This window comes from Durio zibethinus, chromosome 12 (assembly GCF_047325235.1).
Source record: "Durio zibethinus cultivar Kanyao isolate XHJ-2024 chromosome 12, ASM4732523v1, whole genome shotgun sequence".
Taxonomy (NCBI): domain Eukaryota; kingdom Viridiplantae; phylum Streptophyta; class Magnoliopsida; order Malvales; family Malvaceae; genus Durio; species Durio zibethinus.
Genome location: NC_143173.1, coordinates 18793058 through 18865146, shown reverse-complemented (window position 1 = coordinate 18865146; position 72089 = coordinate 18793058). Strand labels below are relative to the sequence as shown.

The following is a 72089-nucleotide window of genomic DNA, read 5'->3' as shown; positions in this document are numbered from 1 at the left end:
ACTTTTGCTTCTGCTTAACAAGTAAGTATCACTACAACAAAATGACTTATTAGTGGCAGTTTTGTAGCGGCCTTTCACTTACAAATGCCACTAGCTTCCATGTTTTTAAAAAACTTCATTCGTTTATTATCCAAAAGTCACTAAATATTCAAATAGCGGCATTGTTACTTATAAACGCCACCAAATACTTGATTTTAGAGACGCTTCTCGACTAAAATGCCTTGAATATTTTTTATTAAAAGTTTCGATGAATAGTTAAGGCATATTTTTGACAAAAAACGCCTTCAATAATCATATCATAAAAAATTGTATGATTTTAAAGAAGGTGTTGTCTACAAGAAACGCCTTTAATATTTAGACCCCAGGCTTATTAAATTTATTTTCTTCAAAACCCCATTGAATATTAAGCTTATCAAATTATTTGGATCGTACGGATGTTTAATTACCATAAGATTGTTAGTTCGATCCATCTTTCAGGCTTTTTTTGGGTTTAGGCACACATTATTTGTTATTGATTATTCTACGCGTTTTCTTGGCATAAATGCCTTTACCAATTGCTTTAAAAAAATTTAGCATAGAATATTGAAGCTGTTTTTCGTTGAGAGACGCCCTTAATAAAAATTAGAAAAAATATGGGGTCAATTATTAAAGACGTTTTTGGCCCAACTCGTCTTTTATAATCCAAGCAGTAAATTTTTTTGGATTGTTAAAGGCGATTTTATAATAAATGCCTTCAATATTCCATACACAAAACTTGGATGGTTGAAGGTGTACTTGGCTTGAAATGTCTTTAATATTCGTGAGGTAATTTTTAATGGTTGGATTATTGAAGGCGGCTATATCCAAAAACGACTTCATAAACATTTAGTTGGGATTATTGAAGGTGTCGCCCGTAGGAAAATGCCCTTCATAATCCATTTGATTTATTTTTATTTGGTATTAATGAAAGCATTTTTATGCCTAAAATGCCTTTAATATTCCTGACAATAATTTTCTGGGAGAATTACTGAAGGTGATTTTGGTAAAAAACGCTTTTTAATGTTTTCTGTTGGGGTGAATAAAAGTGTTTTCTTGCTAGAAACGCCTTCATTAACCCCATAAAAAAAACATAATTGATACTTTATATGTGAAATCAGTTGTATGTTTATGCCCCGAAAAACATTTGCTGTTAGTTGTATATTTATGCCCAGAAAACATTTGGTTTATATATCTATATGAATTACATTTTGGAATTTGTATAATGAACATAGTTGTATTCCAAAAAATTTACCACACATCCAAAATTATTACTAATAACTTTGTCATATTATACTCTTCTGAAATAATCATACTCAGTAATTTAATAATTACACATAGTGTATTCATATTAAGTATAACAATAATATTAAACCAATACCCCCAATGTACAAACTTAAAGTTTCCATTCAACATTGCATGTTAAAAATATTATAACAATTTGTTCCATATATATTTACAATCAACCAATAATGTCTAACCTGAAGGTTTATCAACATTGATAAATGACAATACATAATCACACCATTCTTTATAGACTTCATTCACCTCATTTATTGTGAAGCTTTCTTTACCCTCCTACTAAAAAAAATATTAGAAGTAAATGTTAAGAAATGAGAACATAATGTACCATTTTATTTTTTTGAATATATAATGAGTTTATAAAATTTATACTAACCTTGAATGGTGTGGTCATAAAATCATGTAACACAATCTCTCGCATAAAACGAATGACATAATATCCACATTCAGTATTACTGGGTTAACGAGATACCTAAAAATTAAATTGAGTCTGTTTAGAAAATAGTTATCCATACAAACTCAACATTAAAAGAATAAATTTGTCATTTACCGATAGTGACACCCATTTTGCTTTCTTTATCTTCTTATTGAATGCAGATATTATCCTAAATTGAAAAGATAAAAAAATAGTGAGAACATAAATAAAATTTACAATATGAAGAAATAGAAAATATATAATATAATAAAGTACTGTAATACCTCTTTATAAAAGTTTCAATATCGGGGTTAGGCATCCCTATTGGATTAACTGAATTAAGAAGGTATGGCATTAATGATTTTGTGTCAATCATAATAAGCACCCAATGACGACTGTAAAATAATAATAATGATATAATCAGAATAAGCATCAGATCATATAATGGAGTAGGTTAGAGTAATTAAGGTTTGAATATAGCTTACTGTGTATTATACGGGAGCAAATAATAATCAACCGATCTTTTTATGCATTGGATCATATGATTAGCACGATACACGACTGTGCCACTCTGCTCACTAATGAAGTTGGAGTCAATGAATCGAAATCTATTCGTCAATTGTCTCTCCTTCAGCTCTCTATATAGAAAGCTACATGATAACAATCAACAATGATCATTAGTATTACACCCTAATACTAACTTACTATATATTGAATGTGCATATTTGTATTTATAAGCTTACCTCATATAAGTAATGATTTCAGCAGTTGATAATTCATCCATTTCACAAAATTCTTTCACCTCATCCACACCAATGAAAGAAAATGATTGTTTATCAAATAAGTCTTTCTCAAACTCAATGGATATGAAGTTTTTATCGGTATAATTCTTCAGCGAATAATTTGTTAACTCATTCATGGAAGCCTGGGCAAGGGACAAACGTTGAGGCTAAACATTCTCCTACTATATTAAACTTATCTATAAGTATTAAAACCAAATCAATCAATATAATAAACAAATTAATATTCAAATTATAACAAAAATCTTACTTCTTGGGTGGTATTGGATGATGCGATTGCTTCCTTACTTGCAACGACAGCTTCTTGCATGGGGACGATGCTATCAGGTTGGAGTACTGGCATTACCTACTGCATTGCTGCCAACATGGACTCCAAAGCAATGAGTCTTTGCTGTTGGTCATTGAGACGTTGCTCCTAGTCATTAATTTGTTACTGTTATTGCGAAATTATTGATTCATATTTTGCATTTCTCATTCGTGGGGTTTTTGGTTGTTTACCAAAATAAGTTGATGGCAAGATAAATTTACCAATCCCATGAACCCGACTAGGCCTTTCTTTAGCACCTAATGCTAAAGACAAAGGATCTTCATCATACTGGGTTACCATTTCATCAGATTTTACTTTCGTAGCATAATTATCCTAAAAGACAATAATAAGTTGGGCTATTAGAACAAATCTACATAAGCTAGTATACACTCATGCATACAACCACATTGCCAATCATACATTATAGCAAAAAAGTAGTTATATATACAATCTTTCTTGACAGTTCCTTGGTTGCTTCATCTGTGAAGGATCCATCCTTTCGTAGATGTCTTTGTTTTCAAACATCTCATCTGAAAACTTTTGTATTTGAGCTTACTGATTCTTATTAAATTATCGTAATAAAAGAATCAGAACGTATGAAATGAATATTCATAAATATTCATTAATAAGTATAAAACAAGTGTGCGAAGACATACAAGCTCATACTTCATAATTGTATATCTTTTTCTTACTGTTCGATGGGGATATTGATATTTGGCTCAAATGTCCCGATGTTGTTCTTTGATTTTCTACAAAATCAAAAAATTATGTCAATCACATATGAAAATCAAAGGCTATATTGTATAAAGGCTTATAAACTTGGTTTAATTTGGTAATGGGTTTATGTATCAAAAAATCTTTTGAAAGTCGATATTGAACAAAATTTGTCCAGTCTTCCACACTTATGACATCTGCATATATTGTAGGTGGAACAACAAAACATCACCTTCACCAGCCATCGATAAAATATATTGGGTTGTCAATCTGCTTTTAAAGTCTCTAAAAGCTTTCCCAATTGATTGCAACACAATCTTCTTACACTCAATTTGGATGTCAAATCGTTCCTAAATAAGTTAACATAAATAGTATCAACACATTAAATTTCATTTAAATGACCATATAACAAATTTTAAGATACAATGGCATAAACATACCATAACGGACTGTCATATCTTATCCTTTAAATCATCAGAAACTCATCGCCAATTGGTGTATGTAATTAAAATCCTTCGACGGACTATGGCTCCAATATGAGTAACCATTTTGGCAGCTCCTTCTGACATAAGCTGCCCACTTTGATTAAAGTTAACATGAATTTTTGTGTCTGTTAGTTTGATTTGTTTATTTGGGCCCATTCTCTTTCTTTTTTGACCTGCACTTATTTCTTTTACATGTTCATTAAAATGAGAATGATGTTGTTCGGAGTCCATATTGCCTGCAATATTGATCATAATTATACGAATTACACAATATGACCCTCTAAATTTATCATTGTACTTAATTTAATACAACCAATACTATACTGAGAACAGAAACATCATTTAGCACACCATTCAGCAATGTGCTCATACACACCCTTTAGCAAATCACTTAAAAATATCATTCAACCCCCATTCAAACCCATTTAGCAAAACAATATCAGACAATAAGTTCAGCAAACCATTCAGCATGAATTATTATTCAGATCCCCAATATCATACAATATCATTCAGTAATACAATATCAATCAACAAGGTTCAGTAAACCACAACCTAAAGGAATGTGTACTACATAAAAACTGCATACTTGCCAATATTAATGAAAATATATAAACGCATATGCCAATATTAAAGAAGTAAAAAAAGTAAAAATTCTATATTAAAGGCGTAAATAATACAGTAAACAAAAAAAAAACTTATCAACTTAAAATAGAGGCTGCAGCGATGATTTGTTGAAAGTTGAAGATGAGGAATTGGAGACAAAAAGCAATGGTCTAGTAGAAATGTGTTTAAGGGTTTAGTTTGTTTGGTAGAAAAATGCAGCTTTTAATCGTTCTGTGTACCAGGCCTCTATAACTTCCTATGTTCAAGGCAAAGAAATGAATATAAAATTAATTAATAAAGGCATTTCCATAGAACAACGCCTTCAATAATCACTTTAAAATTTTATTGGAGATTATAAAAGGCGTTTCTTACAAAAAAGATGCCTTTAATTATAAACCTTTAAAATTGTACATCCAACTTATTAAAGGCATTTTTTTTATAGAAAAATGCCTTGTCTAAATCTTAAAAATTATAAAAGGTGTTTTGCAGTAAAAAATTGCCTTCAATAAGTATGGATTTCCAAAGTTTATAACAAATTATTGAAGGCAGCTTATAATAAAAGACGCTTTTAATAATCAAAAAAATTTTTTAAAAAAAATTATTGAAGGCGTTGGTATCTGAATCGCCTTCAGTAATTATATACAAACTGTGATAAGAATTATTAAAAACATCTATCTTAAATATACGCCTTCAATAATAGTGTTACAATTTGTGTTGTGGTATATAGAAGGTATTTTACAGTAGAATATGTCGTTACTAATTCCCAAAATATTTAGTGAGAAAATTTTAAAGGCATCTGTTATTAAGAAACGCATTCAGTAATTGAAGGTGCCTTTTCTAATAAATGCCTTCCATTAACTATTAGCTATATCGAAGGCGTTTTATAATAAAAGACGCCTTTAATAAGCCTGAAAACTTTTATTAGGAAAATTATTGAAGGCATTGTTTTCTGAAACCACCTTCAGTCATTATATAAAAATTGTGAGAGGTATTATTAAAGGCATCTATCTTAAATATATGCCTTCAATAACAGTGTTACAATTTATGTGGTGGTATATGGAGGTATTTTACAGTAAAAGACGTCGTTACTAATTCTCAAAATATTTAGTGGGAAAATTTTAAAAACGTTTGTGATTAAGAAACACCTTCAGTAATTGAAGACGTCTTTTCTAATAAACGTCTTCCATTACTTACTAGCTATATCGAAGGCGTTTTACAATAAAAGACGCCTTTAATAAGCCTGAAAACTTTTATTAGGGAAATTATTAAAGGCGTTGTTTTCTGAAACCACATTCAGTGATTATATACAAACTATGAGAAGAATTATTAAAGGTGTCTATCTTAAATATACGCCTTCAATAACAGTTTTACAATATGTGTAATGGTATATAGAAGGTATTTTACAGTAAAAGACGCTTTTAATAATTCATAAAATATTTAGTCAAAAAATTTTGAAGGCGTCTATTTCTAGCAAACGTCTTTTATAATGGATTACTAAGTTTAAAGGTATATTGAAGGCACCTGTTCAAATAAACGCCTTCCATTACCATCGTGGTATATTGAAGGCGTGTTATAATAATGGACGCCTTCAATAATCAGTGAAAATTTTTTTAGTGAAATTATTAAAGGTATTGTTTTCTGTAACTGCCATCAATAATTAACTACAAACTGTGATATGAATTATTCAAAGTGTCTCTCTTGGATATACCCCTTCAATAACAGTGTTAGAATTTCTATGGTGATATGTTCAAGGCGTCTATAATATATTCAAAAAATATTTAGGAGGTAATTATTATTGACTTTTTTGTTAATAAATGCCTTCTATAATCTTGTCTAATGAAATTCTTCCCAAACTTAGCGCATCTAATCAGCAATTTCAAACTTCATCTTCATTATTATATCTTTTAGACCAAGTACAATTTACTTTCTTTTTCCTTCCGCTTTTAGTATTCAAGCATTGTTTTTTAGAACCCTAATTTGACTATTCATAACTTATTGACTTTAGCTTTTACTTCATTCGACTATTCCTTCAGTTCTTGCAATTCGTGATTTTCTTTTTCATGAAAAATTTTTTTACAAAACCCACCTTATTTCACCTTATGTCAACCCCAATACTAAATACTCTTGGGTTCTGTCTACGTTAGCAACAGAGTTTTAACAATCATAATATCTGGTAGCTAATAAATTACTTCACACCAAGGAGTTATCATTTTGTGTAAGTACTGTTCTCGTTATTATCTTTTGTTTAAAACATAGTAAACTATGCAATTGTACATGTTCATTTTCATATTAATTATTTCTATACATTTGTTCTAATTATGTAGCAACTAATAAATAGATAAAAGTTGAATGCAAAAGTCTAGATTAAGTTAAGAGTAGAGAGATAAAGTGAAAAATTTTCTTAATTTTGCATTTGAGAATACAAGTGAAGATAATATGATATTATGCCCATGTGTAAAATGTGCTAATATCGAGTGGCAAATGAGTCAAGTTGTTTATGGGCATTTAATTTGTATTGGATTTTTATCGAGATATGTTAATTGGTATTTTCATGGAGACTTTGTACCATTAAGGTCTTCCACTACAGTTCCTTCAACATCAAAAGCTCCCTATCACCAACATGATCCCTTTATAACAGATGACATTGAAGGCATGCTGTGATATGCTTTTAACATTCATAACCAAAATTTTCATAATCTTTCTCATGAAAATGAAAGATTTAATCAGTTCAATATTGAAATTCATGAATTTGGTAAACATGGGATAGGTGTACGTGACCAACAACCTAAAGGAGAAACATCGAAGTTTTATAAGTTGCTTGAAGAGATGAATAAAAAACTTTTTAAGGGATCAAAGCATTCAAGGTTGTCTTTTTGTGTTCATCTTTTTCACTTGAAATGCTTATGTGGATGGACGGGAAACTCTCTAACTTTATTATTATAGTTTATGAAAGAAATATTTCCTTTTACAAAAATCTCTGAATCTTGTAAGAAATCAAAGAAGATGATCAAGGATTTAGGTCTCGGATATGAGAAAATTCATAGTTGTCCCAATGATTGCATGTTGTATCAGAGGGATAGAAAAAAAAATCTTGTCATTTGTGTGGTATTTCTCGTTGGGTAGATAAAAATCTCGATGAAAGGTTGAATGATGATGGTGATGAGGTACATGTCAAAAATAAGTCTGTTAAGGTTTTATGTTATTTTCTAGGGGTGTGCAGTCGGTTAATTTGGTTAATTCGGTCTGAAAAAATCAATAACCGAATTAACCGAATTTATTTTTCAGTAACCGAACTGACCAACAAAATTTTAACTAACCGATTTAACCGAACCGATCAAAAATCGGTTTGATTCGGTTAATTCGGTTAAATAACCGAATTTTTCATCATTTTTTCTCTTATTTTGAATAATTATTTAGCTACAAATTTAATATAATAAAACTCAAATTAACATACCATTCAAACTAAATCACTAAAGAATTCAATAATTTCTACAATATTTTACAAGAAAAAAGAAAAATAAATACTCATTTAAACTTATTTAATCAAAATAAATTAAATAATAAGTTTTAAAAAGTATTACTTTAACATATATCAAATAACCAATAAAGCCATCAATACATAATAATTGTCATTTCAACACATAAACAAGTTTTCAAGGATCAACAAGCCAACTTAAAAAAGCAAATCAAGTAATATGCATCTCATAACTTTGATGCAAAACATAAAAGACATTTTAAGTTGACAAATTAAGTTAACAACTCATACAAAACATAAAACAAGACAAGAACACTCCGAGTTGACAAATGGATATAAAAGTTCATAAAAAAACATAAACCAAGCTAATTAAAAGACATTCCAAGTTCTAACAGCATTCTTCATACATGAACCCCATAACTTTGGTGCACATCCTTCATTTTTTTCCTAAAATGTTAAAGAGATTAAAACCTTAATTAGTTGTCAATGAATACAATAAATATTTTTTAAATGTAAATATTCATAGAAATTAATAATGAAATTACCTCAAAAGGTCCATGCACCTTTGTTTTAATCAATTACTGGATCTAAGGCAATTTTTGATAAATCTAAAAATATATAAACAAAAAATAACAAAAGTAAGCTTTAAACAAATAAAAAATAAAAAATAATAATCCTTAAAAAATAAATGATAGTATAAATAAAATATTACCTAAATACATTTCGTCAAGCTGTATCAAATCATCTTCAGGTTGAAATGAATCAAGATTAGAAGATCTACGTAACCAATCTTGAGCACAAATAAGGGCTTGCACAATTTTAGGAGTTAAAGAGCTCCTATATGCATCAAGCACACGACCACCAGTGCTAAAAACATATTCGGAAGCAACTGTGGATATAGGAATTGCTAACACAACACGAGCTAGATGGGAAAGGATAGGAAACCTATGGCTGTTAAGTTTCCACCAAATTAAAACATCAAAATCATCACTATCATCATCATCAGGCTCCTCACTCAAATATTTAGACAATTCTTATTTATGTTCATCTTTGCCATGTTCAATCCCATACCTCTTGTACTTGGACTTAAAGCTTTCCTTTTTTTTTGTCGTTCCATTTTCACTTTCATCATCGGTGGGCTGTGACATTTGGCTTACTTGACTACTTTCACCAACTTGCTCAGACTGAGGTTCTAACATTCTTTTGTATTCATTAAATAAGTCTTCTATTGCTTGTTATACTTTTTTAATCATCAATGAAGCTTCATCAAAAGAACATTTTCATGAAGCAATATTCAACAAAAGGAAACTTTTTTGAAAGATCAAGAAGAGAAGCAATATAAACTAACATATTCATCTTCTCTATATTTCCTCAATACTTATCATATTTATCCTTCATTCTCTTTGCCATTGCATTCAACTCAACATCATGATTTAATTGCTATTCTCACAAAGTGGAATAAACATCACATATATCATCAAGAAAAGTATTAGATGTGACGTAAGAAGTACCTGAAACTTTCACGGTGAGATCATAAAATTGTTGCAAGAAAAGGCAAAACTTCCTAACAATTGCCCAATCATTTTGATCGGGTACCCCATCTCTCATCAAAAGCTCACTTCTATAATAAAGATCAACATCATCAAAGGCATCAAATGCCTTTTCAAACTTTTGAGCTGCATCCAACATCAAATAAGTAGAATTCAATCTAGTGCTAACATCCAAACACAATAAACTTTTACTTTGAATATGTTCATTCACAATACACTCTTTAAACTTAGCTAACCTGGAAGGTGATTGTCTCACATATCTTATTGCCCCTTTAACACGAGCAATTGTTTCATTCATTTCCTTCAATCCATCACAAACAATAAGATTAACAATATGTGCAATGCATCTCAAATGAAGATATTTGTCTCCCAAAATACTAGTTCCAGCATTGTTAAATTTTTTCCTCAAATATGCAATTGCAACATCATTAGAACTAGCATTATCAACTATAACAGTAAAAGTCTTATCAATCCCCCAATCACGCAAACATTTTTCAACCGCCTAACCAATAGCTTCACCTTTGTGACTAGAAATAGGACAAAAATTTAATATCTTTTTGTTTAGTTTCCAATCTTTGTCTATGAAGTGAGCCGTAAGACACATATAATTGACCCTTTGTAATGAGGTCCATGTATCAGTGGTAAGAGATACTCTTGTAAAAGATGATTTCATGAATTGCTTCAAATGAGTCTTTTCATCAATATAAAGCTGATAGCAATCCCTAGCAACTGTCCATCGTGACGGTACATGAAATCTAGGACATGCAACTGATATGCAATGCCTAAATCCTTCCGACTCCATAAATCTAAATGGTAACTCATTCAGAATGATCATTTTAGCTACAGCTTTTCTAACAGCATCTTGATTAAATTTCCAAGTGCCTAAAGATTCCACACCTCCTGACGGCAACACCAATTCTGTTTGAGTACCATCATCCCCACTAACACGAGGAACCTTTTTACAAGAATTCATGTGATTCTTTAAAGCGGTGGTTCCATTCTTTTTAGGATCAGCAAAAAATTCTCTGTCACAATAATTACACCTAGCTTTACGATTACATTCCTCATTAACAAATTTAGTAAAGTGGTCTCATACCTCTGACCATGGCTTAGATGCTCGTCTCATCACTTTGGAATTTGCAGTTGCGCTTTTTGTTACCTCATCATATGCATGAAGTTGAGAGGCCAATTGTGTTTGATTAGTTGTAGAATCCAAAATCATACCATTCACTTTATTTGACATCTTCAAAAAAAAAAAGCAAGTGATCAAATTATATCCAAACAATAAAAAATAAATAATTAAATTATATTAAAATAATAAATAAAAATAAAATTATATTCAAATAATGAAAAAATAATAAAGTAATATTCACACAATTATTGAACATATTGGATATTCAAATAATGAAATAGTTTGTTAATCAAACTATATATTAGTTGCTTATTTTATCAACAAACAATGTAAGTGTCTAGCATAGTTTAGGCTAATTTATTTTAACTTTTAATTTAAGTATCTAGCATAATTTAGATTAATTAGTTGCTAGATCTAGTAAGAAAGTTAAAACTTAAATGTGCTAGATCTCTGACAATAGATTTCTTTAAATTCTTTATTCCCAAATAGTTGTATTTTAAATTTATTTCTCTATGTATACATCCAGTATTTACACACTCTACTTTAAGGTGTAAATCACTTAAACTATTTCTGTCTTTCGCTTGTGAGTTGTGGGACCATTCTTGAATCGTCTTAGTCCACATCATTACCATGTTGCCATACCATCAGTCATCCCTAAATTACCAAAAGAAAGCAACAAAAACTGTATTTATTAAAGCTGCATCTCATTTCATAACCAAATGATCTCATCAATCCTTTGATTTCATTTCTTCTCATTCATTCCAAGTGTGTTCTTCACACTTTCCATAGCACCCTGAGCCATGCCCTTTATTTGCTCTCCAATCTGCAACAATATAAATTCCTATTTCATTAGTTTCCTAACCAAAGCTCAAAATAACGTAAACTTTATCAATTGTCTATTTAATGTACCCTAAAATGAGGTATTATTATTATTGAAAAGCAAAAGAATTGATGAAAGGGAATGACAGATAAAGAAAAAACCTGCTGAAGAAAACCAATAGTCTGCTGTAGGAAACCAACAGTCTGCTACAGGAAACCAGTAATTTGTTGCAGGAAACCAGCAATCTGCTACAGGAAACCAACAGTCTGTTGCAGGAAACCAGTAATCTGCTACAGAAAACCAATAGTCTGCTGTAGGAAACCAGTAATCTACTATAGAAAACCAACAGACGTAGGAAACCAACAGTCTGTTACAGGAAACCAGCAGTCTACTGCAGGAAACTAGTAGTCTGCTGCTGTCTTTGCTGAGCAAACTCTTGAGCTGATTGAGTAGCATTTGTTGCCTAGTCTCTAGCTGTATTTGCAGTATCCTTATAATTGCAGAGCTTGAATTCTGCTTAGGGAATAGACTTAACTAAATCAGCAGATAAAATTCATCAATCTGAGAAAGGTACGCTTCACCACACATTAATTGGTTTCCCCAGTCGGCCTCCATGCTAAAAAATAGCATTTTCTTTTACTTTTTCTTGAGTCCACTGTCCACATCGTCTTAGTCCGAATAGTTGTTGCTTTCTTTTGGTAATTTAGCAAAGCAAGTCGAAACTGGCAGAAACTGTTATTAAAAATCTTGCTTCCTTCATTTTTATAAGTTAAAGTGCTTTCCTCAACTAAAAGAAGTATTTTCACAGCTTGTTATAGATACTGTAAATCCAACGTGGGGCATGGAAGGTTTTGACTTTTGATTCTTTTATTCCAAAACCTAGTCAATCAACTGGAGGAGTAAACAAGCCACTGAAAGTCCTAGACCTATTCATTCCAGACTAGAGATAGTGTACATCTATCGAATCACTCTAAACAAGTAAACAACAAAAGCTACTGAAAAATACTAGCAAAAAAAACATTACCGTGAGCACACCTTAGGGCTGAGGTTTGGCTGTTTGTGTTATGTTTTAGCTTAAAACATATAGGAAAAATACAGCTCTAAACATCACGCTAAAAGAAAAAATAAAGGTTATTAAGATTTAAGAACTTACGATGGCGTCTTGGGTAGATTAATCTCTACAACTGTGGATTTTGTGTAGCAAATTAGAGGGAGCAAGAGATTATGAGGCAAGTAGCCAAGCAAGAGAGTAAGAGGGAGGCAAAGATGCAGGAGATTGAAGGAGAGCAAACTGCAAAGGGCAGAACACAGTAAGCTGTAATAGAGGAAGAGCAAAGAGCAGAAAAGGGAAACGGCTGGGTGGACTGGATGAGTTATAAAAAAGGTAAGTTAAATTTAGGTTTTTTTAAAGAGAATTTACATATTTACCTTTAGTTATTATAAGATCGATTAATTTGATTAATTCGATTATCAATTTTAAAAATTGATAACCGGTCGATTTAACTAATTTAATCGATCTTAAAATCGATTACAATCGAAAACCGATTAAATCGAATCGAAATGACCATATTTCATAATTTCGGTCAGTTAAATCGGTTAAAACCGATATATGCTCACCCCTATTATTTTCCATTAATACCAATACTGTAACGACTCTACATGTCTTCTAAACTTATAGATTCAATGAGGTGGTATTATGAGAAGTGGACAGATGATGGATCATTAAGGCATCCTGCAGATTTAATGGCATGAAAGTCATTTCATTCTAGGTTTTCAGAATTTGTATCTGATCCTCGAAATGTTATGTTTCGCCTAGAATCTGATGAATTCAACTTGTTCTAAATAATGAGTACTTCTTATAGTAATTGGCCAGTTATATTGATTGCTTACAATTCACCATCATAGATTGCTATGAAACAATAGTCATTGATATTGTCTATGATAATTCTTGGGAAAAAAAGTCAGGTAATGATATAGACATCTACTTATAACCTCTTATTAAAGAGTTAAAGTAATTATGGGAAGGACTTGAGACATATGATGCATCAAAAGCAAAGAACTTCAATATGCGTGCTACTTTATTATGGACTATCAATAATTTTTTTGCTTATATGAATTTATTTAGTTGGAGTACAAAAGTTTGTTATGCTTGTCCATGTTGTGCTGTATAGATATGTTCGATGTGGTTACGTAATGGTAGAAAATTCTATTATATGGGACATCATCGATGGTTAGATGATAATCATCGATTTAGATTCTAAAAATATCTCTTTGATGGAACTGAAGAGTTGAAGAGATTGCCTTTATCCATTAGTGGGTCTACTATCTTGTCAAAGTTAAAAAAATATCAATTTCACATATGAAAAAATGACTCCATCAAGAAAAAGAGTGAAGGACATATTTAAAGGTATCTGGCCTTGTATTACGTAAGTTGGTGATAGTCATATAGAAGTTGATGATCTTGATGTTCAAAATGATGAAGAGGACGATGAAGTAGATGACCCCAATATGTATGAGTTGTGGAAAAAAAGAAGTATATTTTTTGAGTTACCTTATTAGGAATATAATTTATTACGTCATAACCTTTATTTGATACACATAGAGAAGAATATTTGTAAAAATTTTGTCGAGATAATTCTCAATGTGAATAGAAGATCCAACGATGACTTAAAAAGTCAGCTTGACCTAGTTGATATGGGGATTTGCCTAGACCTCCATCTGATGTTGCTTCCTAATAGTAAATATCGATTATCTATTGCTTGTTTTGAGATTTCTAAAGCCAAAAAAGATGTGTTTTGCAAGGGTTTGAAAAATGTCAAAGTTTCAAATGGCTATGCGTCAAATATATCAAGATGTGTGAATATCAAAGAGCTAAAATTGTCATCATTGAAGTCACATGATTATCACATTTTGATGCAAGACTTACTTCCAATTGCTTTACGCTTATCAATGTCAAAGTAAGTGACTTCTACGGTAATTGAATTCAGTAACATATTTAAATCTTTATGTCAAAAATGTATGAATGTCAAAGAACTTGACTATGTTCAAGATCGAGCCGCGATTACTTTATGTCATTTAGAGAAGATCTTCCCTTCAAACTTCTTCACTATTATGATGCATTTGGTTATCCACCTTCCATATGAAGCAAAGGTTGGTGGACCGATTTATTATCGATGGATGTATCCTATTGAAAGGTATTATATGTTAATATATTGATTACATTTTTATCGATTCTCAAGCCAATCTACTTAAAATAACATATGAGTAATGTTTTATGCTATAAGTTTTTGGAGATGTTAAAGTCTTATTGTTGCAACAAACACTATCCAAAAGGTTCTATTGCTGAAGGATATTTAGCAGAAGAGTGTATGACATTTTGTTATCGTTATTTGGAAGATGTTTAAACAAGATTTAATAGACTTTCAAGAAATGTTGGAATACAGCATACAGACTCGGCCTACAATTATCTTTTTCAAAGTTTTAGACAACAAATAGGCAAAGCCAAATTGGTGGAGTTAGATGATAAATCTTGGGTATAAGCACATTAATATGTTCTTTTTCATCATGACTCAATTGAATCGTTTCGCACGTAAGTTGTTTAGCAAGCAAATTATACATTACAGTAGGCATAAATTATTGGATTTTTTTTTATGTTAATACTTTGTCATGATGCTTTATAGTGAGTATAGAAATAATTTGAGAGATCCTGCATATTATCGATGATCAAACCCTCGAAAGGTTGATAAGTTGTTCGCTAAAAACTTTCATGAATGGTTAGGAGCAATTGTAAGTAATGCCATACTTCCCATTATTTTTTTATCTATATAGAATGCTTACGGTAAAAATAACATTAATAACATATATATATTTATTCTACTTTTATAGGTTTGGAGTGGAAGGCTTGTTAGTGAAGAGATAAAGTGTCTTTCACTCGGTCTGAACTGGATTGTGAAACGATACAAAGGTTTCATTATCAATGGATTTAAATTTCACATAAAATCCCATTAGAGATTTAGAAGTACACAAAATTTAGGAGTTGTTATGATTTCATCAACTACTAGCTATGCTAGTGCTAGTGACACAAACCCTTTACAGGGAAATGTTGACTATTATGGCATGATTAATGACATAATTGATTTGGATTATTATGGCATGATTAATGACATAATTGATTTGGTGTGATTAGATAGATGTGAATAGTGCGAAAGGTCTTAAGAAAGATCAGTACGAATTTACACTTGTTAATTTTTCTTGCTTAATTCACACAGACAACACCTCATCGATGAACCTTATGTATTTTCATCTCAAGTGAAACAAGTATTTTACTTTGAAGATCCAAAAGAATTGGGTTGGTTTGTTGTTCTTATAAACACACTTAAAGACTTATTTGATATGGGGTTAGATACTAAAGATGATGATGAACATAGAGCTAAATGTTATCTTTTTGCTGAACAAAACTTAGATGAGAATATCTGCAATGCCAATGCTTAGTGGTTCCATGAAGATGTTACTGAAGACATTTACGAACCATGATTTCGTGCACTTATAATTTGTAATTCGAGTGTTTAAGACATAATGTAGTAAACAATAGTATGTAAATAATGTCACATTCGTAATTGAATAATTATTGTCTTCTAAATCATACATTATATTTTGATTTAATTAAATTGATATGCTATTTATATATCATAGGTTTTGATTTCTTAAATTGAAAATGTCTTTATATATCTTCTGAACTAAAATTTTTTCTATATTCGTTTTTATGATGTAGGTAAGCTACAATGCAAAGAAGTAGGTTGAAAGGAAAACATATCAGAGATATTAGTTCAGAACCATCTGCGACACTTACAGATATTGGCTATGGACTAAATCCTTTGGAGGGAAATGAACATATTGTTGAAACTAACTACGTCGCTTCTAACTCTTCAACTGATATTGGATCTGGCAATACGAGAGATCTAGGTTTAGATAGTACCCTATCAATTGATTATGCTTTAAATTCGAATGCAGGTATAATATACTCCAATTTTAGAATTCGAGTATAATGATAAGAGTATTACGATTTTACAAATATATTACATATTTGTTGCAGTTGATAACAATGGTCAATGGAGGACTAGAGGTCAGACAACTTTGAAGGAATGGTTTCCACTACCTTCTAATGAGCGTATTGTAGTGTCTGCAAACTCTGATAGGCAACCAATTGGTGAAGAGGCTCAACTATTGGTTGGATTTCTAGGCATGCTAACGCGTAATGGAATGAAATTGCCTATTCATTATGAAACATGGCATAATATTCCAGAAGAAGTTAAGGCCGATGCGTTAAACTTTATTGAAGTATTAGTATAATTAATTAGATATATTCAAATTTTTTATTTTACATTTTGTTTACTTATTCAAACTTTTCTCATTGTATTATTATAATTAAGATTTGTACTTGAAATACTAACTCCATATGTGTTTAAGTCCTTGGGAAAGAAATGAAAAGATTATAAGCATAGTTTGAACAATAAGTATTTTGACCAAAATAGTACTGTAGAGGCGATGATGCAAAATCTATCCCGTAATGTGATTAGGTGGCAATATTAACAACTGGTTAGATTTTGGTTCTCAAGAAAAAGAGAGGTACTAGTTTATAACTTTGTATAATAGAATGAAATGATGAAAGTGTTTGATGGTTTCAGTTGGTAATAATTGTATTTCTATCATATAAGCAATTATTTTTTATGACAGAAAAAAGAACAGATTGGGATTAGTAGCAGAAAGCAACAAAAATATAGCTACACAAGTGGATCAAAAAGTTTTGAAAGAAAGCAAAAAGAAATCATAAGTTTATGATAATTAACTTATTCCAATTAATGAACTTTTTCTGCTGTTGAAAGGTAAATATGAAAATTAACATTTATTGCTCTATTTTAATAGATTTGATTGATTCAATACATGATAAGGACATTATCGAAAGTTTTGAACTTAGTTACACAGATGATATATATGAAAAGTTATTGTTTATGTATATTTACGCCTTTATTATCTGGTTATTGTTATTGTTGATTTTTAATAGTTTTGATACCTTCAATACTTGATATTAAGCTTATCCGATTGATTAAAATTGGTTTCTATGATTGATATGGGAGAAAAAGTTGTCAGTTATCTCTATTTGGAAATATTTTTGCATATAAAAGGCAATTATACAAATAAATTTTGGATGCCTTTTAACATATTGAATGACTTTAATCATTCATATTAAACCGGGAGAAAATAATTGAATTTGGTTTTCATGATGGATATGTGTGAAAGCCCAAAATGCTTTTATTTTTTACGTATATTTAAGACTATTGTGTTGTTACAGGGCCAAAATATAAATAAAAGCGATTAAAGTTATTCAAAATTTTCATACTTGATTGATAGGATTGATATACATCAATAAGTTGCGGTTGATATGTATCCTATCAAATAACATATGTTTTTGTATAGGAGAATGAAATAGGCGGTACAATTGGATGTGTAGAACTTTTTGGCATTACACACACAAAAAAGGATGGATCTTACATAAATATCGAAACACAAGAAATTGTGGTAATTTGAATCATATATTTTAACATAAAGTAAATATTAACTCTTTTTAACATATAATCAATTGGTCATTAAACTTGATTGTTGTATATGACAAATTCATAGGAGAAAGCAAAAGAGAAAATGGCTGTTGAGATTGAAGTAGCATCTGAAGGTTCTCTCAACATGCAAGAAATGAAAAATTGGATATTCATAAAAGTTGCTGAAAAAGAAAGGCATGGATGGGTCCGAGGCCTTGGATTGGGTCCAACACCGTCTGCCTACAATGAACATAACTCTCCATAATTTACACTCTCAGCAAGTCAGTCTTCGCGAGATATTTTATATTAAGAGGGGAGATGCATACTATGCAACAATATTTTTAGCAAATGGATGCAAAAAGAGGACAAGACCGTGCCAAAATTGAATAAGAACGTGCTAGAATGGAGCTAGAGCATGCAAAATTTCAGCAGTTGCATAATCGATTCGATCATCTTATGAATTTTGTGCAACAACAATTTTCAGGAAATGATCTTGGTGCTCCATCAACTCATTAAAATTTTTAAATAAAATATAAGCATACAATGAAGTGTTAAAAATTGTATGATATTATTCAGTAGGTTGTTGAGTACGCTAGTGACCAAGGTGAAAAATTTTTTTCATCAATTGACAGCCAGCAAAATGTATGTAGTCATCCATTGCATACATTTTAATTTTTTATTTGGTTAATGTATTTACAATATTTGAATGTTATTATTCTAATTAAAATTTGTATTAATTATATGTATATTTAAACGTAAATAAAGTTAATATTAATTTCAATTTTTGAATTTAAGCTCTTTACTGAAAATAAAATTTATTATAAAAATTGTAAAAAAAAAATATTTTTACATAATGGCGGCATTTGCGTTGGGCAATGTCGCTGAATGAATATTTTAGTGATGTTTTGTGGCATAAAACGCCATTATAAGTACCAGCGCTCTTTCCAACAAATGTCGCTAGTTAGGTGGCATTTTTTATAGAAATGCCAGAAAAGCAACGACGTTTTTCTCATAACAATGCCACTGAATTAATAGCACCTAAAAGATACAAATACTGTAAATATTGAGGCATTTTCAGATTCAAACGTCATACAAAATAGCAGCATTTTTTGTTACAACGCTGTCAATGCAACTGTATTTTTCTCATAAAAATGCTACTGAAATAGTAGCATTTCTAATATATAAACGTCGCTAAAATGATGACGCTTCACATACAAACGCCGCTAATATTGAGGTGTTTTTTTCAAAATGCTGCTATTTACGGCGACGCGCGTATAGGTGACACTCTGCGTGGTGTTTTTTCACAACGCTGCAACCTTATAATGGCGTTAATAAATGTCGTTAAAAACCAAAACCCCTATAATGTATATATGATTATATTCGTATGTATGTCAAGCAGGAAAATTTATCTTACATAAGATAAATTCTATGATAAAAAATGAAGATAATCTTAATTAAATATTTTAAAATTATAGATGCACATATCAAGATAGGTTCGTGGACTTCTTTATCAAATCTGGTTATACTTCTCTCTGTTTATTCTTTTTTTATCGGATTTCTTTCTATTTTATAAATTAAAATTATTTCTTTAGTTATTTTAAATTTCATATTAAAAATATTTATTTTAGTATAAATTTTTATAAAAAACAAATAATTATTTCTTTCAACATGACATATGTGTACATTTTTTGCTACATAATGTAATTTTTACGTCATATTTTATGTTTTATTCTCAACCTTTTTAAAAATCACCTCTTAAAGAAGATAGAAACTTTAAGTTGATTCGTATCTTATTTTAAATATATTCGTAATATATTTTATTTTCATTGTTGAGAAATATTGTAATCCAACTCCAAATAAAACTCGGATGGGAAGCTGCTGATTTGTTGAAATTCGAAAGTCTTTGCAAAGTCTTCTTTAAAATTTAATCACGAGTTCTTGAAGTTCGAAAGTCTTGGCAAAGTCTTTTTTTTAAATTTAAATATTGTTAAAAATATTTTATTATTAAAAAAAATTTTCAAAATTATACTGCGATTTCTTAATCTTAGCGAGAATCTGTCGTCTGAGTTGTAATCTTTTGTTAGCATTCATATTGTATTAATAAATTAATATGGCTGTTCACATAATAAGCCAGAACGTGACAGCTGGGGTCACACAATAAGAGCACAAAATAATACAAGTTGTAACTAAAAGTAAATATATTTAACATATAAACTAATTGCCTGCAATTTTCTTTTTTCTAAGGTAAGGTTTTATTCATTATAAAACGGATGATTACAGTAGCACATTAAGGACTAAAGTAACACGTTTCAGGATTCACCACTTGCAGTAGAGCCAAAACAACGGTTATCGAGTCTTAATCTTGGCAACTCCAAGCAGAGTAGCAGCACTTATTTTATTTATCTCTGTAAGTTGAGTATTTTAACTTTTAACAGTTTCATGAATTCCATATACAATTGTAGGAAATTAAAAGAAAAAAAATTCAACTTTCGTTCTTGGGGCGAATTTGTATTTCGGATGTTTATATTCATTTTAGTTAAATTAATCACTTTGATTCAGTAATTCTTTCATTTGTTTGAAGTTTAAAGATGGATGCTCATAATATTTGTTCGAGTGCAATTGTTGGCGAAGTTCTTATAGGACATGGGAACTATGCAAACTGGAAAGCTTGCATAAGGAACTATTTGATGATTCGAGATCTGTGGGACGTTGTGGAACAAACTTCAGAACCTCCAAAACATGAAGAAATTGGTGATGAGGCTGATTTGAAGAGGAATTTGAGTGCTTTACATGCTATTCAAATTTCATGTGCTCCAAACATACTCTCGTACATTAACGAGGCCACTACAGCTAAAGATGCTTGGAACACTTTGGCCGAAATGTGCCAACAGCCGCCTATGTCTGATACAGATGCAAAAACGGAATCAAGTTAATTCCCTCTCTCTCTTTTTCTTTTTCTCATTCTTTTTTTTTTTTTGAGAAACCCTCTCTCTTCTTAAAAGAAAAGAAACATGAGTGCTTCAAGCTATTCAAATTTCATGTGCTCCAAACATGCTTTCTTATATTATCGAAATGACTACTACTATAGATTCTTCGAGCGGTTCGACCGAAATACGCCTGGTGTCGCCTAAGTCTGATACAGATACAAGAACGGAATCAGGCTAATTCTCTCTCTCTTTTTTTTTTTTTTTGAGAAACTCTCTCTCTCTTGTTAAAAGCAAAGAAACATGACTGCTTTAAATGCTATTCAAATTTCATATGCTCCAAACATGTTTTCTTATATTGCCGATATGACTACTGCTATAGATGCTTCAAACACTTCGGATGAAATACGCCTAGTGTCGCCTAAATCTGATACAAATACAAGAATGGAATCAGGTTAATTCCCTCTCTCTCTCTCTCTCTCTTTTTGAAAAACCCTCTCTCTTATTAAAAGAAAAGAAACATGATTAAAAAACCTAAGGAAAAAAAATAAGAAATTGAGAGTTAGGAAAGAATGTATCTTTTCTTGGAAATTCAAGAAAAATGAGTAGTTTAAGGCCAGTTAGTCGTTTTGAGAATGAATTTGTTTAGGTGGGTGACTAGGCCGTGCTTGGTGGTTTTTATGGTATAATTGGTGGCTTTTGGGGACTGATGGTGGTGGTATAGTGGTAGCTGAGAACTGACGGTTATTTGGGGGTAGTTCTCACAGACAAGTTTTCAACCAAGAGCTAAGGGCATTTTTGTCTCCATAATAACATATCGTTACATTTAAATATGTACATTATTCATATTACACCAAACTGTATTTGATTTAGATAAAACCACCGGACATTAAATTATTTTCATTCGACAACATCGAAGTGTAATTCTCCTAATTCCATTTTGTCTTAGAGCAATCCATGTTACTATTCACTGTGCTCTCCTCTCAATAAAACTCACATTTTTATTTTTGTTGATCAAATTTTTTCAACTTTTATATCTTACTATTTTTTATTTTTTATTGATAAAATTATGAAAAAAATATGTTAAAATTTTTGAATAAAATGATTTTTAAATATATTTTAAAAATTTTAATTAATTAAAATATTTAAACTAATAGAAATCAAAATTGTTTTCCCTCCTCCACACTTGAATTGCGTAACAATTCAAAATAATCAAAAGTTTAGGGTCAAGGCAAACTCTCTTATCTTTGTTTCATTGAGGTCGAACAGATTGGGCTCCATTATTCATCATTTCTCTATTTTTATTCCTAAAACAAAATGAAATAAACAAAGCCAGATCAAGGTAAACATGTTTTAAGAAAATAAAGAAAACAAATAACAAAAGCATCAACAATGATAATAAAACTTAGGTTACCTTCTAAGCAGCGTCTATTTTAGTCAGGTTGGATAACACCTAAAAATCTAATAAAGTTATGTGACTACAACACACTTAACACCAGCATCAACCTACTTTTTTAATTATAATTTTAATTAATTTTTTATTTTTAAATATATTTTAAAATGTATTCATTGAGGTCGAATGGACTGGGCTCCATTATTCATCCTTTCTTTATCTTTATTCCTAAAACAAAATGAAATAAACAAAGTAAGATCAAGGTAAACATATTCTAACAAAATAAAGAAAACAAATAATAAAAGCATCAACAATGATAATGAAACTTGAGTTACTTTCGAAGCAATGTCGGTTTTAGTCAGGCTGGATAACACCTAAAGATCTAAAAATGTTACGTGACTACACCACACTTAACACTAGCATCAAACTATTTTTTTAATTATAATTTGAATTAATTTTTTATTTTTAAATATTTTTAAAATGTATTTTTTTTCATTTTTTTTATTTATTTGAGAAATTTAAAAATTTTAGTAGGTAAAAAGGAGAAATTTTTTTATATTTATTTGTTGATAAAAAGTTTCAACGGCCAAAAAAAATTATAATTTAATGATCAAAACAAGTAATACATATTAAAATTTAAATGTTATACCAAATATCTCGTTTTAAAAGTATATTAAAATATTTTAATATTAATATTCTCTTTAAAAATTGCTTCTTCCAGACTACATTTTAAAAAGGTTGAGTGTGACGGCCAGAAGTGAATAGTACTTATTAATTAGTGCACGTATGAATGAATTTTGCACCAAAAACAAAAAAAAGGGGCCCTCCCCTTTGCTTTTCTTTGACAGCTATTATTGTTGGAAAAAAAAATTGAAAGTTGCTTTTATTTTTATCCTATTTTTTGTTTGGAATCAACCTTGAAAGTAACTTTCTGGTGAGAGTTCTCATGTCACCGTCTTCGTTACTTGTCCAACTCACAAAAAATCGAAGCCTTTCGTATTTAATATTTCCACTTCCAATGTCCATAATCTAAGAGATAAATTTGATAATCTAATATAATATAATGATATAATAAAAAAATAATATTTATTTGCCTATTCAATCTTTTCTTTGTTGAAAGTTGCAATTTCCTTTTCCCATTAGCCTATGAATAATCAACACATCAAACGGCACCATGGAGACGACGGGAAATAATGTTGGCACCGAAAGCATATAAGACGGTACGGCGTACAACCTTCTTTTTTCTACGCGTCTCTTTTGCTTTGATGATGGCAGGATATTCTTTCATCTTTCACTGAAAATGAAGTGGGGTATCATTGGAACGTTACTTTTATTTTTGGGTTAAACATAAAAATGATCTGAATTATATATTTTTTTTATTAATTTGATACTTAAAAATAATAAAATTATCAAATTGATACTTAAATTTTAATTTTTTATTATTTTAATATTTGAGATTAACGTTATTAGTCAATTTTACTGATATGATATAAATATTTTAATAAAATATTGATATGTGTTAAAAAATTTAATCAGTATCATATCATCAATATCACATTAACATAAAAAGAAATTTTTAAAAATAACTTTAAAAAATTCTAAAAAATTTTAAAAGTTTTTAAAAATTCAAAAAATTCTAAAAAAATTTAAAAATTATAAAAACTTTTAAAATTTTTTAAAATGTTTTAAAAACTCAAAATAAAATTTATTATTTTTAAAATTTAATATAATAAATCAAATTTGTTATTTAATATTAATAAATAATTTTATATAATAAACATATTTTATGAATGTTAAATAATTTAACATTTTTATACAACTTTTAATTTAATATCCTTAATGGTTTTTTTATTACGATTTATTTCATCATCACTGCTATTTTTGCATAAAAATATATATCTCATTACTATAGTAATTAGTCTTACCTCCATTATTATCTTACCGAAACCAATTTCACCACCTATCCAAATTGAGTCTTAATCGAACTTATATATTTTAATATATTTTTATTATTTTAATAAAAAATTACTATTTTCCTTATATATATACATATATCAATTCGAGGTCGAATTTCGGTTTAAGTATAAATAATTGAGTTTGATGTCGAATAAAAAATATTTGAAAGTTTATTTTCTCCTAGAGACTTTCAAAAATTTTCTCTACACACCCTAAAATTTTATGATTCTTTGTTGAATGATTGAGAATGATATATTTGATAGTATTATCTGTGATGTAATTATCTCTTTTATTTTTTTAAGATACGAGAATTTGTTGTGAACAATTGTAATATTATAAGGAAATATTATTTAAAAATATTATTTATAATTTTTTATATATTATAATTAGGCACTTCAAAATTTTTTTTTGAATATGTCATTGATTGAATTTTTTATTGGAACATTTGATTGAACTAAAAATCATAAATATATTCATATTAAGTAAAATTATTTCGTGTATCGCATGAGTTATAAGTTAGTATATATATTATATTACAATATACATAGTTACGAGATAAAGTTTGTTGATATGAATGCTTACATAGATAATTTTTGTTTTTGACACATAAGAAAATTGCTAAAATTTCTCTTTATAATGTTATATAATATATTTTTAATTTTAGACTCTTTATCAAAAAAATATATTTTAAAATTTATTTAATTATCCAAAAATTTTAAATTTTAAATGAAAAACCAATTTAGATTTAAAATTTATTTAAATTTTATATTAACACATTTTTTCTCAAGTAAAAAAAGTGATAACATGAATTATACATATGAATATTAAGTCACAAAATATTATTTTTCATGAAGGTAATGATAGTGAGTTTTGCTTAGTCAATAAATATTTTTTAATTCAAGAATTTCTAGATTATTTTTTACTGTTTTGTAACTTAAGTAGATTTGTATATAATTTTGTAATTTAAATAGGTCTCTTACACTAATTATTGATTTTTGAATCACATATATTTAAAAGTGGGAATCAAATATATTCCAAGGAAATTTCTTTTGAATCCAAAGTAATTTTTTTATGTATTGATTACAAAATATTTTATTGTTGATAAATATTTTAATATAATCTTTTTAATTTATTTTTAGTAATAAATTGTAATTAATAATTTTATAAATTTAAAATATTTTAATTAATAAATAAAATTAATCCATACATCACATGGCTTACAAATTAATTGATAAAAAATTTTAAGAACGTTAGAAGTTCTGGGTCTAACTCCAACGGTGTTAGTACGTTAATTTGAATAGGGGTGTGCAGTCGGTTAATTTGGTTAATTCAGTCTGAAAAAATCAATAACCGAATTAACCGATTTTATTTTATCAATAACCGAACCAACCAACAAAATTTTAACTAACCGATTTAACCGAACCGATCAAAAATCGATTTGATTCGGTTAATTCGGTTAAATAACCGAATTTTTCATTATTTTTTCTCTTATTTTGAATAATTATTTAGCTACAAATTTAATATAATAAAACTCAAATTAACATACCATTCAAACTAAATCACTAAAGAATTTAATAATTTCTACAATATTTTACAAGAAAAAAGACAAATAAATACTCATTTAAACTTATTTAATCAAAATAAATTAAATAATAAGTTTTAAAAAGTATTACTTTAACATATATCAAATAACCAACAAAGCCATCAATACATAATAATTGTCATTTCAACACATAAACAAGTTTTCAATGATCAACAAGCCAACTTAAAAAAGCAAATCAAGCAAATATGCATCTCATAACTTTGGTGCAAAACATAAAAGACATTTTAAGTTGACAAATTGAGTTAACAACTCATACAAAACATAAAACAAGACAAAAACACTCCGAGTTGACAAATGGATATAAAAGTTCATAAAAAAACATAAAACAAGCTAATTAAAAGACATTCCAAGTTATAACAGCATTATTCATACATGAACCTCATAACTTTGGTGCACATCCTTCATTTTTTCCTAAAATGTTAAAAAGATTAAAACCTTAATTAGTTGTCAATGAATACAATAAATATTTTTTAAATGTAAATATTCATAGAAATTAATAATGAAATTACCTCAAAAGGTCCATGCACCTTGTTTTAATCAATTACTGGATCTAAGGCAATTTTTGACAAATCTAAAAATATATAAACAAAAAATAACAAAAGTAAGCTTTAAACAAATAAAAAAATAAAAAATAATAATCCTTAAAAAATAAAAAATAATAATCCTTAAAAAATAAATGATAGTATAAATAAAATATTACCTAAATCCATTTTGTCAAGCTGTATCAAATCATCTTCAGGTTGAAATGAATCAAGATTAGAAGATCTACGTAACCAATCTTGAGCACAAATAAGGGCTTGCATAATTTTAGGAGTTAAAGAACTCCTATATGCATCAAGCACACGACCACCAGTGCTAAAAGCATATTTGGAAGCAACTGTGGATATAGGAATTGCTAACACATCACGAGCTAGATGGGAAAGGATATGAAACCTATGGCTATTAAGTTTCCACCAAATTAAAACATCAAAATCATCACTATCATCATCATCAGGCTCCTCACTCAAATATTTAGCCAATTCTGATTTATGTTCATCTTTGCCATGTTCAATCCTATACCTCTTGTACTTGGACTTAAAGCTTTCCTTTTTTTTTTGTCGTTCCATTTCCACTTTCATCATCGGTGGGCTGTGACATTTGGCTCACTTGACTACTTTCACCAACTTGCTCAGACTGAGGTTCTAACATTCTTTTGTATTCATTAAATAAGTCTTCTATTGCTTGTTGTACTTTTTTAATCATCAATGAAGCTTCATCAAAAGAACATTTTCAGGAAGCAATATTCAACAAAAGGAAACTTTTTTGAAGGATCAAGAAGAGAAGCAATATAAACCAACATATTCATCTTCTCTATATTTTCTCAATACTTATCATATTTATCCTTCATTCTCTTTGCCATTGCATTCAACTCAACATCAGGATTTAATTGCCATTCTCGCAAAGTGAAATAAACATCACATATATCATCAAGAAAAGTATTAGATGTGACGTAAGAAGTACCTGAAACTTTCACGGTGAGATCATAAAATTGTTGCAAAAAAAGGCAAAACTTCCTAACAATTGCCCAATCATTTTGATCGGGTACCCCATCTGCCATCAAAAGCTCACTTCTATAATAAGGATCAACATCATCAAATGCATCAAATGCCCTTTCAAACTTTTGAGCTGCATCCAACATCAAATAAGTAGAATTCCATCTAGTGCTAACATCCAAACACAATAAACTTTTACTTTGAATATGTTCATTCACAATACACTCTTTAAACTTAGCTAACCTGGAAGGTGATTGTCTCACATATCTTATTGCCCCTCTAACACGAGCAATTGTTTCATTCATTTCCTTCAATCCATCACAAACAATAAGATTAACAATATGTGCAATGCATCTCAAATGAAGATATTTGCCTCCCAAAATACTAGTTTCAGCATTGTTAAATTTTTTCCTCAAATATGCAATTGCAACATCATTAGAACTAGCATTATCAACTGTAACAGTAAAAATCTTATCAATCCCCCAATCACGCAAACATTTTTCAATCGTCTTACCAATAGCTTCACCTTTGTGACTAGAAATGGTACAAAAATTTAATATCTTTTTGTTTAGTTTCCAATCTTTGTCTATGAAGTGAGCCGTAAGACACATATAATTGACCCTTTGTAATGAGGTCCATGTATCAGTGGTAAGAGATACTCTTGTAAAAGATGATTTCATGAATTGTTTCAAATGAGTCTTTTCATCAATATAAAGCTGATAGTAATCCCTAGCAACTGTCTATCATGATGGTACACGAAATCTAGGACATGTAACTGACATACAATGCCTAAATCCTTCCGACTCCACAAATCTAAATGGCAACTCATTCAAAATGATCACTTTAGCTACAGCTTTTCTAACAGCATCTTGATTAAATTTCCAAATGCCTAAAGATTCCACACCTCCTGACGGTAACACCAATTCTGTTTGAGTACCATCATCCCCACTAACACGAGGAACCTTTTTACAAGAATTCATATGATTCTTTAAAGTGGTGGTTCCATTCTTTTTAGGATCAGTAAAAAATTCTCTGTCACAATAATTACACCTAGCTTTACGATTACCTTCTTCATTAACAAATTTAGTAAAGTGGTCCCATACCTCTGACCATGACTTAGATGTTCGTCTCATCACTTTGGAATTTACAGTTGCACTTTTTGTTACCTCATCATATGCAGGAAGTTAAGAGGCCAATTGTGTTTGATTAGTTATAGAATCCAAAATCATACCATTCACTTTATTTGACATCTTCAAAAAAAAAAAGCAAGTGATCAAATTATATCCAAACAATAAAAAATAAATAATTAAATTATATTAAAATAATAAATAAAAATAAAATTATATTCAAATAATGAAAAAATAATAAAGTAATATTCACACAATTATTGAACACATTGGATATTCAAATAATGAAATAGTTTGTTAATCAAACTATATATTAGTTGCTTATTTTATCAACAAACAATGTAAGTGTCTAGCATAGTTTAGGCTAATTTATTTTAACTTTTAATTTAAGTATCTAGCATAATTTAGATTAATTAGTTGCTAGATCTAGTAAGAAAGTTAAAACTTAAAAGTGCTAGATCCCTGACAATAGATTTCTTTAAATTCTTTATTCCCAAATAGTTGTGTTTTAAATTTATTTCTCTATGTATACATCCAGTATTTACACACTCTACTTCAAAGTGTAAATCACTTAAACTATTTCTGTCTTTCGCTTGTGAGTTGTGGGACCATTCTTGAATCGTCTTAGTCCACATCATTACCATGTTGCCATACCATTAGTCATCCCTAAATTACCAAAAGAAAGCAACAAAATCTGCATTTATTAAAGCTGCATCTCATTTCATAACCAAATGATCTCATCAATCCTTTGATTTTATTTCTTCTCATTCATTCCAAGTGTGTTCTTCACACTTTCCACAGCACTCTGAGCCATGCCCTTCATTTGCTCTCCAGTCTGCAACAGTACAAATTCCTATTTCATTAGTTTCCTAACCAAAGCTCAAAATAACATAAACTTTATCAATTGTCTATTTAATGTACCCTAAAATGAGGTATTATTATTATTGAAAAGTAAAAGAATTGATGAAAGGGAATGACAGATAAAGAAAAAACCTGCTGAAGGAAACCAGTAGTCTGCTGTAGGAAACCAACAGTCTGCTGTAGGAAACCAGTAATCTGCTGCAGGAAATCAGCAGACGCAAGAAACCAGCAATCTGCTGTAGGAAACCAGCAGTCTGCTGTAGGAAACCAGCAGTCTGCTGTAGAAAACCAGTAATCTGCTGCAGGAAACTAGCAGTCTGCTGCAGGAAACCAGTAATCTATTACAGAAAACCAGCAGACGTAGGAAACCAACAGTCTGCTGCAGGAAACCAGTAGTCTGCTGCTGTCTTTGTTGAGCAGACTCTTGAGCTGATTGAGTAGCATTTGTTGCCTGGTCTCTAGCTGCATTTGCAGTATCCTTATAATTGTAGAGCTTGAATTCTGCTTGGGGAATAGACTTAACTAAATCAGCATATAAAATTCATCAATCTGAGAAATGTGCGCTTCACCACACATTAATTGGTTTCCCCAGTCGGCCTCCTTGCTAGAAAATAGCATTTTTTTTTTACTTTTTCTTGAGTCCACTGTCCACATCGTCTTAGTCCGAATAGTTGTTGCTTTCTTTTGGTAATTTAGCAAAGCAAGTCAAAACTGGCAGAAACTGTTATTAAAAATCTTGCTCCCTTCATTTTTATAAGTTAAAGTGCTTTCCTTGACTAAAAGGAGTATTTTCACAGCTTGCTACAGATACTGTAAATCTAACGTGGGGCATGGAAGGTTTTGACTTTTGATCCTTTTATTCCAAAACCTAGTCAATCAACTGGAGGAGTAAACAAGCCACTGAAAGTCCTAGACCTATTCCTTCCAGGCTAGAGATAGTGTCCATCTATCGAATCACTCTAAACAAGTAAACAACAAAAGCTACTGAAAAATACCAGCAAAAAAAATATTACCGTGAGCACACCTTAGGGCTGAGGTTTGGCTGTTTGGGTTATGCTTTAGCTTAAAACATACAGGAAAAATACAGCTCTAAACATCACGCTAAAAGAAAAAATAAAGGTTATTAAGATTTAAGAACTTACGATGGCGTCTTGGGCAGTTTGATCTCTACAACTGTGGATCTTGTGTAGCAAATTAGAGGGAGCAAGAGATTATGAGGCAAGTAGCCAAGCAAGAGAGTAAGAGGGAGGCAAAGATGTAGGAGATTGAAGGAGAGCAAACTGCAAAGGGCAGAACACAGTAAGCTGCAACAGAGGAAGAGCAAAGAGCAGAAAGGGGAAATGGCTGGGTGGACTGGATGAGTTATAAAAAAGGTAAGTTAAATTTAGGTTTTTTTAAAGAGAATTTACATATTTACCTTTAGTTGTTATAAGATCGATTAATTCGGTTATCAATTTTAAAAATCGATAACCGACCGATTTAACTAATTTAATCGATCTTAAAATCGATTACAACCGAAAACCAATTAAACCGAACCGAAATGACCATATTTCATAATTTCGATCGGTTAAATCGGTTAGAACTGATATATGCTCACCCCTAAATTTGAACAGAGGATTGAGTGTTTCAGAAAATATCGTCATAGTACTAGAAGGGCATTTTCCATATTTGGTGATCCAAGCATGCTTACCGCCTCATAATTCAAAATCATGTTTTGTTGGCTTTGAATTTATATCTATTGGTTAAAACAAACAAAATTCAAAACTTGGTTATCAGGGCTTTGGACCAGTTTCAATTGGAGCCCATTACCTCTGGTGCTGAAATTCTCGTGTCATCTAATATATATCTATATATATATATATATAATAACATATACAAATAAATTTATCACATAAATATTTATACGGATAATTCTTTTAAATGATATATAAAATATTTTTTAAAAAATAAGATAGTTTCTTTTAATTATAAATTAGATCATTTTAAATTTATTTAAATATTAAAATTATTTAAATTATAATTAAAAATAAAATCAATTTAGATATATATATTTTAAAATTAAAAATATGAAATATAGATTTTATTTTTTAATAAATAATTTTAGTTGTTTATCAAATAACTTTATTTAAAAAATTATTTAATTATTAAAATCTTTCAAACATGTTTAAAAATTATAAAAATTAAGTTTATCTAAATCTTTCAACAATCTTTTTTTACTTGATTTTCAAAATTATCTTTTTAAAAAATTTATATAAGATATTAAAAATTATCTTAAATTTTTAAATAATAAAATATCTATTTAAACTCTAATTATTAAATTTATATTTCAAATAAATGTAAAAAAATTTAATATTATCTTTATCACTTATTATATCCATTTTATAATTTAAAAAATTAATTTAAAAATTATCTATTCAATCCTTATTGTCACTAGAGAATTTTTATAAAAATAGAGACTACAAATGTAATATTTTATACATCATTTTATTTTATTTTTTTAATATTTTTTTTCAAGGTATATTTTATTACTATTGTATTTTTTTTGTTTATAACTTTTTTTAAGATACATTTTATTGTTATTACATTTTTATTCTTATGAAAAATAATATTTTTTCAATTTATTTTTTCTTCTTTCACATATTTTCTAACATTTTTATGAAAAGAAATGCCATAAGCAGTTTACAAACCAATAAAAGAAATGGAAGTCCGCCCAACTTTTTTTTTTGTTTTGTTAATGCATAATACATTCAGCCATTTACTAGAGCTAGAGAAAAATTGTTTTCTTCATAACATCAAGAACAAAAAGGTTTTAACAAAAGTAGAGAGAGCAATCGAGCAGATATTGAACAACTCTTAGTGAGAAATTTTTACATTTGGTTTGAAGGACTTACGCCGTGGATATGAACAATTTCCATATTATAATCTTATTTAATGACCAGTAGTTCAAGATAAGTTTTCACTTTTGCTTCTGCTTAACAAATAAGTGTATATAATTATATTCGTATGTATGTCAAGCACGAAAATTTATCTTACAAACGATAAATTCTATGATAAAAAATGAAGATAATCTTAATTAAATATTTTAAAATTATAGATGCATATATCAAGATAGGTTCTTATGTCACGGGTTGAGACTTAAGCTCCGAACCCGCGCGACTCCAGAACTCAGGCATTCACTTATCCAACTTTTCAGATTAACCTAACCGTCACGGTTCACACCCTTGTGAGGTATTGTCCGTTCTGACCCCCCTTAGCCTCACGATTTTGTTCTACAAAGGTGCCTCACAAGGAAGAGATGGTGTGAACCCTTTTATACCCCAATGACCCTCCTATTATGTTCGATGTGGGATTCAAGACTCTTTCTTAGGTCCGTGACATTCTCCCTCACCCAACCTCATGACGCCCTCATCATGGAGGCTGGCCACCCTGCCTACCTCTCTCGAGGTGCTTGATGTTGATTGAACGGTTTAGGGCTGGCTCTGATACCACTTGTCACGGGTCGAAACTTAAGCTCCGAACTCGCACCTCTGCGAAACCTGAGTATTCACTCATCCGACGTCCCAGATTAGTCTAACCGCCACGGTTCACACCCTTGTGAGGTATTATCCGCTTTGGCCCCCTTTGACCTTACAGTTTTGTCCTACAAAAGGCGTCTCACAAGAAAGAGATGGAATGAACCCTTTTATACCCCAGTGACTCTTCTATTATGTTCAATGTGGGATTCAGGACTCTTCTTTAAGTCTGTGACACTTGAACTTTTCTATCAAATCTGGTTATACTTCTCTCTTATTATTCTTTTTTTATCATATTTCTTTCTATTTTATAAATTAAAATCATTTGTTTAGTTATTATAAATTTCATATTAAAAATATTTATTTTAGTATAAATTTTATAAAAAACAAATAATTATTTCTTTCAACATGACATATGTGTACATTTTTTGCTACATAGTGTAATTTTTACGTCATATTTTATGTTTTATTCTCAACCTTTTTAAAAATCACCTCTTAAATAATATAGAAACTTTAAGTTCATTAGTATCTTATTTTAAATATATTCGTAATATATTTTATTTTCATTGTTGAGAAATATTGTAATCCAACTCCAAATAAAAGTCGGGTGGGAAGCTGCTGAATTGTTGAAATTCGAAAGTCTTTGCAAAGTCTTCTTTAAAATTTAATCACGAGTTCTTGAAGCTCGAAAGTCTTGGCAAAGTCTTTTTTAAAATTTAAATTTTGTTAAAAATATTTTATTATTAAAAATAAAATTCAATATTATACGGCGATTTCTTAATCTTAGTTAGAATATGTCGTCTGCGTTGTAATCTTTTTTGTTAGCATTCACATTATATTAATATATTAATATGGCTGTTCACATGATAAGCCAGAACGTGACAGCTGGGGTCACACAATAAGAGCATAAAATAATACAAGTAGTAAACTAAAAGTAAATATATTTAACATATAAACTAATTGTCTGCAATTTTCTTGTTTGTAAGGCAAGGTTTTATTCATTATGAAACTGGATGATTACAGTAGCACATTAAGGACTACAGTAACACGTTTCAGGGTTCACCACTTGCAGTAGAGCCAAAACAACGGTTATCGAGTCTTAATCTTGGCAACTTCAAGCAGAGTAGCAACATTCATTTTATTTATTCCTGTAAGTTGAGTATTTTAACTTTTAACAGTTTCATGAATTCCATATACATTTGTAGGAAATTAAAAAAAAAAAAATTCAATTTTGGTGCTTGGGGCAAATTTGTATTTCAGATGTTTATATTCATTTTAGTTAAATTAATCACTTTGATTCAGTAATTCTTTCATTTGTTTGAAGTTGAAAGATGGATGCTCATAATATTTGTTCGAGTGCAATTGTTGGCGAAGTTCTTATAGGACATGGGAACTATGCAAACTGGAAAGCTTGCATAAGGAACTATTTGATGATTCGAGATCTGTGGGACGTTGTGGAACAAACTTCAGAACCTCCAAAACATGAAGAAATTGGTGATGAGGCTGATTTGAAAAGGAATTTGAGTGCTTTACATGCTATTCAAATTTCATGTGCTCCAAACATACTCTCGTGCATTAACGAGGCCACTACAGCTAAAGATGCTTGGAACACTTTGGCCGAAATGTGCCAACAGCCGCCTATGTCTGATACAGATACAAAAACGGAATCAGGTTAATTCCCTCTCTCTCTTTTTCTTTTTCTCATTCTTTTTTTTTTTTTTTTGAGAAACCCTCTCTCTTCTTAAAAGAAAAGAAACATGAGTGCTTCAAGCTATTTAAATTTCATGTGCTCCAAACATGCTTTCTTATATTATCGAAATGACTACTACTATAGATTCTTCGAGCGGTTCGACCGAAATACGCCTGGTGTCGCCTAAGTCTGATACAGATACAAGAACGGAATCAGGCTAATTCTCTCTCTCTTTTTTTTTTTTTTTTGAGAAACTCTCTCTCTCTTGTTAAAAGAAAAGAAACATGAGTGCTTTAAATGCTATTCAAACTTCATATGCTCCAAACATGCTTTCTTATATTGCCGACATGACTACTGCTATAGATGCTTCAAACACGTCGGATGAAATATGCCAACAGTCGCCTAAGTCTGATTCAAATACAAGAACGGAATCAGGTTAATTCCCTCTCTCTCCCTTCTTTTTTTTTTTTTTTTGAGAAACCCCCTCTATTGTTAAGAAAAAAAGAAACATGAGTGCTTTACAAGCTATTCAAATTTCATGTGCTCCAAACATGCTTTTTTATATTATCGAAATGACTACTGCTATAGATTCTTTGAGCGATTCGACCGAAATACGCCTAGTGTCGCCTAAATCTGACACAAATACAAGAATGGAATTAGGTTAATTCCCTCTCTCTCTCTCTCTCTCTAAAAAACCCTCTCTCTTTTTTAAAAGAAAAGAAACATGATTAAAAAACCTAAGGAAAAAAAATAAGAAATTGAGAGCTAGGAAAGAATGTATCTTTTCTTGGAAATTCAAGAAAAATGAGTAGTTTAAGGCCAGTTAGTCGTTTTGAGAATGAATTGTTTAGGTGGGTGACTAGGCGGTGCTTGGTGGTTTTTATGGTATAATTGGTGGCTTTTGGGGACTGATGGTGGTGGTATAGTGGTAGCTGAGAACTGACGGTTCTTTGGGGGTAGTTCTCACAGACAAGTTTTCAACCAAGAATTAAGGGCATTTTTGTCTCCATAATAATATATCGTTACATTTAAATATGTACATTATTCATGTTACACCAAACTGTATTTGATTTAGATAAAACCACCGGACATTAAATTATTTTCATTCCATAACATCGAAGTGTAATTCTCCTAATTCCATTTTTGTGTTAGAACAATCCATGTTACTATTCACCGCTCTCTCCTCTCAACAAAACTGTCACGTTTTTATTTTTGTTGATCAAATTTTTTCAACTTCTATATCTTATTATTTTTTATTTATTATTGATAAAATTATAAAAAAATATGTTAAAAATTTTGAATAAAATGATTTTTAAATATATTTTTAAAAATTTAATTAATTAAAATATTTAAACTAATAGAAATCAAAATTAAAAAATTTTGACCAAAAAATTAACTGTAATAGTTTAACTTGGACAAAAGAAATACAATTTTTAATTATTATTTATTAAAAGTAGACTTGGACTTGAGTCAAGCCCAAGCAACTCTTTCCTAAGCCTTAATATATAAAAAATAGGATTCTGGGTGCATTATTGTTATAAAAGTGTAATCCTCTTACATAACACTCTTATAACACCAACTTTATTAAGTGTCTAACTTTTCCCCTTCATTTTTTTTTTTTAATCTTTTGGGCTTTTGGGATGCTTCAATCGTTAGCTTCTATAATATTATCAGTTTGGTCAACGTTAGCTTCTTATAATGTAAAAAAGAAAAAAAAATATTTGTTGCTTCTAATGCATAATAATACCTGCAAAATTCATTGATCAGTATTTTCATTGCATCAAATGTTGAGAATTCGGTATTTAAATTAGTTAATTCATATAATTATTTTTATAATATGACATTCAATAAATTTAAATTTTAAATATCAATATTTATAATTTTTTTATATATATTTAAGCTGCGATCTCCTTTATACAAAAAAAAAAAAATCAAATGAAGATGACAATTAACCGTTAGGTTGACAAAAATGATTATATTATTTTTATTTTATAAATTTAAAAGCTTTTTATTTATAATAGAAGTCTTTTTAATAATTCAATGTAATAAAAGTACTTTATCTATCCAATTTTAAATGTCCACCCCTTTTTTTAATGTCTTTAAATGATTTTTTTTTCATTTTTAAAGACCTTATACTGTTATTTTTTATATTTAAATTTATTTTTTATGTTTTACTTTTTAAAATAAAAATATGGTTCACATTCATATTATAAAAAATTGTGTTGATAGTATTAAATACACAAAAATCAAAACTTCTATTTTAATACGAGTAAAAAAAAAAAAGAAAGACATTAAAATAGGAGGAAGGAAATACCTTATTTACATGTCTCACTTCTTTTTTTAGTTAGTTTTTTTTTTTTTTTAATTTTAAGAAACACCTAAAAGATATGTGTTACCCCTTTAAATTTGCTTGTGGACTTAAAAAACTATAGTAACAATATATTTGATAATTTCTCATACAAAAATCTTAAAAATTCTAATATTAGCCAACATATTAAATCTCAGTCACATATTAAGATATAAAAAAATGTAATTAAAGCATTAATTTTTTGAAAAAATAACCTACATAAAAATCAACTAAAAAACCTAAACGAAAAATAACAAAATTTTCATTAAAAAATTACCAATATAGAATTTAAATATTTTTTCAAAAAAAAAAATTGTCTCATGAAAATGAAAAAGTAAATTAAAAAACTAAAGACACTAAATTTGAAAATTTTTAATAAATTTCAAAAGAAAAAAATTAACAACAATAACAACTAAAATAACCATATAAAAAACTCTTAGATATAATATTTTTATTTTTTTTAATCTCAAAAGTCCAAGAATTTAAAGAGATAAAATTTTAAAATTATTTTATAAAAATTAAAAGAAAATCCCAGGTGAACCATTTAGTAATGATTCATAAGTAACTTTAAAACTCTAAGGATTAAAAAATATTCAATTAGAATTTTGAGGATAAGGAATGCAATTTACTTTTTACTTGAGGCTTTTGTTGTTAATTATTTATTTTCAAAAGCATAAAAAGGGGACCGTGTTTGGCTATAAAAGCATAATATTTTTAAAGATTATATACAAAATATGTAATTATTTTAAATAACATTTAAATAACAAGATGTACTCTCCTTCTTTTAAATAAATCAGTGAATTCAGGATTTTTTAAAAAGTGTGTATTTATAATATATAATTATTAATAATAAAAAGATATTCAGTACAAAATTTTGGAGTATTTTTCCAGTTGTTTTATTTTTCAATTTTTGATGAATTTATTAATTTTATCGACCAAAAAATATTCAAGAGAAAATTCGGAGATATTTTTTGAATTGTTTTATTTTTGAATCTTTAGGGTGAAAATGGACACCCTATATATGTACACGTGAGTCCGTCCGTAAACTGATTACGTTATAATTGGTGATAGTGGCTGCGGTTGTTAAACGCACTGACATTTTGGACTTGATCAAGTCTATTTTCCGAAATGACTTGGAAGCTACAAATCGTCTCTTGACGGCGAAACCGCAATTAATCAACGCCGAAGTATTTAGGACCACTGTCCGCAGGCCGATTCATTTAGCAGTCACGGCAGGTAACTTGGAAATAGTTAATGAATTGCTAAGCTACATGTCGGAAGAAGACGTGAAAGCGCAAGGTTCCTCCGGTCGCACAGCTCTTCACCTTGTCGCATGCTCCCCTGGAAACACCGAGATTGCCAAAAGCTTGATCGGAAGGAACAAGAAATTGCTTACTTTTCCAGATAAACATGGGTTTATTCCACTTAGTTTCGCATGTGATAGAGGCAATAAAGATATGACTCACTACCTATATAACGAGACTACACTAGCATATCTACTCTCACGAGAAAATAAAACTCAAGCAGCCTCGGTCGTCAGTTCGTGTATTCGAAGCAAATTGTTTGGTAAATACTAATAAAACCCCTTTCTTTCTTATATAATAAATCTTGTGGAGTTTTTAACTTGAACACTCCCTTTGTGAAAGTTATTTTTGACGTGGTTTAATTATAATCATAAAATCCTTACTCATAACAAATAAATAAATAAATTTTATTTAAATATTTTCATTAGATAAATTTAATTTTTTATTAATTAATTTGATTTCAATTGAAATTTTGTAATTGTGACTAAACCATGTTAAATTATTATGTTAATTCCCAAAAAAACTGAATCAGTGGAATAAAAGCTCATATATTTGTGACGGCTTATATAAGTCTTTTTTTTTTTTTTTTGATATCTTCTTTTCATCAGATGTTGCTTTGGATATGCTCCGCCGTTGCCCAAAATTAGCAGTCGCTAAAACCTCAGTTGGATCGAATGCTGTTTTAGAACTGTCTCTTCAACCTTCTGCATTCCTTAGCTGCTGTGGGCTCTCATTTCGGCAACGCATGATTTATTCTTGTCAGTATCACTACTCTCTTTCTCACTATCAAATTTTCTTTCTACCCAATTTCTTGATTCAAGATAATCTTTAACAAAAAAAAAAAAAAAAAAAAAAAGGGAATAATGCCCAAATATGTCCTCTAACTTTACTGAAAAATAGAAATAAGTTAATGATATTTTATTGCATGAAATTTTTTATTTTATTATAATTAGACTCTTGACAATATAAAATAAATTTTTTGTTAATATTTTTAATTGTATAATTTAATTTGCAAAAAATACTTAGATTTATTTTGAGCTTTGAATGACAAATATTTGAGAAAATGTTGTTTTGAAAATTCTACCAATTGGACATTATTTATTATTTTTAAGATTTAATAAGTATAATTATAATTAAATAAAAGTAGTCTTAATTTTATATAATAAAAGATTCAATGTTTATTTACATTTTGGAGTAAAATTCGAGGATTTAATTGGGTATTACGTATTAAAAAAAGATAATCCCTTTTTACGAAATATATTTCCAAAGTATATATGGGACAATTAAGTGCCAGGTAGAGTTTCCTTTTCTTAGCTAAAATCATTTAATTAAATAGATGATAGTCAACAAAACTCAATTACAGCATCAAAGATGCCATACACGTATGTCTTACATAAAAAATAAAAAAAAAAAAGCAGCAAAAGCCAAAAATTTGACAATAAAAACCAAACCATTATTAATTAATCACAACACACTATACAATGACTGCCATGAGATCCTAATTAAAGTTAAATCTTGGTGTCTTGAATTGTTATTGATATAACATGAGGTCCTAATTAAAAGTAAAACTTGGGCAAAGTTCAGCCCCCAAAGTTGATTTTAGCCAAAAACAAATAAGTGCAATAAACGCTGGACGAATAAATGAGTTTGCAACTGTGGAAAAGAGAGAGAGAGAGAGAAAGTATACAAAAATATTAAAATAGTCCATTGTTGTCGAAGGTTTAAAGATAAAACATTCGGCAGCTTTGTCCAGTGGTGACGATGTTCGTATAAATACTCTGGAACAACAAGATCAAAAGGAAACGAAAAACTTCATGATGCAAGGTATGCTTTACAAGACTTGAATAAAAGCACACTTCATTTCTTAATATTTGGTTTTCTGATAATAGAAAATTAATTTCTTTTTATTAAGGTTTCTTTTATGGAGCATTATTATATTTAGTGGCAATTTAGCTACTAAAATTAGTAGTTATATTATATATTATGATTATGTGCAATTCTTTTATTTCACTCTTGAAATGATCTAATCACAACAAACAATCATGTAGCAACCAGCAATTTTAAGTGTTGGGTTTCACACAATATATTTTGATGGATTTTACATAATTTTAAATGATTATTCATTAATTGTTTACAATACTTACAGATGATATATTTTCATTAAACATGTACAAGGATTGAACTATCCAGTCAAACTTGAAAGCCCTTGGAATCTTTGTGAAGGATTGAACAAAATTAAGATTAAATTCGTTAAACGTACTTAGTTAAAATGAGACTTGTTTAAAATTCAAATTCAAAGTTCGAGCCTAACCCTTCCTGAATTATATAATATATTTTTAATATTTATATATTATATAATTTTATATTATGAAAAATGATAAATATATATAACATTGTCTTATAAGCATTTTAAAGTAATACTACTTCACTTTTACAGGGAAAGAGAAACTGTTTGAATTTTGGTCAATTCTTTTGGAATTCTTTGGTATGTTACCTGACCACTTAACGGCTTTCGGTTATACATATATATATATATATATGTATATATATATATATATTCAACTCTTGCTCTAGCAACAAATTATTCTATTCTAGTAATTAGTTAGTTAAAACCTATATTTATTTCTGCAGGAATCAAGCAACTCTATGATTTGAAGCTGACCCATGTCTATGCTCATGAGCTTCTGCTTTTGATCTCTAAGACGATAGCGGGTTTAAGTGTTGAAGAAATTCATCAAAGTTTAGTGGAGGAGGCAATCATCAACGCTTCTGAGCGGGGGATGACGGAGTTTATTGTCGAAATCATTAAATCTAATCCAGATTTATTGAGGACTCTTGACAACGACGGCAAAAACATTATAGAGATTGCAGTTGCATATCGACAAGAAAAAGTTTTTAGCCTCATATATGCTCATGAGGTTCTGAAGTATGATTTGTCTACTTTCGCAGATAACTATGATAATAATTTGTTACATTTGGCAGGGCTACTAGAAGCTCAATCCCAGCTTAAGCTTGATCAAATCTCAGGAGCAGCTCTGCAAATGCAAAGAGAACTACAGTGGTTCAAGGTCATCATCATTCTCTCTCTCTCTCTCTCTTTTTTAATTCATCATATTTTTTAAGAATAGTGAAGTCTATGTGTAAATTGCACTTTTAGTCTAAATTAATCCTTTTAGTTTTTATAATTTTTCATTTAATTAATGACTTTGAGTTTTTTTGTTTTATTTTCATCTTTTTGAATTTGTTTCAAATGCATATAACCATCATCACCATGTCATTAAAATATGAACAAAATTTTCCACGCAGTAGGTTCTAAAAATAGGTTGTGGATGACAAAAAATGAGTATTTTTAGATCATGAATAAAAATAAAATATTATAAAGAGGTGACGTATTAATGAAATATAAAAGTCACTCAATTATGTTATGTATAATTAAAAAATAACTATGAAAAACAAAAAACCTGAGAAATCTTTTGGCTTATTCTATACCAATTCTCATCTCATTGAAGTTAAATTATGTTATAGTCCCAATCCAAAAAGGTTTTGAGAAAACGTTATCTAATTTTTGGGGTTATATGAATGATGAATATAGGAGGTGGAAAGCATTGTACCACCAGCGTATAAAGCACACAAAAATAAAAGTCAGGAAACTCCTTATGAAGCATTTGATCGAAGCCATGCGAAGTTGATAAAAAAGGGGGAGCAATGGATGAAGGATATAGCACAATCATCTACGATTGTTGGCAGTCTTATCATTACCATTATGTTCGCTGCTCTTTTCACTGTTCCGGGAGGCAACAATCAAGAAACTGGTATTCCCTTACTCTTGACCAAAAAACTTTTCAAGCTATTCATAATCTCGGATGCTATTTCTCTCTTTGCTTCCTCCACTTCCGTGTTGATATTCGTTGGCATCCTAACATCACGATATTCGAAGGATGATTTCCTCACATCGTTACCCACGAAATTGATTATCGGACTTTTGGCCCTCTTTTTTTCTATTGCGACAATGATGGTAGCTTTTTGCTCCACAGTTATTATCTTGCTAAAGGGCCAATTAGAGCTTGTTATTCCTATCGTCATGCTAGCAGCCATTCCAATTTGTATCTTTGTGTGGTTGCAGTCTCCACTTCTTGCTACGATTTTTAGCTCAACCTATGGACCTGGGATCTTTGATAGGAAAATGAAGAAATGGCTGTAATTTTATGACTTTCCATGATATGTGTAATTGTGGTTGTAAAAGATGCCACTTTTATGTTTGCTGTCATTTGGAATTGTCACTTACAAGAAGTTATGGTTTTTTCACGTAAGTACTCACTTGGAATTAATTCTAGTATTTATCTTTGTATTAATGTTGCAATAACCTCTTCTTAATTGTTAAAATTGCTAACACATTTATGGATCGAATTCTTCAATATATAGGAAAATGAAGAGATGGCTTTAGACAACTAAGTATATATATTAAGCTTTGTATGTAATACAACTATATACGTATGGAAGTATGTTCACAATAGTAAGATGATACAAATTTTATGTTTGGTTGGAAAGACATGATGTAAACGATTTTTTAATCCAAAAGGTAATTTTATAAAATGTGGACTACCCAAGCTGATCCGATTTTAAAAATTAAAATGAGTTCAATATAAAGCTATTAAAAATTTTACAATTGACATTTCTAACTTGAATCATCTATATCCAAAATGACTTGAATAGAAAGCTGTTCAAATTCAAAATGATTTGATTTTTCAATCACATAAAATAACTTAAAAGGGATATAACCCCACTCGCTCAATTGCCGCCTATGTATGCATCTCTTATTATGTAAACTAAATTAGTTATAGGAATCAGTAAAATTAGTTCATTGAAGACGTCAAAATTAACCAATAATATTACATTGTACACTTTTTTTGTATAGATGCTCAAAAAATTATTACTGAAATCTTGAGATATCATTTATGTAATCAATCTTTCTAATGTTTAAACAGCCAAAACCTATCATTGCCAGCGTTGATCCCATAATTAGCATTCCCAGCCTACCAACTACCACGTATTTGATAAAATTCCTAATTGAAACACCATCACTGCCATACCCCTGTTTCATCTCCATTCATACACCACTTTTTGATACAAGAGCTCAGTACTTTCTCTTCATGGTCTTTCTAGCTTCTCGACCTTAAATCAGTTTCAAGACCAAATCATCTTTCTCCTACCGTCCTTGTATAATACCAAAAAGGAATTCCTTTCGGACTAAGTCAAAGCCATAATCCGTTAGCCCCCTTTCTTTTTATCCGGGACACTTCCCTCTTTCCCTCTTAAGAAAAAAAAAAGTTCGAACACCTCCAAACCGGTCAAACTAAATAAGTTTCCCTCCATTGTTATGAAATGTTTTTTCGAAGGTTTAATATTGCTTAGTTGCTAGCGATTTCAAATTATATGTCCAGGAGTCGTGCTTGGGTAAACTGAGGTTAATTCGAAGAAATTTTCTAGGGGGAATTAAGGAGAACCCCCCTTCTTATGGAACTCATCGACAACATCTTACTTTTCAGAGAGATCGGGCTGCACCAGCATCAATCTAATGCAAGTTCCCAAGGTGAAGGTACAGCAACCGTGTTTCATTTTACTAATTTTCCTGAATTATGGTATGTAGAAAAATTTTTTGGAATTGTTCAAGTGCTATGGTGATATTGCTAATGTGTACATTCCTGCTAAGAGAAATGTTTGGGGTCAAAGATATGGTTTTATCAACTTTGGGAATGTGTATGACGTTGAAAGCTTACGAGCATCTTTGGATTTTATTTGGATTGGTAGTTTTAAACTTAGGTTCTTCAAAGCTAAGAGATCATCCGGAGTTCAACATGTAACGTCGCCTAAGCCTAAAGGTTCTAGTAGTAAGTTTAAGGTTCCTCATAATAATTGTAAATCTTATGTGAAGGTGGTAAAAGGTGGATGGTCAGGAAAAGAAAATGCCTTAGACACCTATAAAACTTGTTAGAGTCTAGGTTAGAGAAAAAGGATCTTTCATGCACGGTTAATGGGGAAAAAGCTAATAAGAATTTAGTTTCTGTTCCGCATGGATTTTGTTTGATCATATAGAAGTGTCTTTGGATAACGGCTCTTTATTTATCAAGATTAATTTTGATGAGATACTAAAAGCGATAATATGGAAAATTGTGAGAAGGAATAGTCTTATCAGAGTCCTATAGTAGAGGTGCATATTTCTGTTCAGTCCAACGAGTTTTGCAATGAACCAGCACAAGCTTGTCCTTCTCCTTTGAATGATGGAAGTCCACGTAAGTAGTTATTCTCTCGAAAGATAGTCTAGTGGTTCTGGTTTGATTGCTAATTCTAATGTAGTATTGAGTAAACCTAGTATCAATGGTGGTTGTTTATAAATGGTTGGATATGGCATTAGCAAGGGGGTACTTGTGGAGAGTCGGGCATTGGAAGATAATTTGAGTTCTAAGTCTGTGAGCCTAGATGCAGAAGTCAAAGAAGAGAAATAAGAGGAATGTTTTGAAAACAATGTGAGTGTCTTTACTTAGAAATTTGACGAGAATGATATTATTTGTGAAGTTGTTGAAGATGCTTTAGATTACTCTTGTAGGAAAAATTGAGATTTTAAAAATTTAAGGAAAAAACGTATGAAATACAAATGGAGTAGAAAGAAGGCTCATTCAAAGACTACAATTTGTATTCATGCTCCTTCTATGATTTTCGAAAGTGATAATTGCATTTCAGATAATGTCATTCGAAGGAGAAATTCTGTGCATAGAAAGAGGAGGCTATCAAAACTTAACAGATTGGAAAAAGTCTTGGGTTTTCCTTTGTAGGTGACAAAGAAATAATTATTGAGAAATTGATGGAAATAGAACGTCTCATCAGAGTCCTATATTAGAGGTGCATATTTCTGTTCAGTCCAAGGAATTGAGCAAAGAAAGCTTGTCCTTCTCCTTTGAATGATGGAAGTCTAGGCATGTTTTTATTCTCTCAAAAGTAATTCTGGTGGTTCTGGTGTGGTTCCCAATTCTAGTGTAGTATCGAGTGAACCTACTAACAATGGTGCTTGTTTAGAAATGATTGGATATGGAATTGGCAAGGGGGTACATGCGGAGAGTGAGCCATTGGAAGATAGTTTGAGTTCTATGTCTGTAAGCTTAGATAAGGAAGTTGAAGAAGAGAAAGATGAGGAATGTTTTGAAAATGATGTGAGTGAGTTTAATAAGAAATTTGATGAGAATGATATTATTTGTGAAGTTGTTGAAGATGATTTAGATTACTCTTGTAGGAAAAAATTGAGATTTTAAAAAATTTAAGAAAAAAAGTATGAAATAAGGCTTATTGAAAGACTACAGTTTGTATTCATGCTACTTCTGTGATTTTAGAAAGTGATAATTGCATTTCAGATAATGTTATTCAAAGGAGAAATTCTGTGCATAGAGAGGAGGCTATCAAAACTTGAGAGATTGGAAAAGGTCTTGCGTTTTCCTTTGCAGGTGACGAAGAAATCATTATTGAGAAATTGTTGGAAATAGAACGAAGGGATCTGAATGACAAATGATAACAACTAATGTTTTATGGGTGTTGCAAGAAGAATATGGTCTACACTTTGGTATTGGGGCTTTATCACTAATTTTCATAACTTCGATAGCTGTTCGCTTTTTGTTGTTTGCATTTTGCTATTAGCATGAAGCATATCAGTAACCTCTCTTTTTTACGAATGATTCTATGGAGTACTTTACATAACCATAATAGGGTTGGTTTTATCATAGGCGTTCATATCATGAAGTGTTAGGTGTAATTGTTCTTTGGTGTAGTACCTTGATGTTAGGTTCTTTGTTCTAATGCTCACATTCAGATTCTCTTCGATGCTTCATGTGGGTTGTACTGGACTTATGGATCTTTTCTTTGCTAGTTATGACTAGCTTTGTAGCCTTTGAGTTACATTAATAAATTTTGGCTTAACAAAAAAATATATATATAAATCTAACAACAAATAGATTTAATTATTTCTCTCTTAATTTTTTAGGTAAAATATTCAGTTATCGTTTAATATTGTATAGTAATAAAAATAGATAAATTGATAAAAATAAAAATATTGTTGCTATGATTTGATCTAGAAAAGAGAATTTCGAATTTATGACTTTAAATTATACTTATATTAATTATTGAGCTAAATATTGGTGTACACATTTTTACTATGGCTTATACTTTGAAAAGAAAATAAAATTATATTTTTCAATATTCATAAAAAACTTTCTTGGATTTTTGTTTTAAAATTTATGCATTTTCTAATTAAAAGAAAATAAATAATTATTTATTTTTCAAAATAACTATAAAACTAAACTGCCGCTAAACTTATTACCTTTCACCTATTTAATGGTATAAATGAATTAAACTACTCATAAGTTATTGGATATCAATTCGAAAGAAATTCAAGCTTGCTTTGTTCATTGTCATACCGAGGTCAAACTATTTTAGTCATGAATTGAGCTGAATTAGAGTAGTTTAATATTATATTTGAAAAGTTAACAAGTTTAATCGAATATAATTTAATTTTTTTTATTTTTTTAATATATCTATATATAAATAATTAACAAAAATATATTATTCAATGTTAATATTTTAATTTTATCAAATTTATTTACTTGAGTTTAAGTGACTCAATTAATTTACAAGTCGAATTTGAAAATAAAATATAAAATTCAATCGAACTCAAAATAAAATGTTGTCCCCTCAAGAATTATAGAATAAAGTGCAGTATTCTAGTGTTGTCCCCTCAAGAATTATAAAATAAAATATTGGGTTATCCACAATTACCAAAGATAAAAGGTTAAAATTTTATATTTAAATAAATAAAAAATTAAGGTTGATTACAAAATAAAATAAAATAAAAAAATTAAAAGCAATGTGTAAGCTTATACTCATTTAATCAATTGTCATTGGGTAAGTTAGAGACAAAAGTCAAAAAAAAATCTTAAAAAAAAAAAAATTGAAGACTTAAAAACAAGAAAGAGTGATTGCCGAATTGTTTGTAAATAAAGGTTGCATGAAAAAGAAACTTATAAATAATAAAAAAATGTGATAGCCAAACCTTGCAAAAAGTAAAAGAGTGCTTGAATCAAACTTATAAATAAAAATAATACTTGTTGAAATTAGAGAAAAATAAAAAACAAGATTTGAAATGCAAAAGAGATCTTAAAAAAATTACCTCTTTGATTTAAAAAAAATTAAAAAAGTAAAATTTTATTATTAAAAAATCTGTCGACAATAACTTAATTAAAAAAAAATAAAAAAATTTCTTTGACCAAAGTAGTTCCATTAATAGTTTTGTTATTAGCAAATCTCATCAATTCCATATTCATGTATTTATATGAAAAAGACAGCAAAATCATGCATCCAAGAATCCAAATTCAATTCCTTTTAGAAAATATCAATAAAAAGAATAATACAAAAAACAAAGACATTAAAATATTAATCGTCAAAAATTAGTAACCAAACAAAATCTTACATCCTTAAATAAATGCACCTATTGTACATATGTGCATATCCACAACCAAAAACATCTATAATCAAACACAAACCATACCCCACGATAGTATTCCACTTGCTCGTGTATTCATGGAACCCATAAGAGCAATCAAAACACGAATCATGAATATGCTTTTTGTTTCCAGTTTGTACATCGCAATTGTATACACAATCTTAAGAACAAAGTAAATCCTTATATATTAATTAATTAATGGATTAGGTGAGATATTATAAGATAATTGATTTGTTCTCTCTTTTCGTTTTCTTTTTTCGAAATTTCAGATTAATGAAGAATCTTTGGTAATGACCAAAGTGAACACCTAAACCTCTGGCTTCGCAAATACACAACTAAAAGAAACCTATAAAAATAATATATATATATATATATATATATATATATATATATACATGAATTTTTCACCGGTTAACCTTAAAGAAAAAAAAAAAACATATTTTTAAAGACAATGATAAGATAGAGCCTTTTTTTTTTTTCTAAGCCAAGTAAGTTTATTCATTGAGAGATAAAATCTCAAAGTAGTCCAAAAAACACCCAAAACAGAGGAGCCCTAACAATGAAATCCTCCAAAAACTAAGTAATCCCCCAAAAAGGAAACCAGACTTGTTAAAAATAAAGCTAGAACCCCTAATCAACTGATACAACTTTAACAGAGAACCTCATACAATGAAATCACAACAAAATAACAGGTAACGTCTCGATCTTGATGAAAATCAGCACTGAAAACCAAATCAGCTCAATAGACTGGCGTAAGAACCCAGATCGATTGGGATGCATGCACCAAGTCTAGCTACCCACCACCCAGATTAAGAGTGATCTTTTGAACCCAGTCTCGCCGCAGCAGGTTTTTGCCTCGATCTCCCTTCTCTCTTCTCTCTTCTCCCTTCTCCCTTTTTACGTCTCCCTTTTCCCTAAGCAAACTTCTAAAGTTTTTTTTTATTTTTTTTTTCAATGTATAAGAACACATATCAAGCTGAGTAGTGTAACTGAAGGAGGCTATTTTACTTTCAAAATTACCCTTCAAATTAGTCTTATTGTCCTATCCCATCTGGCTGAAAATTGAGCTTGGGGATAAGTTTAATATTAAGTTATAAATTAGTACTTTAAAAAATGTAATAAAATTTTAAGATATTAAATAATTATCTGAAAGAATTGAAAAGTTAAAATTTTCGATAAAGTTAATTAAGTCTTTTTATTTTAAGAGTATTTATTATGTCATACAAAAATAAAATTGTTTTGCTTGTGAAGAGAAAAACACGGCTGCGTATAGAATTTCCATGAATTCTCTATTTTTAAAGCATCACCCTCTCTTCCCACAAAATACAAATATATATCATGCTTCCATTTCCGTATTGCCAATGAACGCAACTGAAACGCCAGTTCGCCACTTGACCACAGACAATAAAGAGTGAGAGCCGTTTCATTTGCAATTTCAGTACAAGACAGACAAACCAGATAGAATCAATGGGGCTACTCTGTCTTTATCTTTCACATTTACATGCAAACCTCCACAATCAATTACTTGCCTTTGAAACTTCCTTTATATACCTATACTCACTCCTTTCTCTGTCACTACACTTACTAAATTCCCAACAAAGATTGCCAGTTTCTCTTCCTCAGACCTCTCTCTCGGTTGGGTTGTTTTAGTTTTTTCCCATCAATGGCTGATTCTGGTAGGGAGGCTTTCAACAGGCAGCTTCTTGATATTATCCGTTCCATGGAAGAAGAAGTAACCTCCCACCCTCCTTCCCTGCCTGTACTTTTGTTTCCTCTGATTTTGTATACGTATTTTAAGGAATATGACAACAAATTCCACGCGAATTACATTTGATTTCTGTGTCTATTTCATGAGGATTCTTCTTCCATAGTGTTGGTGTTGATTGATTCTTCTAAAACATGTACAAGATTGCTGGGATTGTTTGATTTATGTGACTTCAATCATGTTTCAATATTTTAACTTACACATTTTGGCATATATTTGAGATTAGCCTTTCTTTGGTTAATTCTGATAGAAAAGCAATGAAATTAAAAGAACCAATTTCATTTTTTAATTCCCAAAAAATAAAGAAAAACTATTTCTATAGAAATACATATAATTTTAAAACAACTTTAATTTGATTGCCTGTAGTAATCACAAAAATGATTTGACATCCTCTTGAGGAATCTTGGTTTTTGAATTCAATTTATATACTTGAACTTGATTAGGTTGTTGTTAGCTTTGGCTGCAACAATGAATAAGAAATTTCTGATCTTTGTGATTTTATTTATTTTTAATCCTATTTCTTGCAGGGGTTAGTAGACCATCGTTTTGCTATGGTTCACTCTATGAAGGAAAGAAATGGTCCTTTATTCTTTGCTTCATTGCTCCCTACGTTTTGCCGTGACTCCACAGCAACCTTGGGAGAGTTGACTGTTGCTTTGTATGTTGTTTTCTTGAGATTTATGGCTGCATTTGTGTGGGTATTTTTCACCATCTTTTGTTCACTGCAGACAGATTTGATTTGTGCTTTATCTTGTCTTGCAGGGATGAAAATGTTCTGGATTATCACGAACTGGATGAATTGTGTATTAAGATAAAAGGGAGCGCATCATGGTATGATATAGGTTTCTCATTTTGCCATGCACTGGTCGGAGAACAAGATTTTGGAATATTTATTTGGTTTGAATAAATACAGAATCTAAACATGAATATGGCTTTTAAGTATCTTTTTGATGATCAAACTATATATTCGTTGCACGTGGCATTCTAGCAAACAATTGGGAGTTAACATGTGATGATTCTGTGCTTTGCGCATTAAATAAAACTGTTATGGTTTATCTCCAAATCTTTTGCAATCGTAGTTCTAATTTACAAATATTGTCAGGAATATTTACAGTTGATATACAAACACGTATTTATGATCTTTCCATATCTCTTGCATACTTGCGTCACCAGACTAGATTGCTATCAGTTTGAGCTTTGGTTCATTAAAATGAACTTGTATTTTCTTTGTTCATTCTAGATAATCATTTCTTGGAGAAGTAACAAACTTTCTTGAATAAACAGTTGGATATAACCTTCAGTTTTACTTAATTTGTGGTTTCAAAACAATAACCACGCAATTTTGTTAGTTTCAAGAGTAATCATCCTACTTTAGGTTTCATTTTTCAGCAACAATCTCTGGTAATGTCTCATTATACATCATCATGGTGATTGGTGCATTTATCTAAAAGACTTTACTCTATTCGGTCTTCCAGTATTGGAGCTTGTCGTATGGCTCTTGCCTTTGGTGAACTTCGGCGAGCTATTGAGGATAGATCATCTAAAGAAAGGTTAGAAACTTTTGGTTTTCCATTGATCAATATCTTGCCATGCTATAAAAGGAAGGTACCTTTTGATCTAATAATTTGCTTTCTTAATTAATATTGGATAAATGTATCTGAATAATGTCCGAATTCTCTATACCAAAGCATATTTTGCTCTTCATCACAAAGAGGCACTCTATGGTATTTTTGGGAAGGAATGAAATGTGGATTGGCTGGAAAACCTTTGGAGGCAAAAAGACTCTTTGATTGCATAGATCATAGCCTCTTTGTTCTTAATAGACCGTATTGTTGTGCCATTGTGGAAAATATTTGTTGGTGGCTACTAAAAATAAATGCCAGTTGCATTTTTATAGTTAGATGTTCATATTTTAACATATTGCTTGAACTGTACTCTCTTTTCTTGAATTCACTAAGGTCAGCTCCGAATTGATGTGTCTAGTGTCAGTGATTTCAGCTGCTGATGAATTAGATCAGGGAAGCTACATTTTAGCAATGGCAGGCTTACTCATATATATTTATGGGTCGTTGTATGAGATAACTTAAAATAGTTGGATATTCATTTCTAGTAATCAGTAATTTACCTGAATAGGCACTTCATTATCTCATCCTTCTAACTAGAGCTCATCCAGCTATATATCGAGCTGCACAAATCAAGAGCAGTATGCAGTGGTTTATATCACAGTGGATAACTGGCCATCCATTTATCTTAGCAACTAAATCCTGCGTTTTGATTATACCTTAATTAGTGGTTGGTTTAAGAATCTAAAGATAGTACTATATCCTTCTCCTTTTAAGTCACAATAGTTCCATTTACTTTTGGTTTTATCAGTAATTGCTTCATTAGAGTTCTCATCTATCTCTAGTTGGTTCCTCTTTTACAAGCTCTCCTTTCTGAATACTGAGGTATTCAAGTAATGATAGCTTAAAGAGTAACAGAATTAGAAAAATCCTTAACTGGAACTTTTACATCAAATAAAATTCCATAGATGGTTAAAATTTTCTATACTGCACGTTGGATCAGTGGGGAAGACAGTGCTGCCCATGCTTTTGTTTTTTTAATCATAAATCTAGGTGATCAATCTTAAGGGAGGGATTTGGTATGTCATCTGTAACTTGTCTCTTATTTGCTATATCATAACGTCCAAGTTCTTTTACCAATATATGAGATATTAGTAATGGACTTGATGCAACTATCAATGGTTGATCACTCGTGCTTATCCATTTCTTCATTGCCATATGTTAATATGAGTTTAAACATAATTTGGAGAATAGAAGTGAACTATTTGTAGCAGGATAACAGTTTGTTATACATGCTGTTATTGCTATGACCTTGTACGTTAATGGGAAACTTGTCTTTCTATTTCAGCTGTGTCACAGCATTGAATGCAGCAAGACAAGAATTCTTGCTTCTGCAAGAGAAAATGGACACTCTTGTTCAGGTAGTGTGGGGTTTTTAAGTTATGTGATTTTTCAATATATAGTTTGCAAGATAGTATAAAGAAATGGATATATAGTTTATGTTGACTAATATATGTATACATGTGTATACATATATATGTGTGTATATATATATATATATTGTTTCCCTTTCTGTTATTATCTTCTCTGTTCATGTTGCTGATGATCATTTTGGAAGAGTTTGTTCTTATTTCTCATAAGGACACCGAATTAATAGCACTTAATGGTTTCTTGTTTCATTTTATGGAGTAGTTCTAGTTGCTGTTTTTCAAGCTCTCTCTTTCTCTCTGTCTGATGTGGTGATCACCAAATTCTGGGGCTAGATCTCATAGGAAGATATATCAAGCACCGCACGTACTTCCTAGCACTTTTGGTTATCCTTGAGCTGCTTATCTGCCTGTGACTTCATGCCTTAGTCTTGTTAGGCACCATTAAATCTCCAGTTTAATTTGTCAATTGAAAAGTATCACCTTATCACTTCTTATCCTGATCTCTTCTCCCCTGATTTTCAATATACTGATTTTCAATGTATGGTAGTTTAACACTCTGTTTGATTGGAAGGAAAGAAAATGGTGAGGAAGGAAATTTTCTAATTTAGTGGTTGAGCTACATAAGGACATGTTCTATTTTGTAGCTCAACCATTAGATTAGAGTTTTTTTTCTTTCTTACCTCTTTTTTCCTTCTTACTAAATGGAGTATAAGTGTTGTGTGGCCAAAAAAAAAAACCGGAGCATAAGTGTTTTGCTGACATAGACATGTAGAGAAATGCAGACATAGCATGATGACGTCCTAACTTAAAAGATACACAGCATGTTGAAACAGTACTATTTTCTGAAAGATGTTGCTTTAAATTTTTTGGTTCAACTATAGGAAGTAATCTTTTGCTCTTCTTTCGCCACATTCACTTGAATTGCTGGCCTAAATGGCCAAGTAGGAAAAAATAAAGTAACTGATTCATCAATTGTACCTGAAAATCTTGCAGTTATACTCTTTGTAGCTTTCATGGTTCTTTAACTTTATAGTTTTAGTTATTTTTACTTACTCTTGGATTTTTTTGAGATTGCAGCTGGAAAGCAGAATTGTCTCTCATGAAACAAATGGTCCATAAAAGCCGTTCTATGCAACGGACAGTACCATCCAAGTGACCCTAAAAAATAGTTAGTGAAAACTTTTCAGTTTCCTTGTCAGACTGTCGTCTGTTTGAACGTTAAATCTGCTTTCCGTTTTCAGTTTGTGGTGTGTCTAAGGCAAGCCAACAATAATATTGTTTTGAATAAGTCACTTGGTTCTCAATAACAGATAGCTTTGGACTCATTGCTGTTGTCTTGCTAATTTGATTTTATTTCTTGATTGAAAACTATCACTATCCCTCTCTAGAGACTAAGGTTATATACTGAAATTTAGAGTTCCCTTTATCTGGATTCTTAAGCCACGAATAGACTTGATAATTCATGTATCCATGCCTCAAACAATTCAAGTTCAGGAGCCGAAGTTGAGCAGATACAATTGGGAAACTGAAGGTGTGTTTGAAAATTAATCATCGATTTGTTAGGCTTTTCATATGCTGATATAATTCTAGAACTAGAAAGTGAAGGGTTTTACCTCAATAGGATATGTCAAGAAATTTTGCAGCTCTAGGCTTGTGATCCCTAGATTAGAACTTAAAAATTTTCATAACAGCCAAATGCATACATATAAAACCATAAAAAAATGATGAATCAGGAAGAAACACAGAAAATTAAACTTACATCCATATCTGAAAGGAAATTAAATGTATTGGCAATATGTTTAACATATAGCCAACGTTGATCCTATACTATATTAAATGATACAGGGAAAACTAATTAAGTCTGGCTTTTAGTCTTGAAAATAACAATTAAAGGTCAATAAAATTCCTAATTAGATCCTCAATTAAACAGACTGAAGCACATGTCATCGTCTGATTGTTCTTCTATTTTCTCCTCCTCCTTGGGAGCAGCATCAGCAACAGCGGGAGCAGCAGTGGCAGTACCAGCAGAGCCTCCAACAGCCGCAGCAGTACTAGCAGCTCCAGCAGAAGGCATGAAAAATTACTTTCCCACAACCTCTAGCAAATTCTAAAAAGGCATCACTTAGATATCAATATAAGGTCAACTCAGATGAAAAAAACCGAAACGAAGCCCGAATTCATGGAACAAAGCTACCGGATAATCTAGATTACCACCATTTAGAGACTCCTGAACATGGACCAACATACTAAAACCATATGTGTTAGCTGTCATACATTGAACATTTTTGTGTCCTACCTGCTTATCATGATAAATTATCAACTTTCCTGAAATTTTCAATTAAATATTTAAAAAAATCAACAATCAATTTTAAGGCTAAAACTGCAAAACGAAATCTACCTATGTCAATTTTCCCGACCAAGTAAACCATAGCATTTAAATCTTAATACCAATATCAGTCAAATTCTATCCTTTTTTTTTTCTTTTTGTCAACCATTTCTTCCTTTAACTTTGAACCAAATACCAAATCAATCAAAATTTGATATAATGATTAGAACTTGGAATTGAATCCTAGCAAAGTGAAAGTCTTTCATCCAAAGTATTCAATCCAAAAATCAGATAAACACGACCCAGATACAGAAAACTGAAAACATGAATAAAACCTCACCCATAAAATTCTCCAAACATATGTAAAAAACCAAATACAAATTTCTGAACGTTCAACCAAAAGAAACGAAAAGAAAATATAATTGGTGAAAAATTGGAATTGAAAGTAGAAAAAAATATATACCCGAGACATGTCTTTGGCTTTGGAAATTAAAACAGAGAAAGATGGAGGAGAAGATTTTGTTGGGCGTTGGGTACGAAGCAACGAAGGTTGAAAGGGTCGAATTTTATAGAAGAATCATTGGTGAGGCGGTTGTGTCCTGGACCATCGCCAACCTTCGAATTACGCCCAAACCGCTCGCTTTTCCGTTCTCGTTTTATTTTTCTTTCCGTTTATTATTTAACAGCTGCTCAGCATTACCAGTATTATTTATGTTGAAATTTTTAGCTTTTTTTTTCTTTTACTTTTTTTTTTTACGTTCCAAAATTATATTGTTTATATTTTATTTTTTATTCTCTCTCTTTTCTTTCTTTTGGTGAAAACATACTTCAATCTTCTACTTATAAAACCATTGATAAAATAAGTTTACTAATAATATTATTTTATCTCACTATTTATAAAACACTCTAAAGTAATAAACATCAAAGTAATGGCCATTTATTTATTGTGAATAATTGCATCCAACGAAATCGTAACTCTGTAAGATTATTATATATGTAATTTCATTTTAATTTTTTGAACATCACATGTTCACTTTTCAATTGTGTAAATGATCTTTCACCAACCTATTTGATGGTTTTTTTTTTGTTATTGTTTGAGAAAAAGGATTCAAATCCAGAAATTATGGATCACTTATTGAGTTAAATATTTGAATATATTAATTTATTGTTTTATTATGTAGAGTTATGATCATAGTAATCATTTAGTTTTTTTTTTTTATACTCTCAAGTAGTACAAACTTGGTTGGTTGCAATACCCATGACGATCTTTATCTAAGTTTTCTTACTTTAGAGCTCTGGACTAGTGAAATTCAATTTGCCCTTTTAGTTTTTATTTATTATTAAAATATTTTTAAAATATTTTAAAATTAAAATTAAAACAATATTTAATACTAATTCTTTATTATATTTCTATAATAAAGAGGAGTTCATCTCTTTTAGGATTTCAAGTAATCCACCTTTCATGTGCTTTATTTTGAACAAAAAGATTGACATAGGTGTCCGGTGAAAGGGATTGGATGGTGGATTGTTTTTGCGTGAATTTCCTTAGCACATAGTGGATTAATGATTTGGATTGTTAAAATGTCAATCCGTTTGATGAAATTAAAATGGTTTTTATTGCTTCTTCTTATCATAGAAGTGATTTCAAATTTTATTTTAACGTATAGAAGACGTGGTAGCTTGACTTTTGCTACCAATGTCCTTGCAAGCTTTCACAACATTTATTGTAACATATAAACAAGTGATGCTAATTAAGCTTGATTTTTTGCTTTTTTTTTTAATAATAGAAGTGATTATAGCGTTTAGTAATGCTTATCATAAAAGCCATTATCATAGTTTTTAGTGTTGCTTCTAAAAGACGTTGTTCGATATTCATGTAGTTTTGTTCTTTGGGCAATGCCAATTTACTTGGGGATGTCTACGTCTTATTGGTACGTTCCATTTGCATTTCCCTTTTGCTTTCTTGTTTCGTATGTGTTATCCTTGCATTCTATTTCTATGTGATCTATGTTTTTTGCTTTTCTCACTATTCATAATTTTTTTTTCTCTATCTTATTATGCCTTCACCTTTAATATGGTAACCAAATATTCTCTTCTCCATTTTTCCTTATTTACTTTGTTCATTATTTGGATAGGAGCACTTAGGGTTTAATTCAATTTTCATTTACGGCCTACTGTATACGTAAAGTAACATTATTTCATTTTATTCTATCATAAAAACAGAATGCATATGTTTTCTTTTCTAATGCATCAGTCTAAACTCTAGATAGTTTAAATGGATTTATGGGGATTGGTTCTTCTATTTTCTATCAATGAAAAAGGAAAAAGAAAATTTTTTTTTCCATTAGGTACCGTATATATTCTAGCAATAGCATATGCATATTTTCAAATACATAAGAGTCAATTAAATTATAGGAAGTGATCTGAGATTCTTTTTGACTTGTTCACAATTGTTAAACTTTATGCATTTGTTTTACCATAGGTCAACAAGTTTTATAGTGTGTTTGGCATGCTCCAAATTAATATTTATCACGCCTCTCATGCCAAAAAATTTTCAAGATCTAATGCATGCCACGACCATGATTCCAAGAATGGCAACAAATTAAAAATATAGATAGATGGATGTATGTTTTATAAAATCATGTTATATTAAATGACGGATTCGAAATTTTTTTTTTTTTGGTATCCACTTATTGCAATGGATGTTTGTCAGAACGAGTTTGTTTGAAGACTCGACCATTAAACGATTTTAAAAATATAAAGAGTTGTCATCAATCTTTTTTTATTATGTGCCATTGATCGCCTAAAAAAATTTACCTTTTTAATAAAATCCTAAAAACTAATTAAGATTTATCAAAAAATAATTTTTTGGTCTGCGAAAATAAAACTATGTCAGGGAATATGATTACATATGAAAAATGATTAGTAGCATTGTACGTTACTAATTAATCACATATTTCCTTTAATCTTGACAAAAAGTGATCTTGATTTTGATATTTAAAAATAATTCCCTTAGCACTTTTTATTGTCACATTTTTGTTTTCCATTCATTTTCTCTTCTTTTTATAAATAAAATTATTGGAAATTTTGTCTTCCTGTTTTTTGTTGCATTATTGGAAAAATTAGAACCTTGTTATTGTGATTAAAAACTTTTAAAATATTTTAATACATTGGTAATATCAAAAGAGATTTTTTTACTTAGAAATTTTTTAAGAATCACTACTCAAATTTCCTTAAAATCTCATCTTTGAAGGTTCGTATTTATTATTCAAATTAATATGTATACATAAAATGCAAATGATAACTTAAGATGTTCATGCATTATTGAGTACCATTTTATTCCTTTTAGAAAAACCTTTTTTTCTTTTTCTTTTTAAATTAAAACAAAGACAATAAGCAAATAAAAAACTTTTTGTATTGAATATTTTCTTAAATATCTCAAAATATGATGGCATTTTAGAAAAATACTTTCACCATAAGATTTTTAAGGAATCATTACTTTAATTTTCTTAGTATCCTATCATAGGAAAGATTTTTACTTATTGTTATTTTTATTAATTTCAAAATTCCTTCAAATTACCTTTTTTAAAAACTTAAATTTTAAATATGTCAGTGCACAAATAAATAGATAACTAATTAAAGTGAATAAATAGGAAAAAAATAAAAAAAAAAAATAAAAACTAATCGATAAATGGTTATTGAATGTTAATCAATGAACAATCTGTTCTGGTTAACACTGGTCAAACAATCAACGATCAAAGTCAACAACAATAGGTCATGGGTTGAGTGCAAGTCATTGTGTCAGACACATGTCAACGTGCAAACCCTCATCAACCCGAACACTATGTTTTATGGCTTTTTTATAAAAAGCCAAAAAATTTTTAAACTTATTTTCCTCTTATTATTCTTTCTCTAAAAGAAAGAGATCTCTCTATAGAAGAAAATACATAATCGATAACCCCATAGTAACCCAAATTCAGCGTTGGACCACTTTACCAATTGTTGCCCTCTACTATCACCCGTCAGTTGTCAGTGCTAGTTCCTCTCTAAAATTTAGCCCTAGATTTTTTTTTACCTTTTTTTTTCGTTTTCAAACTTGGTTTTGCCTAATACAGCCTTGAACAACCCAGATTCGAACCTAAAGTCACGTCATAAAACTTTTTAAAACTTGTAGCCCATCATTTCGAACACCACCCTCTTTCAGTATGTTTACCTCCACCTTGAACCCTTTATCTTTTTCGAAAATCAAGGCCTAAAACAACATTAAACTCTTTAAAACCAAAATCATCCCTTCTTTATTCTAATTGATTTTTGGTTTTTTTTTTCTTGTGGCTCCTTTTTTAGGGATGAGGATTTTTTTTTTGTTTTAGTTTAGGTAGGTTTGAAAAAAGTGGATTTTTTTATGGGATATAATAGTGGGAGGCTATCGACGATAAAGGCTTTGGTAATATTGAGTCTACTCAATGGTTTGGGTTGATCTCAAGCAAGTGAATTTTTTTGTAGGTTGGCTATAATAGTGGAAAGTTATCAATGATAAAGGCTCTAGTGGTGTTAAGTTTGTTTAGAGGCTATGTTAAGGTGTGTTTTTGGCAGGTGATAGTGTTGGTGATGGTTTGGATGTTTTTTGTGTATGGTTATGGCTTTTGGGGGTCTTGGGTTAGGCTAAGAAGAGACGAGTGTTAGAGCTTTGGTAATGGTGGGTTTCGGGACTAGTTAAGGGTTGATATTTGTGGTTTTATGGTTGGATATTGGTAATGGTAGTGAAAGTGATACTGGTGGATGGTGTAGTCTAGTTCGGTAGCAGGTAAAAGTGGTGTTGGTAGCTAAAGGTGAAGGCAGTGGCCAATGGGCAGTTGGTAATGGTTAGCGATGGTTAAGGCAGATAGGTCAAAAGGTTTTTGGATAGAGTTTTCTTGCTTGTAAAAAATTGCCTCCTTAGCAAAATTTTGGTGCCTGGGATTTATAAGGGCTGATTCAATCTTAACCAAGAATTTAGGGCTTGAATTCAACTACCACAATGGCTTTTTAGGTCCTTTTGTTATGATCTTGTATTTAAAACCATTTTTTGTCAAATTTCATGTTGCTTACAATTTCAGTTTTCCCCATTTTAGTTTCAAAAATTTTTTTTAACAAGATGGAGGTGTGCAAAAAAGAGGACTATAAAGAGAGGTTAGAGACATGAAATTAGTTGTTTAATGCCTTTTCTCAAGTGTTTGTCTTACATGGCAACATAACCTTTATTTTTGTAATTTTTGTTTTTCTATTATGTTGGGGATGTTTTCAATAACTTAGACAAAATTAAATGTCTACAACTGTCTTTTTTTTTTATATTGCTAAAAATTAAGAATATGATAAAGATATAGATGATAATATTGTCTAGTCCCATCAACTCAAACATATTTTTCATTTTTCTTTCATTTTTTATTTTTTATTTTTGGCTTTTGTTTTTGTTTCTTTGTTTTAAATATCTCATCTAAATGAAAGCTCCTCATAAACTGAGACTTTGAAACTTTTAAAGATCTCATCTTAAAAAAAACTCCTTATAAACAAAGGTTCTAACACTTTAAAAATCTCATTCAAAAAAGTATTTCATTAACAAAAGTTTTGAAACTTTAAAAATCTCATCATGTACCAACTTAACTAGGCTTAACTTTATGCCAATTAGATTGAGCTTAAAAATCTAATCTCATGCCAACTTAACTAGGCTTGATACCCTTTGTGCCAGTTAGATTGATATCCCAACTTAATTGAGCTTGAAATTTATACATGTCCACTAGATTAGGCTTAAAAATCTCTTTTTGTGCCTACTTAACTGGGCTTGCATCCATACATGCCAACTAGATTAAGCTTAAAAATCTCATTTCATGCCTACATAAATGGGCTTGACATCCATACGTGCTAGTTAGATTGGGCTTAAAATTCTCATCTTATGCCAACTTAACTAGGCTTGACTTCCATATACGTCAACTAGATTGGTTTAAAATTTTTATTTTGTGCCCACTTAACTACGCTTAAAATTTTTATACTAGCTAGATTAGGCTTGAAATTCTCATATCATACCAACTTAACTGGGCTTTGCATTCATATATACCAATTAGATTGGGCTTCAAATTCTTATCTTGTACCAACTTAACTGGACTTAAAACTTTATTCCAATTAGATTTGGCTTGACAATTCTAATTGGTATCATAGGCTTAAATTATCAACATGCGCTATAGGCATAAAACTCTCATCCGATCACAACTTAATTAAGCCCAAAATAATGGTGATGGGTAAATTGGACTTAAAAATCTCATCTAAATAAATCTCAACTTGAAAATCTAAAATATTCTCAACATTTTCTCCTTTTAAAAAAAATTTTCCTCACTTTTATTGTTTTCCAATACCATTTAACTTTTCCAAACTCTTTTCTCTTTTTTTTTTCATGACAAACTAAATATCTTTTTAAATGTTAATTTTTTTTCAATTTTTACAAAATTAATTAACATCACCATGATGTAAATGTCTATTCTCAAAATGATCATACAAATGTAATATTTTATACAAATGATATGTATAAATGCACAAACCAATGAAAATGTTCTTTTCATGATGCAAATGCCCCTTGCAAAATTTTTAATTAATAAATTTTCTTTCCGTGATGCAGATGCTTGTAAGTGGTAAGAATCTCTCTTTTTTTTTTTTCAAAACTATTTTCTTTTCAATTCGCTTATTCCCTACTTTCCATCAAATCATTTTTTCAACTTTTTTCCAAAAAAATTTTTCTTTTCATTTCCTCAAAGATTTTATGACTTTTTTTTTTCATTTTGACTCTCAATCTATCTTTCTTTTTTGCTTTCATTTTCAAATCTAACATGCAACATGCATATGATCAATTCAAGCTCAAAAAGTCCAAGAATACAGACCAACGTGTTCCCTAATCATTGGATGCATCTTAGTGAGACTCAATCAATCAATTTGAATTTAAACAATTTAAGTTCACGTATCAATTTGAATTCTAATTTTTATGGTTTCACATGTATTTTTCTCTCCTTCATTTTCCTCTTTCGAGATATATTTCTTTTCGTTTTTAAATAATGTTCTTTTTTTAAAAAAATGTTTATTCTTCAGTGGAAGACATTTTATTTCTTGAATCAAAACTTGTCTTAAAATTCTCACTATTTGTGATCTTTTTGTCACACCAAAATAATTTTTTTATCTCTTACAAAAATACCCAACTGGGCACTTAAAATTTTCAAAACAACTAAAAAAACTACCCCACATAATTCAAATTTCATTATCAAACATGTGACTTTTGAGTCTCTTAAAAATTTATAATCACTACTTGAAATATCTATGGATAGGGTGGTTGATAATTTAGTTCTTTTTGACATGTCTCAAGGAAGGCTTCAAAAGAATCACAATTCAACAAACTTTCCAAAAATATATTTTCCTTGAAAATCAAGCCTTTTTTTATAAAGGTTCATTTCAAAGAAAAATCAATTCTAACACTTTTTAAGTTTTTTGGCATGGTATTTTGATACATATCAAAATTATCTCTTATACACAAAAATTGGATTACTTGTTTAGACAAAGAAAAGGGCTTAGGCTTTAAGCGACATCGACCTTCGAATGTCTTATATGTTCATTGGATATTTTATCATGTTCTCTTTTTCTTTTTACAACTTTGGCAATAACTTGTTCATAGGTTATCATTTCAACTTTAGATAACCCTTTCAGGTTTTCACCCTATAGTTTTATTCTTTTTTTTTTGTATTGTCTTATCATGCACTTAAGAATTCAAATTTCATCCAAATTAACTGCTAACTCAAAATGGATAATTTTAGTAAAAAAGGTCAAAACCACATTGGTTATAGTGATTCCTTAATGAACAAACTCTTTATTCCACATATTCACGTTTAATCAAAATGAACTTTTCAAAATTTATAACATAAGCCAAGATTTGAGGGTCTGAAAAAATGGATGAAAAAGCCTAAAACATGTGTTTAAGGGTGACTAAATTGATGATCATTTCATATTATGTGAAAGAAATCTTTTGGGATATTTGACTTTTCATTTTTCCTATCTTACCATCCTATCATCTCATTTTTCCTTTTTTTTCTTTTTTTTTGTTTTCACTTTTTTTGCATCTTTTTCACATATTTTATTGCAGATTTCGACTTTTGATGAAATGGGTTCAAAATTTTTAAAACTTAATTTATCTAACGTTTGCCTTCAACAAAAAACATTCTTCTTTTGTCCTCAAAATATGACTTCATTAGTAAGATTTTTGAATAGATCTTTCTTTGTGCTTGCCCTTAAAGTGAAAAAAATTTTTGGTCAAGATTCATTTAGAAATAATTCATTAGACTCAAAAGGTAAGCAAGTGGATAATTTCATATTTGTGAAAGGATGATGAAAAATGATCATTTGTCATTTCAAATATAGTTACTTATGCCAAAAAGCAATTCTTTAAAACAATTGGGTTAAAAAAAATTTTAATATTTTTTTTCATTTTTAGGGTTTTTGGTTTTTTTTTTTTTGTTTCTAGTCATTTTGGGTTTTTTGGATTTTTCTTTTTTTCTTTTTTTTTTTTTGGATCATTCGAATATATCGAATGCATGATGTAACCATTTATCATTTTCTTTCTTATTTTCATGTTTTCATGACTCATAAAATAATCAATCTATGCAAATGGTACAACTCAAAAAGAATCCATATCTTGATAAGCTAAAAAAGTTCATATGGCAATGGAAATTATGTTGAAAAAGCTTATTATGGCCTTGGGTTGTGCACTTTATGTCTAGTAGATTGAGAAAATATATGGAACAAATTAGATTGTATTTAGGGCAATAGGTAATCATGCTTTTTGGTTAATATGCCCCTAAACGTGAAATAAAGATGATTTTAAGAAAAGATTAAGGTATTTTCAATCAATTGAAGAATAGGTGGTTTTGGCATTTTCAAAACTCCAACATTATCTTGACATATTAAATTATCAAAAACTAAATTCTTTAAAGAGTGTCGTATTTGCTTGACTTTCAAAGAAATTAAGAAAAAGTTTTTTTAAAGATTGACCATTTTAGTGTTCATCAATAAAGGTCATATCCTTTCAAGGTTCATGAATTTCAAACTAGTGCCCTCAAGTATTAAGGCTTTCCAAGTGATTTGGGTCACAAATGTTTGAATAAAAGGTGCTTATTGAGGTATATTCATTTCTAATAATGATCACCAATTTTTTCGAGACTTTCTTTACCTTTTAAAAACCTTTTTTTTTTATTTTCTCTTTTTTAAAAAATATTTCATTATTTTTGCAACTTTGGCCACAAGTTATGTGAGGTTTTATTCTAATCAAATCAAAAAAATTAATCTTTTATTTTCTTATTATTTTTTCAAGAATCCCAAAATTTTAAAAAAAATTCAAAAATAACATTTACATGTTTATGAGATAATTTGATGAGTAATGATTGAATTTAAAACCCATTTACGTTATGCAAATATTCAAGTCAAACTAGCATTCACATTCTTAAGAGTGCTTTCAAGATGAAAACATGTACAAGCTTAAACTAAGATTGAAAATTGCCTTTCATTGGCACGTTGCCCTTAAGAACACTAATTCTTAGCCTTATCACCCTTGATTACCATGACCACCGACAAGCTCTTTGAATTTTGCAGTATCCACAATGATTGAAGGTTGAACTTTATCTTTGAATACATTTCAATTCTCAATTGCATGCCCTAAAGGTTCCGTATGGTAAGTGCATTTTTCATTTGGATCCAAATCCTTGAGACTTTTCTTTGAACGATTCTTGGAAGGGTTGGTATTAGCAAGTTCTTTTCCATCAATGGTTCAAACAAATTTAGGAAAAATTATATTCTTTTTTTATGTTCTTTTTCTATTTCCTCAAAGAACTCAATCTCCCATGAATCAATTATGCCTTGCACTTAGTTTTGAAACTCCTCACAATATTGAATGGAGCGCCCCATAATTTTCCCATGAAACTTACAAAACAATGTTAAACCATTTTTCAATCCTTCAATTTTCAATCTTACATTCTTCACCTGAATAATTTTTACGTTAACTATCACATCAAATACTATTCCCATTAGTGTCTTAACATATTTAAGGCTCCTTTTTAACCCAAAATGCCCTTTTTTTCTATTGTAGTATTCACATTTTCTCCAACATGATCAAGCAAAAAGTTTCCATCAACACAAGGATTTTTCTTCATTTCAAACTTTTTTAACCTTGCCTTGATGAAATCTCTAACCTTGTATTTCAAAACAAGGCAATTCTCTATTGAGTGATCTTGATTAACAATAATCACATCGTGCATTATCATCATACCATTTTGGATAGTAAGGTTTAAGGAGTTCCAAATGCACATGCTCCAAAAAGTGATTTTGGATGAGCAATGGTAGTAATTTGGTGTAAGATACAGCAATTAGGTCAACACGATTTCTTTCTTTGTTATTTCATTGCTTTCTTAGGTTATTGCTGAAGGTTTCTAGTTGATTGACAAGTTGGGAGTAGCCAAAATGTAGGCGCAAAAGCAGTGTCAGGTACTTGCTGACAGAAATTCATTAGGTATGCAAATCGTGGAACTGGGTTATATGAGTTATTATTCAGATTTAAACCAATCAGTGACGATAGTATGACATCTAGAGACTCGATCTAGGACATTGAAGAATGTAGTTGGGAGTAGGTCATACAAGGGTACCAGCTCAGGTTTGAGACTGTTTGCAAGGATTGTATAAAGCCAAGTGGCTCCAACTACGATATCAAACTTTTGAGTTCAGCTATTTATGAGATCAATTCATCTATCTTTTTCATGACTTTGTCCAAACTTTGATCGTTGCTCGAACTACTGGATGCGTTGGAATAACCATGATAAATGTTGGGCCCATTAAAGATTGTCGTAACGGTTTTGAGACCGCCAGATGTAAAAACGAGTTGTTTTAAAATTGAGAAAAATAAAAAAAGAGGGAGTCGCCACCAATCTTTATTAGGGTGTGATTGGCCACCCAAAAGTTTATCTTTTTAATAAAACTATAAAAACGGGTTGTTTAAAGTTTATCAAAAAGATATATTTCGGTCTACGAAAAATCAGGTTGGGTCCGGGAGTCGGTTACGCGTGGGGAAGGATTAGCACCCCCACAACGTCCATAAATTGGTACCATTCAACTATGCGCTATTTTCAATGTCGGATAAAAATGGTTTTAATTTGAAATTTAACATTAATTTCCTTTATTTAAAAAAAATATTCTTTTTTTTTGCTAAAATTTTTTATTTAGGAATATTGAGAAAATCTTTAAGTTAAAGAATTATTTTAAAATTCTCCAACATCTAGGCAGAATTTAAAGTAACTCTTTTCGCTTAAAATTTAACACAACAATCCTTAAAATGAAATAACACTCTTTACAGAAAATTGTTGGTGACTCTCCAACATCTAGGCAGAGTACCATGAGTAAATTAAAGAGAGAATAATGCAGACAATTATTGATGATAATACGATAACGTATGTATGCTAATGAATGTCATGTAAAATGAGATGCAATTTAAGAGTTGGATTCTTAAATATAATGAGACCACCCCGACTCTCCAACATCTAGGCAGAGCTTAGGTACGACTGTTTATATTTAAGATCCCAATTTTATTATACTTTTTTTTATTAATTTTATTATTAATAAAATGCAATTTAAGAGTTGGATTCTTAAATATAATGAGACCACCTCGACTCTCCAACATCTAGGCAGAGCTTAGGTGCGACTGTTTATATTTAAAATCTCAATTTTATTATACTTTTTATTTATTAATCTTATTATTAATATGAATTATGAACTCGTGTGAAAAGACTTAATGAAGTAAAATTTCCTAAATACCCCATCATCTAGGCGGCATTCGGGAACAAATTGCTTCCAATAGAATTTTCACACGTGTCCTTAGGATTTTTCGGACTTTGGACTTCAAGGATTTTGGATTTCGAGCGGTTTTGAATTTAATGGATTTTGAATTTTTAAGGGTTTTAGAAACCTAGGATTAAGAAATAGCGCTTAAGGTTTCATTTTTTTAAGAAAATACGAACATCTCTAAAAATCCCCAACATCTAGGCGAATTTTTGAAGCAAGTTCGATTTTAATAATTTTTAAAAATTAATTAAAAATTTCTTATGTTTATTTATTATTAACAATAATTCCCCAACATCTAGGCAGAATTATTGTTCTAGAAAAATATTTTTATTCCCTCCAACATCTAGGCAGGGAAAATTATTATTATTATTTTAAAGCATTTTAATATATTTTAATTATTATTTGTTTTTAATTTTATTATTATTAAAACGATTAAACAATTATTCTAACAAATTTATAAATTTATCATGTAAAAATATAAAAATATATTTAAAATAACAAAAAATAATAATAATAAAAAAAAATTAGAAAAAAAAAATTTTTTTTTACCTAAACCGGACCGGTCAACGGTCCGATCAACGCTGGTCCGGGCGGTCTGACCGGTTCGGCGGTTGGATCGGCGGTTCGGGCTATCTGACCGGTTCGGCGGTCGGATCGGCGGTCCGGGCGATCTGACCGGTTCAGTCCGGTCCACTGCGGTTCGTATGAACCGGTTCAAGGCTGGCTGGAACGGGTCATTGGGTCGGGTTGCGCGGATCTCGGGTCGGGTTCGGGTCAACGCGCGGATCCTTCTTTGGTTAAAACGGCGTCGTTTTGGGTTTTATTGAAACGACGTCGTTTTGGCCAATGATAATTTATATAAAAGTCAAAATTATTTTTTTTTCGTCATTTTTTTCGATCTTCAGAAAAAAAAAAGAAGCCCTTTTTTTTTTCTTCTCTCTTCTTCTTCAACCGCACGCCGGCCGGCAGTCGGTACCGCCGTCGTTCGCCATCGCCGGTCGTCGTCTCCGATGGTCGAAAAAACCCCAAAATTCTCCCACGAACTCTTCTCGACCCCCTGAGCACAGATCTGACCTCTTTTTCACCGAAAACGGCCTTGATTCGCGTAGATCGGGTTTTGAAGTTTTCGGTTTTTCTTCTCTCTTTTTTTTTCGGTGAAACTGATGATTTCTTGGCTTTTGCAGGTGGCTCGGCGCTGAGGTTCCTCGCCTACGGCGAGGACTGTGTTATTTTTTTGGTTTTTGTTTTCGTTTTTGTAGATTTTTTTTTTTTGGCCGTTCTTTTTTGGTCCGCCCCCTCTTTTCCCTCTGGTTTGCAAGCTCTATTTATAGAGCTTGTTTGAGATTCAAATTTCAGATTTTCTGGGATTCGAAAATCATACCTACCTTCCGTGATTGGTGGCTTGTCAGAAGGCCGGTTGGGTAGTTGGTCGGACCAGTTCGGCGTCGTACCAACCCCTTGACTTTTATCTTATTTTCATTTTTTTTTGTTTGTTTTGTTTGTTTTTGTTTTTTTTTTGTTTTGTTAAATATTATTATTAAAAATCAAACGGTAGACCCGGACAAAACCGGTGTCTACAGCTGCCCCTCTTTGCACATTACTGAGAATCAGGAATAGGGCAAAGACAAAGACAACGATTTTGTCCGAAAGTGAATTCTCTTGGAAAAGCTCCTCTCAGCAGAGGCTCAACGACTTTAAAATCTCATCTTAAAAAGCTCATCTCAGCAGAGGCTCCACAACTTTAAAATTCTCATGAAAAAAGTTCCTCTCAGCAGAGGCTCAACAACTTTAAAATCTCATCTGGAAAAGCTCCTCTTCAACTGAGGCTCCACAACTTTAAAATTCTCATCTGAAAAAGCTCCTCTGCTCTCAGCAGAGGCTCAACAACTTAAAAATTCTTTCTTGAAAAAGCTCCTCTCAACAGAGGCTCCACAACTTTAAAATTCTTTCTTGAAAAAGCTCATCTGCTCTCAGCAGAGGCTCAACAACTTTAAAATCTCATCTGGAAAAGCTCCTCTTCAACTGAGGCTCCACAACTTTAAAATTCTCATCTGAAAAAGCTCCTCTGCTCTCAGTAGAGGCTCAACAACTTTAAAATTCTTTCTTGAAAAAGCTCCTCTCAACAGAGGCTCCACAACTTTAAAATTTTATTTTGGAAAAGCTCCTCTCAACAGAGGCTCCACAACTTTAAAATTCTTTCTTGAAAAAGCTCCTCTGCTCTCAGCAGAGGCTCAACAACTTTAAAATTCTTTCTTGAAAAAGCTCCTCTCAACAGAGGCTCCACAACTTTAAAATTTCATTTTGGAAAAGCTCCTCTCAACAGAGGCTCCACAACTTTAAAATTCTTTCTTGAAAAAGCTCCTCTGCTCTCAGCAGAGGCTCAACAACTTTAAAATTTCTTCTTGAAAAAGCTCCTCTCAACAGAGGCTCCACAACTTTAAAATTCTTTCTTGAAAAAGCTCCTCTCAACAGAGGCTCCACAACTTTAAAAATCTCATTTGTTTTCAAATTTGAGTTTTCATCCTTGAACAAGTAAATTCCTCTCTTTTGAATTCCTTTGTTTGATCATTATCTTTACCAAAATCTTGTTTTTTTCATTAAGAAAAGGAAAATTTCTATCTTTGCTACAACTTCTCATGGATGTATGTATTGAGTGCTCATGATGCAATGCATGTAATGCAATCAAAATCGTTCATTGTAGTAAAAAGGTTCTCAAAATCTCTCACTTTCAGCTTCTTTTATCCAAATTCTTATATGACCAATCTGTCTTCAACATCTGACCATAATATTTTTTTTCTTCAAAAGTCTGCAACCTCAATGTCTTGTCATGCTTTTCTCATCCTTTTTCATTTGCCTTTGTCAACGTTAAAAGTAATGCTGAGATCTTTCATGTTTGTTTTTCTTTTCATCATTTTAAGTTCAAGACAAATAAAATGCAATCACACATTTCTCTGATGGATAAAAAATATCAAATAAGGATAAAGGAAAGGATAGGCATTATTTCAAATGAAGGATAATGTATTTCTTATGGCTGATAACAAGTGTATGTCAAAGTGTTTGAATTGAAATAAAGGTGTTAAAAGAATGATCACAAGATAATCATGAACAAAATATTCTCAGATTCTTTCTCTAAAACTAAATCAGATGACTTCCTTGATTATTCAGAGTTCATCAAACTACACTTGCCCCTGCATTGTGAGATCTTTTCTTGATGATGCTTTTACTTCACATCTAAGCCGCCTTTTCAGGTTTTCAACTTAGATAAGTCATCATTTTTTTCTTTTTTTCTTTTTTTCTTTTTTTTTAAGCAAAATATTTCTTCACAACATCTGAATTTATTGGGGCAGGCAAATCACCTCCGTCCATTTCTGTCAAAATCAATGCCCCGCCAGAAAAAGCCTTTTTCACCACATACGGGCCTTCCCAATTTGGTGTCCATTTCCCCCGATTATCATGTTGATTTGGAAGGAATCTTTTTAGCACTAAGTCTCCTTCCCTAAAGCAACGGGGATGAGTTTTCTTGTCATGTGCTCTCATCATCCTCTTTTGATATAATTGACCATGACAAAGTGCTGACAGTCTTTTCTCTTCGATAAGGTTTAACTGCTCGTAGCGATTTCGGACCCATTCTGCTTCCCTAACTCCACTTCCATCAGGACTCTCAGTGAGGGAATTTCCACTTCGACTGGTAGCACAGCTTCCATACCATATACCAAAGAGAACGGTGTGGCTCCAGTAGACGTTCTGACTGATGTTCTATAAGCATGCAAGGCAAAAGATAACTTCTCATGCCAATCTTTGTAAGTTTCAGTCATTTTCTCCAGGATTCTCTTGATATTCTTATTCGCAGCCTCCACTGCCCCATTCATTTTTGGACGATATGGTGTCGAATTACGATGGCGGATCTTGAACTGAGTGCATACTTCATTCATCATTTTGTTGTTCAAGTTTTTGGCATTATCAGAAATAATTGTCTTCGGAAGCCCATATCTACATATTATCTCTCTTTTCATGAACTTACATACCACAGATCGGGTCACGCTAGCATATGATGCAGCCTCTACCCATTTGGTGAAGTAATCAATCATCACAAAAATGAATCTATGCCCATTCGAAGCTTTTGGAGTGATGGGACCAATGACATCCATGCCCCACATTGAGAATGGCCAGGGAGGAGCTAAAACATGTAATGTTGATGGTGGAGCATGAATCTTGTCAGCATAAATCTGACATTTATGACATCTCCTAGCATAATCAATACAGTCACTCTCCATTGTCAACCAATAATAGCCAACCCTCATAATTTGTCTAGCCATCATATGACCATTTGCATGTGCCCCACAAACTCCATCATGCACTTCTTCAATAATCTTCTTTGCTTCAGCTGCATTTACACATCTTAAGAGCACTTGATCTCGACCTCTTTTGTAAAGGATATCTCCGTCAATGAAGAAATTCATAGCCAATCTTCTAATAGTCCTCTTATCATTTTCAGTTGCATATTCTGGGTATTGCTGGCTTTTAATGTATTGCATGATATCATGATACCATGGCTTTCCATCAATTTCTTTTTCAACACTTGAGCAATGTGCTGGTACATCTTTCACATCCAGCTTAATGGGTTGGATTTCAGTATTTGCATCTATTTTGATCATTGCAGCTAGAGTAGCCAGTGCATCAGCAATTTGGTTTTCCTCTCTAGGTAGATGCTCAAACTGAACTTCTTTAAATTGCTTGATCAACTCAGAGATGTATTTATGGTATCGAATCAACTTAGAGTCTCTTGTTTCCCATTCACCTCGTAACTGATAGATGACTAAAGCTGAATCTCCAAACACATTTAACACTTTGATCTTCTTTTCAATTGCTGCTTGTAAACCCATAACACAGGCCTCATATTCAGCCACATTGTTTGTGCAATTAAAATTCAATCTGGCTGTGATGGGGTAATAGTGTCCATCAGGAGATATCAAAATTACCCCAATACCATGACCCAAAGCATTAGCAGCTCCATCAAAATACATCCTCCATGATTTTTCAACAGGTTTATTTTCTTCAATGGCCATCACATCCTCATCAGGAAAATCTAATTTCATTGGCTCATAATCTTCGACTG

General features: G+C 30.5%; 4 protein-coding genes and 1 long non-coding RNA gene across 13 annotated transcripts; 3 read left to right on the top strand and 2 right to left on the bottom strand.

Annotated features, from left to right (window-relative positions):
- Positions 1-9562: 9562 nt before the first annotated feature.
- On the bottom strand, positions 9563-10909 carry LOC111297712 (zinc finger BED domain-containing protein RICESLEEPER 2-like). The gene is made up of 3 exons (XM_089741800.1): positions 10763-10909; positions 10319-10666; positions 9563-10168 (listed from the first exon to the last, which is right to left on the bottom strand). Exons 1-3 carry the CDS (start codon positions 10907-10909, stop codon positions 9563-9565), a joined length of 1101 nt encoding a protein of 366 aa, XP_089597926.1.
- A 9556-nt stretch (positions 10910-20465) lies between these two features.
- Positions 20466-22110, top strand: LOC149515841 (uncharacterized). Of its 2 annotated transcripts, XM_089740962.1 has the most exons (3): positions 20466-20618; positions 20793-21139; positions 21300-22110. In XM_089740962.1, exons 2-3 carry the CDS (start codon positions 20800-20802, stop codon positions 21374-21376), a joined length of 417 nt encoding a protein of 138 aa, XP_089597088.1. In that variant the 5' UTR covers positions 20466-20618; positions 20793-20799; the 3' UTR covers positions 21377-22110. The 2 variants fall into 2 exon arrangements, with proteins under 2 accessions (XP_089597088.1, XP_089597089.1); XM_089740963.1 differs by lacking the exon at positions 20466-20618 and having other exon boundaries at positions 20639-21139.
- Positions 22111-34058: 11948 nt separating this feature from the next.
- Positions 34059-42823, top strand: LOC111297714 (uncharacterized). Of its 6 annotated transcripts, none has more exons than XM_089740956.1 (11): positions 34059-34269; positions 34444-34790; positions 34954-35025; positions 35173-35244; positions 38228-38722; positions 39069-39218; positions 40180-40284; positions 40898-40945; positions 41092-41528; positions 42053-42272; positions 42584-42823. In XM_089740956.1, the coding sequence occupies exons 2-11, from the start codon at positions 34451-34453 to the stop codon at positions 42607-42609; spliced, it is 1965 nt and encodes a 654-aa protein (XP_089597082.1). In that variant the 5' UTR covers positions 34059-34269; positions 34444-34450; the 3' UTR covers positions 42610-42823. The 6 variants fall into 6 exon arrangements, with proteins under 6 accessions (XP_089597082.1, XP_089597081.1, XP_022748089.2 ...); XM_089740955.1 differs by having other exon boundaries at positions 42495-42823; XM_022892354.2 differs by having other exon boundaries at positions 34060-34269; positions 40204-40284; positions 42053-42823.
- Positions 42824-43451: 628 nt separating this feature from the next.
- LOC149515840 (histidine-containing phosphotransfer protein 1-like) lies at positions 43452-54083 on the top strand. 3 transcript variants are annotated; one of them, XM_089740952.1, is made up of 6 exons: positions 43452-44056; positions 50294-50424; positions 50529-50597; positions 51242-51316; positions 52677-52749; positions 53836-54083. In XM_089740952.1, the coding sequence occupies exons 1-6, from the start codon at positions 44036-44038 to the stop codon at positions 53875-53877; spliced, it is 411 nt and encodes a 136-aa protein (XP_089597078.1). In that variant the 5' UTR covers positions 43452-44035; the 3' UTR covers positions 53878-54083. The 3 variants fall into 3 exon arrangements, with proteins under 3 accessions (XP_089597078.1, XP_089597077.1, XP_089597076.1); XM_089740950.1 differs by lacking the exon at positions 43452-44056 and adding an exon at positions 49181-49733; XM_089740951.1 differs by lacking the exons at positions 43452-44056; positions 52677-52749 and adding an exon at positions 49122-49733.
- Positions 54084-54496: 413 nt separating this feature from the next.
- LOC149515839 (uncharacterized) lies at positions 54497-56164 on the bottom strand. Its single transcript, XR_016326054.1, has 2 exons — positions 55548-56164; positions 54497-54865 (listed from the first exon to the last, which is right to left on the bottom strand). It is a non-coding gene; the product is annotated as an uncharacterized LOC149515839 (long non-coding RNA).
- Between the last annotated feature and the right edge of the window lie 15925 nt (positions 56165-72089).

Coding starts and splice junctions, on each gene's coding strand:
- LOC149515841 (XM_089740962.1), top strand. CDS start 20,800: ATGGATGCTCATAATATTTGTTCGAGTGCAATTGTTGGCGAAGTTCTT. Junction 21,140..21,299: donor AGATGCAAAAACGGAATCAA/GTTAATTCCCTC, acceptor CTACTACTATAG/ATTCTTCGAGCGGTTCGACC.
- LOC111297714 (XM_089740953.1), top strand. CDS start 34,451: ATGGATGCTCATAATATTTGTTCGAGTGCAATTGTTGGCGAAGTTCTT. Junction 38,723..39,068: donor TATTCGAAGCAAATTGTTTG/GTAAATACTAAT, acceptor TCTTTTCATCAG/ATGTTGCTTTGGATATGCTC. Junction 39,219..40,179: donor GCAACGCATGATTTATTCTT/GTCAGTATCACT, acceptor TTGTTGTCGAAG/GTTTAAAGATAAAACATTCG.
- LOC149515840 (XM_089740950.1), top strand. CDS start 49,665: ATGGCTGATTCTGGTAGGGAGGCTTTCAACAGGCAGCTTCTTGATATT. Junction 49,734..50,293: donor TCCGTTCCATGGAAGAAGAA/GTAACCTCCCAC, acceptor TATTTCTTGCAG/GGGTTAGTAGACCATCGTTT. Junction 50,425..50,528: donor GGAGAGTTGACTGTTGCTTT/GTATGTTGTTTT, acceptor CTTGTCTTGCAG/GGATGAAAATGTTCTGGATT.
- LOC111297712 (XM_089741800.1), bottom strand. CDS start 10,909: ATGTCAAATAAAGTGAATGGTATGATTTTGGATTCTACAACTAATCAA. Junction 10,667..10,762: donor CATCTAAGCCATGGTCAGAG/GTATGAGACCAC, acceptor GATCCTAAAAAG/AATGGAACCACCGCTTTAAA. Junction 10,169..10,318: donor TGAAATCATCTTTTACAAGA/GTATCTCTTACC, acceptor GCTATTGGTTAG/GCGGTTGAAAAATGTTTGCG.